Genomic DNA, 69,645 nt, shown 5'->3' with positions numbered 1-69,645 from the left:
AGGTGTGGAGTGCACAGCCACGTGTTGGGCGCCAAGCAAAACAGCCAGGGCGAGTGTATGCATCATCAGTGCCTGGGAAGGAAGGCCACCAAAAGAAGTGAGTCCGGTGGAAAGACTTGAAAGAGGGAAGGGAGGCACCTTGCTGGCTGGGGGCGGGGAAGGCAGGATAAAACTCTGCTGAGCCAGGACCAGAGAGAGAAGGCCCAGTGCTGGGAAGGGATGCCCCTTCCATCTCCCCTGCTCTGCTTCTCCTAAAGCTTGTAAATGCCCCAGACATGAGCCAGCCCAGGCCCCGCTACGTGATAGACAGAGCTGCATACTCCCTCACCCTCTTCGATGATGAGTTTGAGAAGAAGGAGCGGACATACCCAGTGGGAGAGAAACTTCGCAATGCCTTCAGGTAACGTGGCCCGGAGCCCAGACTCTTCTTTCCTCTGCTCCCCACTGCAGTCTTCTTGCCCCAGGACGTGGTTCCTGCACCAGCGTCCCTAAGACGGGATTGGGGGAAGCCTTGGGGAGGGGAGGTTCTGAACCCTGAATCTGAGATCTTACACCGTATCTCTGCTGAAACCCTCATGGAGGATGGGGATTGGAAGCAAGGACCAGCCTCAGCTGGAGAAGGGTTGGGAGGCATCTCCAAGCCCCTGCATGAGGTCTTGGCAAGTTCTCAGTCCGCTTAAGTCCCTCCTGGGTTCTTTAGGGGAGCTGGAGAAGGGCATGCTGCCATGCTACAGGGGTGGGGAGCTGCAGAGCCTTTATTTCCATGTCCTGTCACTTTCTTATGGGGAAAAATCTGAAACCTCCCCCACCCGTGCATTTTGCCCTCTTTCCCTCCTAGATGCTCCTTCCTTCCCCTGGTCCAGACAATGCCCAAAAGGCAGCCCCTAAACTCCTGGGCTCTCCTAAACAGTACTTACCAGGATGTGGTCTCACCAGTCCCTGGGCTCTTCTCAGATCCCTGGAATTGCTCTGGCAGGTAGTGGAGCCCGCCTATAGGGAGGGGGCTCTGAGAGGTGATCTATACCGCACTCCAGGAGCCTGAGGCTACCAGCCTCATCTTCCCCCTTTCCAGACGTCTGGCAGACCTCCCTCAGGCTTCACTGTGGTCTGGCATGCTCTTCCTCAGTCCCCTGGGGAAAGAGCTGATTCAATTACCTGGATTGAGGTCAGTGGCAATGGGTGAAGTGGAGATGCAGGTGGAACTGGTTCAGGCTGAGGGAATCACCCACTCGAGTCTTCACTCAAAGCCCCGGCCCAACCCCACCTCTCCTGGGAGGCTGCATCTCTGCCTGGTTACAGCTGCGACCTTGAATGCCAGTGTCCAGGCACCAAATGCACAGCTGTTCCACTCAGATAGGTGGGCTCTGCCAGCCTTTGTGTCCAAAGAGTTTAAGTTGGGGTTGTTTCTGGGTTGGAGGGATGAAGGCACCTGTTGTCGTCCTAAGAGAGGAGGAGGATGGAAATCACAAAGGGATGCAGGGAACTCACGAGTCCCATGAGGCTGGCAAGAGAGCCTTGAACGGTGCGTGGCACACAGAAGGTGCTCCAATAAATATTTGTTTAATCAATGGATGAATGTCTAGAAAGCTAATCCCTCTGTCCACTTCCCGCTTGGCTTCTGGAACCTCTGTATAGGTATTTGGCATCTGTTTCCAGCTCTTGTCTCGGGCTTCAGATAGCTTTGCTCAACATTTGGCAGGCTTGGAGTTCCCATTGTGGCACAGCCGAAATGGGACTCATGAGGTTGCGGGTTCGATTCCTGCCCTCACTCAGTGGATAAACGCTCTGGCATTGCTGTGAGTTGTAGTGTAGGTTGCAGACATGGCTCAGATCCTGCTTTTCTGTGGCTGTGGTCGTAGCTCCGATCTGACCCCTAGCCTGAGAACCTCCATTCGTTGTGGGTGCGGCCCTAAAAAGCAAAAAAAAATAATAATAATAATAATAATATAGCAGGCTTGCAAGTAAGGCTGGGCAGGTCCAAGCCCTCAGGTGGGCCATTTTTCTTCCCATAGCCACCTCTCCATTCATAGGTCCAGTTTTTCCTTCCATGAATAAACCTGAGAGAGTTCCTGAGGGCCTGGTTCTCCCTTAGGACAAGCCTTTAGAGATGCTTTAGGCTATTTGCCACCAGTCCAACTCCTCATCCACCATCCCAGGGATAGGAAAGGCACAGCCCACCCCAGAGGAGACTGGGGAGTCAGATGGTGATGGTGATGCTCTTCCACGAAGTATTGGGTGGGAGAGAAAAATCTACCCAGGAGTTCCCGTCATGGCTCAGTGGTTAACGAATCTGACTAGGAACCATGAGGTTGCTGGTTCCATCCCTGGCCTTGCTCAGTGGGTTAAGGATCCAGCGTTGCCATGAGCTGTGGTGTAGGTGGCAGATGCGGCTCGGATCCCACGTTGCTGTGGCTGTGGTGTAGGCCGGCGGCTACAGCTCCTATTAGACCCCTAGCCTGGAAACCTCCATATGCCGTGGGAGCAGCCCTAGAAAAGGCAAAAAGACAAAAAAAAAAAAAAAATCTACCCAGACGTTACAGGGTATACAAAGCATTGTCTCTGTAGATTTCAGTTTGGGGTGACATCCAGGTGACCCAGTGTCAGGGAAACTATTGTTAAGCAACAGCAAAGAGTAGGAATTAGTGCTGGGTGGGAAAGGAGGTCTAATCAGAGCAGGTAGTGAGTCACCAGATGGGCTCAGAGTATTTGAGTTCCCTCATCTGGGAAAAGAAAAGCAAATGCCTCCCACCTCCTTCCAGTCATCAGTCCACCAGCTGTCACCCTTGAGATTGAAGGCCCTTGTTCCTACCCCTCCTGAATGTCTATGCAAGGACTTCAAGGTGTTCAGCAAACGGGAGGGATCAACTGTCCCCACCCTGCATTGACCAACCAACAGCTCCCCACTCTTCCCTCTCCTGATGAATTAACAGAGGCAAGAACTCCAACATTGGCATCGTCACACATAAGGATGGTGGGGAGCAGAGGTGGACCTGCAGAGACAATAGAACCTTCCTTTTGGAGGAAGCTCCAAGAAATAGGACAGCAGCTATATTTCACTTAGATGGAGGTTCAATTCAGGCCCATTCTTTCACTTATTCATTCATTCATTCTTTTTTTTTTTTTTTTTTTTTTAGGGCCACACCATGGCATGTGGAGGTTCCCAGGCTAGGGGTCACATCAGAACTGTAGCAGCTGGCCTACACCACAGCCACAGCAACACCAGATCCGAGCCACATCTGCAACCTACAGCACAGCTCACGGCAATGCCAGATCCTTAACCCACTGAGCAAGGCCGGGGTCGAACCTGCATCCTCCTGGATGCTAGTCAGATTCCTCTCTGCTGAGTCATGAAGGGAACTCCTATTCATTCATTCATTTTTTTTTTCAACAGATATTTACTAAGCACCCCAGTACAATACATAAGGTGTGATAGCTGAACAAAAGAGCCAGACTTCTGTCCATGGTGGGTTTACTGTATAATGGGAGAGACTGATAAAAAGCAGAAATTAGGAGTTCCCATCGTGGCACAGCAGAAACGAATCTGACTAGAAACCATGAGGTTGCAGGTTCAATCCCTGGCCTCGCCCAGTGGGTTAAGCATCCAGCATTGCCATGAGCTGTGGTGGGGTCACAGACTTGCCTCGGATCTGGCGTTGCTGTAGCTCTGGTCTAGGCTGGCGGCTGTAGCTCCGATTAGACCCCCTAGCCTGGGAACCTCCCTATGCCACAGGTGTGGCTCTAAAAAACCAAAAAGAAAAAAAGAAAAGAAAGAAAGAAAAAAGAAAAACAGGGAGTTCCTGTTGTGGCATAGTGGTTAAGGAATCCGACTAGGAACCATGAGGTTGCGGGTTCGATCCCTGGCCTTGCTCAGTGGGTTAAGGATCCGGTGTTGCCGTGAGCTGTGGTGTAGGTTGCAGACATAGCTCAGATCCCGCATTGCTGTGGCTCTGGCGTAGACCAGCAGCTACAGCTCCAGTTAGACCCCTAGCCTGGGAACCTCCATATGCCGTGGGAGCAGCCCTAGAAAAGGCAAAAAGACATTAAAAAAAAAAGAAAGAAAGAAAAAAGAAAAACAGAAATTACAATACAACATATACACCATGCTACAGGAGTCCAGATGGGGATGGGGGTCCCTGGGCCTGTGTTCAGTCAGGCCAGAGAAAGGCTATCTGAAATGGGGGCTAGACTTGACCCCTCAGAAGGCTAAGCCATGACAAAATCCGTGCCTTTAGCCTTTAGAGTTTGGCACACTTCCCAGGAAAGCAGTCAGCAATCAGAAGCTCTCCAGCTCCCACTCAGGTCATGGTGATGGCTCTCAAGGGAAAGTCCCTGACTTTTCTTCTCAATATCCTTGAGAACACTACACATGGTAGTGTTGCTGAAACTCAGCCTCTGCCTGCCATGGGCTGAAAAGAAACGCGGAGACAGAGGTTAGGGTGAAGGAGAAAAAGATAGCTTTATTGCTTTGCCAGGCAAAGGGGGCCACAGCAGACTAATGCTTTAAAGACTGTGCCCCCCTTGGGAGAGATTAGGAGGTGGTTTTACAGTTTGGGGAGTGGAAAATAAGGCCCCAGATAAGGATCCAAGCTAGAGGCGAGTTTGCATTGTTTCTCAAAGCTGGTGTTTAGTGGCCCCAGGACTGGGTCTGGTGGTCCTCCTTGTTCCAGGAATGAAGAATGCTTCTTCCATCTGCTGGGGGTTTTAGTTCTATACAAAGGCTCAAAGATACTGTTACGTGTCTTCCTTGAGGAACCAGGACCCTGTCCCAAGACCGCACTATTGTCTCTTGACAGCTCCCCCCTGGTCTCTGCATCCCCTCCCTTCCCTGATTAGCAAACTGCCCTTTGGAACTCAGGGAAGGTATGGAGGCAAAGGCTTATTGCCTAAAAACAAGAAACAGAGGGAGTTCCCATTGTGGCACAGCGGAAATGAATCCGACTAAGAACCATGAGGTTGCAAGTTCGATCCCTGACCTTGCTCAGTGGGTTAAGGATCTGGCATTGCCATGAGCTGTGGTGTAGGTCTCAGACGAGGCTTGGATCCTGCGTTGCTGTGGCTCTGATGTAGGCCAGTGGCTACAGCTCTGATTAGACCCCTAGCTTGGGAACCTCCATATGCTGCAGGAGCGGCCCTAGAAAAGGCAAATAAATTAATTAATTAAATTAAAATAAAATAAAAATAAAAACAAGAAACAGAGGACACAGAAATGCTTGTGTGCTTAGGAGCCCCACAGGGCACTAGCTCAGTTACATTTGGTACCCACTGAATTTTGAATGAATTTTGAATAAATGAGTGAATGAATGGATGACCGGGAACAGGATATTACAATCCCTCCCCAACTCAGAGGGTCGGAGCTGGGCAGAGCTGACTGGAAACCTGCCCCCTCCCCCTCCAGATGTTCCTCGGCCAAGATCAAAAGCACCGTGTTTGGGCTCTTCCCCATACTCTCTTGGCTCCCCAAGTACAAGATCAAAGACTACATCATCCCCGACCTTCTGGGCGGCCTCAGCGGTGGAACCATCCAGGTGCCACAAGGTGAGAGGGTCCCCTCAGCCAGGCCTCTTCCTCTTTCAGCCCCTACCCTCCGTGACCTCCCTAACCCATCCCTGCCCGCCCCCCAGGCCCTCACTCTCTCTGTCCTCTGCAGGCATGGCATTCGCTCTGCTGGCCAACCTACCTGCAGTCAATGGCCTCTACTCCTCCTTCTTCCCCCTCCTGACCTACTTCTTCCTGGGGGGTATACACCAGATGGTGCCAGGTAAGGCTTCTCCCCTCTCGGCAGGCAGGTGACCGGGACTGCAAAGATGGGGGAGGGGCAGAGGGAATTCTAGTGATTTCCTATCTGCATTTTACTCTAGTTGGTGCTACTTGGTCCAGGGTGGGGGTGGGGGGCGCATGTGCTAGGGAGGAGGAGGGGAGGTGCGTCACGCTGAGTGTCAGTCCCATGTCATCTGTGACCTCGGCAAAGCCACTTAGCTTCTGTGAGCTCAGTTAGCTTTACCTGCTCAGTCTCCCTCCCTGGAGTGTGCGGGAGACTTGGCTGAACAAGATATGACATGTGCCATAAAGTACTTGACAGACATGAGAAATTCTCATCCACCTCCCAGACTGGTCCCAGCAGGCCACTCCAGGGACATTTGGAGTTCTCCGATACTAAGTGAGGTGGAGAAAAAGGTCACGAGGCCTGTTTCTGGCTCAGGCTCTGCTTACATTTCCAAGCCCATGTCCTCATGTGTCCAACAAAATAATGTTAACAATTGATGGGCACTCTCTTGCGGAGCAGCAGATAAAGGGCCCGGCATTGTCACTGCTGCAGCTCAGGTCGCTGCTGTGGTGCAGGTTTGATCCCTGGCCTGGGGACTTCCACATGCCCTGGGTGCAGCCAAAAAAAAAAAAAAATCGGAGTTCCCGTCGTTGCACAACAAAAACGATTTCAACTAGTATCCATGAGGATGCAGGTTCAATCCGTGGCCTCATTCAGTGGGTCAGCGATCCGGCATTGCTGTGAGCTGTGGTGTAGGTCACAGACACGGCTTGGATCTGGCATTGCTGTGGCTGTGGCGTAGGCCTGCCTCTGTAGCTCCGACTCAACCCCTAGCCTGGGAATGTCCATATACTGCAGGTGTGGCCCTGAAGAGTCAAATAAATCAAAATAACATTTGAGGTAAAAGCCCCTTGAAGAGTGTGGGTCACGGTTAGGTGTAAGTAATCGCTGTTATGCCAGGGAGGCTCCTTGGAGGCATGGGGATCCATCCCAGCGGGGGTCAGGGAGCATTCCCGGGCCCCTTTCTGGTTTCCATGGGTATGGTCCAAACATCTGACTTTTGCTGGCCGGGTGGGGCACCACAGGTACCTTTGCCGTTATCAGCATCCTGGTGGGTAACATCTGTCTGCAGCTGGCGCCAGAGTCAAAATTCCAGGTCTTCAACAATGCCACCAACGAGAGCTACGTGGACACGGCAGCCATGGAGGCCGAGAGGCTGCACGTGTCGGCGACACTAGCTTGCCTGACTGCCATCATCCAGGTGAGGGGAATGACCTCCATCTCTGCCAGGGCCACGTCAGGAAGCCACCTCTGCCCCTGCCCACCCTGCCCCTGCCTCTGAGTCCCAGTTTTTTGTTTTTTTTGGGGGGGGGTTCTTTTTAGGGCCTCACCCCCGGCATAAAGAAGTTCCCAGGCTAGGGGTCAAATCGGAGTTGTAGCTCCTGGCCTACACCACAGCCACAGCATCGCCAGATCTGAGCCGTCTCTGCGACCTACACCACAGCTCACAGCAATCCCGGATCCTTAACCCATTGAGCAAGACCAGGGATCAAACCTGTGTCTTCATGGATGCTAGTCAGATTTGTTTCCACCGAGCCACAACAGGAACTCCCCCCGAGTCCCAGTTTGGACATTTAAGCTGATTCAGGGCTCTACCTCCTCCCTCTTCTCCATTTTGAGCCCACAAAAGCCATTGAAAAGTCAGAGTATCTATCTTCTCACCTGCCTCCAGCAAGTGCGTTAGACCAGCATTTGCACCTAATGAAACTGTCCTGAGCTAAGGACTGTCTAAGGGACTCAGGGCTTCTCTCCACCACCCCTTCCAGTGCTCAGCTCTCTACCAGCACAGTCTGCCAGCTTCTCTGACATCCCTTATCCCCCCCACCCCAGACTCTTCTGCCCCAAGCCACAGCATCACCTGCTTGACATAAATTGCATTTCTACCACATGCAAAGGACTCTGCTAGGTTTTCTGAAGGCAAACGCAACAGGACAGAATGCAAGAGTATGAAGCAACCCCAGAGGGCACTTTTCATGCATTGATTCATTCAGTTAATGTTTTTTGGTTGTTTCATTGTGCCGGGAACTGGGCTAGGCTCTGGGGACAAAAGATAAGTAAGAAAGAGGCTCAGTTCTCAAGGAGTTCACAGCCCAGCAGAGGAAGTAGCCATGTCAACAGATAAATGAGTAGGCAGTGAGATAAGCAGTATAATGGAGCTATGTACCAATTGCTTCGGGAACACCAAAGGGATAGTTGGGGAAGGCCTCCCTCAAAGAGAGGAGGTGGAGTTCCCATCATGGCTCAGTGGTTAACAAACCCTACTAGTATCCATGAGGACGTGGGTTCAACCATGGCCTTTCTCTGTGGGTTAAGGATCTGGCGTTGCCATGAGCTGTGGTGTAGGTCGCAGAGGCGGCTCAGATACCGTGTTGCTACTATGGCTGTGGCGTAGGCCAGCAGCTACAGCTCCAAGTAGACCCCTAGCCTGGGAACCTCTAATGTCGCAGGTGTGGCCCCCAAAAGCAAAAAAATAATAAATAATAAATAAATAAAAAGAGGAGGTGACATTTAGCCACAATCAAAAAGGATGAGTAGGAGTTCCCGTCAGGGTGCAGCGGAAACAAATCTGACTAGGAACCATGAGGTTGTGGGTTCGATCCCTGGCCTTGCTCAGTGGGTTAAGGATCCAGCGTTGCCATGAGCTGTGGTGTAGGTCGCAGACGCAGCTCCGATCTGGCATTGGTGTGGCTCTGGCGTAGGCCAGCAGCTGTAGCTCCAGTTAGACCCCTAGCCTGGGAACCTCCAAATGCCACCGAAATAGCAAAAGAAAAAAAAAGGATGAGTAGAAGTTGACCAGTAACCAAATGAACAGAGCACCGAAGGACAGTCCAGGCAGAGGGAAGAGCACCCAAATAACTGAGGCCTAAGAGAGCTGTGAACTGGCCAGGGACTGGCAAGACAAAGGGTGTGGTGTGGCCGGAAAGCAAGGGGCCTTTGGGGAAAGAGCCAGAAAAGAGGCCAGACAGGCAGGTAGGGCCAGACAGTGAAGTGTGAAGTCCATCCCCTAAGCAGCGGCTTTGGGTCTGATTAGCACTCAGATGGGATCCCGCAGACGATGGAGAAATAGTGGGTGGGAGGTAGATCAGAATCAAAGCAGGGGTGTTCCTGCTGTGGCGTAATAGGATCAGCAGTGTCCTTGGGGCCACTGGGATGCAGGTTCAACCCCCGGCTCAACACAGTGGGTTAAGGATCCCGTGTTGCTGCGGCTGCGGGGTGGGTTGCAACTACAGCTCGGATCTGATCCTTGGCTCTGGAACTCCATGTGCCCCAGGGCAGCCCAAAAAAAAGAAAAAAAAAAAAAGAATCAAAGTAGGGACCTGTTGGGAGACTATGCAGAGGCCCAGGGAAGAGGGATAGGGCCTAGACCAGGGTGGGAGCCATGGAGATGGGGGGTGTGCGGGTGGGGGGTACCTTAAGGGCATTTTGCCAAGAACAGAATGAACAGGGCTTGGTGATAGATTGGAGCTGGGGAGTGAGGGAGGTTGACTCCCCAGCTTTTTGATGGCCAGCTGGGTGGCTGGGGGTGTCAATTACTGAGAGAGGACATACCAGTGAGTACCAAGTTCTTCCGCAGATGAGGAAGGTGGAACCAATGAGGAAAGTGTAACCAATCAGGTGAAGTGTCAGAGGCCTGTGCCCCGAGGGGCTAAAAGGTCTGCTGGCAGAAAGGGCAGGACAAGGTCACGATGGACTCATTTCCCTGGAGCTACTGTGGTCCCAGGGCTGCATGGAAGTCTGGCCCTAGGTTTGGGTCAGGCAGGTGTGGGAACTGCTGACCCATCTTGGTCTCTCCCCACCACCCCTCTCCTCTCAGATGGGCCTGGGCTTCGTGCAGTTCGGCTTTGTGGCCATCTACCTCTCCGAGTCCTTCATCCGGGGTTTCATGACAGCCGCTGGCCTGCAGATCCTGATCTCCGTGCTCAAGTACATCTTCGGACTGACCATCCCCTCCTACGCGGGCCCTGGGTCCATTGTCTTCGTGAGTCTTAGGAACACATCCTGCGCATGGAGTGGGGTTTGCGCCGACACAGGAGTAGCGATTACTGTCTTAAGAAGTTGTGAGCTCCTCCTTATGGGATGTTCCCAAGCAAGGGCCCGGGGACCCATTGTTCAGAGAGGATTCCAAGAGGGTCCCACTTTGGAAGGGAGGGTCAAATACATGACCTTGAGGGCTCGCTGAGGTTAATCCCTACCGAAAAGAAGACACACTCTTCATCACTTCCCTCATCCCAGTGCCTCAACCCCTCCCTGCCTGGGAAGTCTTTTTTTTTTTTTTTAATTTAATTAATTTTTTTTTTTTTCTTTTGCCATTTCTCGGGCTGCTCCTGCGGCATATGGAGGTTCCCAAGCTAGGGGTCCAGTTGGAGCTGTAGCCGCCAGCCCACACCACAGCCACAGCAACGTGGGATCCGAGCCACGTCTGCGACCTACACCACAGCTCATGGCAATGCCGGATCCTTAACCCACTGAGCAAGGCCAGGGATCGAACCTGCAACCTCAGTCGGATTCGTTAACCACTGCACCACGATGGGAACTCCGGGAAGTCTCTTCTTATGCCTAATCTCCATCCCTCCTCCTTTAGTTTGAACTCTTTGTAGAGAAAGAGGATGGGAAGCATAAGCTCTAGACATGCCCTCTGGGAGAGGGTGGGAAGGTGGGATCCTGGGCAGGATCTGGATTCTGTGTTGGGGCACCTCTGAGAGGGCTGAAAGATACCGCTTCAGTGGGTTGGATGCTGGGTGGGGGGGGGGAGGGGAAGAAGTGGTAGGAGCTCATGAGCATGATGCACTCTCCCCCAGACCTTCATCGACATTTGCAAAAACCTCCCCCACACCAACATCGCCTCACTCATCTTCGCCATCATCAGCGGCATCGTCCTGGTGCTGGTGAAGGAGCTTAATGCCCGCTACATGCACAAGATCCGCTTCCCCATCCCTACAGAGATGATTGTGGTAAGGACCTTGCCCAGGGTTGGGGTGTTGGGGTCCAGGCTGGGAGGCCTGTGAAAAAAAGGAATCCAGCTCCAGATAGAGCCAAGGGGTCCCTTTGACCTGCCCACTGTCAGCCCGTGGAACAGGCTGAATCCACTTCATCCCCAGCATGTGGCTGCCATTCCTGCTCCTCAGCTTGTTCGCCCTCAAGGAGGCAGGGGAGTGGGCTTTGGGGTCCCCAGAGAAAAGGGAGGCTTGGGAGAGACCCCTGCCCTGGCCCCCACTTGGGGCCAATCCCCATTCTTCACGTCGGGGTTCGCAGGTGGTGGTGGCAACAGCTATCTCCGGGAGCTGCAAGATGCCCAAAAAGTATCACATGCAGATTGTGGGAGAGATCCAGCTTGGGTGAGTCCAGGTGGTGGGAAAGCCAGATCCCACTCCCACCGTACCCCCTACCTAGGCTTGGAGTCGGAGATGAGATGAACTCTATGAAAGTACATCGTAAATTCTAGGGCACTCTTATGGCATATATTGTTATGGAGAAGAGCTACGAGTCTTCCCTGCCACACTCCCCCAAAAGTCACATTCAACAGATGCTATGAAAGCAAAGCCTCTCTGATGAGCCCTCCCCTGGTTTTTTGCCTTGCTCTAATGCGTTGACTCTTTTATCCATGTGGAAAGGAAGCTATTAGGATCAACCAAATTCATGAAGCCTCTCCTCTGGGTCCGGGATCACCCTGGGCCCTGGGAGGGGAGAGGGAGTGCTTATGCTTCAGAATTGGAGCGGGCGATGGGGAAAAGGCTTCAGAGCACTGGGGGCTGTGGATCAGAGGACCAGGGAGCTCAGAGAGTCCAGAATCTGGATGTGAACAAACGAGGCCCTACCATGTCCTGGCTCTGAGCCCTCAGACAAGTTATGTTCCCTAAGCCTCGGATTTGTGCTTTGTCGAGGGGAGTGGTGGTAGTGGCCCTGCAGAGGTTCTGAGGATTCCAACAGCAAGGGGTGATGCGTGTAAGGCCCTGGCACAGAGTGGGGCCCCGCTGGGGTTGACGAAGCCCAGATGGGGTCTCTGTGGGTGGCTGAAGGACGAGGTGCCCTCTCTCTCCTCACACCGTTGGGCCCTGCCTCCCTTCTGGCTCCTCGGCAGGTTCCCTACTCCCGTGTCGCCTGTGGTTTCGCAGTGGAAGGACATGATTGGCACAGCCTTCTCCCTGGCCATCGTGGGCTATGTCATCAACCTGGCCATGGGCCGGACCCTGGCCAACAAGCACGGCTATGATGTGGATCCTAACCAGGTATTCCGGCCACCACAGCAGGACTGAGCAGGATGGGCTGGGGCCCCCAGAGGCCTGGCAAGAGGCACCGCGGGCTCTCTGGGAGAGGGAGGAAGAAGGCTGCCTGACAGTGGGGAGGGGGACGCTAATGCCAAGAGGCTGACTTCAGTTTTATGGGGGTTAGATGGTTTTTTTGTCTTTTTGCCTTTTTCTTGAGCCACTCCCACAGCATATGGAGGTTCCCAGGTCAGGGGTCTAATCGGAGCTGTACCCACCGGCCTACACCACAGCCACAGCAACGCAGGCTCCGAGTCGCATCTGCGACCTACACCACAGCTCACGGCAACGCCAGATCCTTAACCCACTGAGCAAAGCCAGGGATTCAACCCGAAACCTCATGGTTCCTGGTCGGATTCGTTAACCACTGCGCCGTGACGGGAACTCCGGGATTCGATGGCTTTATAGCAATAGGATCACTCTCACGTTCAAGATCCAGCTTGCGGGGATGACGACGACGTCTGGTCTGTACCCTGTGCCCCACCCCCACCCCCAGCTTCCAATCTTGTCCCCGGTACCCACAGGAGATGATCGCCCTGGGCTGCAGCAACTTCTTCGGCTCATTCTTTAAAATCCATGTCATTTGCTGTGCTCTCTCTGTCACTCTGGCTGTGGACGGAGCTGGAGGAAAATCGCAGGTGAGTGCTGGACCGGAGGTTTGGTTGGGGGGGAGGAAAGGTAGCAGAACATTTGCCCTGGAAAAGCCAGGCTAGCTGCCTCTCCAGCCTTCCTCTCTCCTCTACTTGACCCAAGGCATCTACTGGCAAGAAATCAAGAACAAGAAGTTCCCACCTCTACCCTGTTTCCAACTCTTTCTCTGAACAGGTGTCAAGCCTGTGCGTGTCCCTGGTGGTGATGATCACGATGCTGGTCCTGGGGTCCTACCTCTACCCTCTCCCCAAGGTAAGAGCACAGCATGAGAGTAGAGGCCAGGGAGAGACTCCAGTAAGAGCAGACCCTAAGAGCTGTGTGGCACTTTACAGATTACCAAGTGCCGTCCTTGTCACACTTCGTCCCAATCACAACCTGTGAGGTAGTCAACGCAGGTTTTCCTCTCCCCATTTTACAGGTGAGAGAAACTGAGGCTGAGAGCATCTAGGTGATCTGGCTGTGGCGACAAGGCTCGCAAGGGCGGGGCTGGTCTCAAACTCCAGCCTTCAGACCTCAAAGTCCAGGCCCCAGTCAGTGTTGATGAGTGCCTGTGGGCACCCATAGGAGGGCTCTAGGCACGGGCCATTTGGGGATGAGGGAAGAAGGGAAGGGCAAAGAAGGGAAGGGCAAAGACAGGGCCACGATGGGCCCTGTGGCGCTATCATCTGCACTCTCCAGCCCTAAGATTGAGCGCAAAGATCTGGGGGTTCTATCAGTCAGAAAGTTCTAGAACTGCAACTCTGTCCTGCCAGGCTCCAGGGTGGTCAGGTGTTTGTAGGAAGGACAGGAAGAAGGGGACACTCAGGTGACAAGGAACAATGTTCTGCTTCCCCAGTCTGTGCTAGGAGCCCTGATTGCTGTCAACCTCAAGAACTCCCTCAAGCAACTTGCAGACCCCTACTACCTGTGGAGGAAAAGCAAGCTGGACTGTGTAGGTATCCATGGCCTCTCGGTACCCATCATGCCCCTGCCGCCTCCTCCAACCCCACAGCCCGTTCTGCTATCAACAATCCCTCTGGTCGGCTGCTCTCTATTTAGCATAGCTGAAGGCTAAGAGCTCAGGTCTTGGAGTGAGACATCTTATGTTCAAATCCTAACTCAACCATTCACTGACTCTATACCAATAGCAAGTCCCTTAACTTCTCTGAGTCTTGGCTTCCTCATCTGTGAAATGAGATAATACGAGCAAGGAACACATGGTCTAAACATGTACCTGTGTTCAATAAAACATAGCTGTTGTTATTTTTATGATTTATAGTTCCAAGGAAAGCAAAATGAAATCATTTTTTTAAAAAGTCATGGCTCGGCAGTAATGAAACCAACTAATATCCATGTGGACACAGGTTCGATCCCTGGTCTTGCTTAGTGGGTTATGGATCCAGCGTTGCCATGATCTGTGGGGTAGGTCACAGATCCAGCTCGGATCCCAAGTTGCCATGGCTGTAGCTGTGGCGTAGGCCACTAGCCTCAGCTCTGATTCAACCCCTAGCCTAGGAACTTCCATATGCCATGGGTGTGGCCCTAAAAAAGACAAAAATAAAAAATTTAAAAGATCTGGAACATAAAGCCGGCAGCCAGCCAGGTTAGCAGACTTCTCTGGAGCTCTATTTCTTCATCTGTAATGAGAATGAGTCATGGCTGTGTCACACACTGATTCTGAGGATTAAGCGTGATCATACTAGGAAAGCACCCTGTAGCCATAAGCACTCAGCAAACATGACTTATTGTTTTGATTAATCACATCCCCAGTGTATCTTCCGCTGGGCAGCAGAAATGAGGCTGCGATGTATCATCCCCACTTAAGCCCCATCATAAGCTGGGAGAGAGGCTTTACTAACCTCTTTTCAAAATGATGAAACCAAGGCTCAGAAAAAGGTTAAGTAACTCATCAAAGGCCACAGAAGCAATAAGTGGTATTCGGGACTGGAACTCCAAGTCTTAGTTAGACTCCAAACCTCTGGGCTGTTCCGTCTCACAGGAGAGGAGGCACACCTGCATGGTACGGGAAGGAAGTCCTTAAAGCCAAAGAAGTGAATGGTTCATCTGGGGTCCCACAGTGAATGAGTGATGAAGGCAGTAAGAAAAATAATGTTCCTTGGAGTCCCACAGTGGTCAACGAATCCGACTAGGAACCATGAGGTTGCGGGTTTGATCCCTGGCCCTGCTCAGTGGGTTAATGATGCGGTGTTGCCGTGAGCTGTGGTGTAGGATCTGGCATTACTGTGGCTGTGGTGTAGGCCAGCGGCTACAGCTCCATTCAACCCCTAGCCTGGAAACTTCCATATGCCACGGGTGCAGCCCTAGAAAAGGCACACAAAAAAAAGAAAGAAAGAAAAATAATGTCCCAATTCCCACCCCCAAAGATCTTACCACATCTCAGCAATCTCCCCACTGCAACAGTAGTCCCTGATATTCACATAGTGTTTGGGGTTTGCATCTGATCTTCACAATTCCCTACAGGAATGTGGGCAGATTTATTTCCTTTAGAGGAAGTTCCCATGTGGTGCAGAATCTGATGTTGTCACTGCAGTGGCTTGGGTTGCTACTGTGGCGTGGGTTCAATCCCTGGCCCAGGAACTTCCATATGCCGTGGCCAAAAAAAAAGGAAGAACTCGGGGGACTCTCAAGTATCATAGGAGACAACTATCAAAACTGCATCCAGGAGTTCCTGCTGTGGGGCAGGGAGTTAAGAATCCAACCGCAGGGAGTTCCCATTGTGGGGAAGCAGAAACAAATCCAACTAGCATCCATGAGGGTGTGGGTTTGATCCTTGGCCTCCTTCGGTGGGTTAAGGATCTGGCATTGCCATGAGCTGTGGTGTAGGTCGCAGATGTGGCTCGGGTCCTGCATTGCTATAGCTGTGGTGTAGGCTGCCAGCTGTAGCTCCCATTTGACCCCTAGCCTGGGAACTTCCATATGCCACAGGTGTGGCCCTAAAAAACTGCAAGGGCTCAGGTCACTGAGAGGGTACAGGTTCCATCCTCAGCCCAGCACAGCAGGTTGAAGGATCTGGCATTGCCACAGGTACAGTGTAGGATTCAAGCCCTGGCCCAGGAACTTCCATATGTCACGGTGTGGCCAAAAAAGAAAAAACTGCATCCAATCCTGCCCCCACCCAGGTCAGGAAGTGTAGATAAGCAGGTATTCATGTACTCAGTAAACTCAGATACTCAGTTTACTGTTGGGTGGAGGAAGGGGACTCATATTTATTGAGCACCCACTAAGCACCCATCACTAGGCTGGGACCTTATCTTCCTAACTCTCTGATGCTGTCATGAAGCTGATGTATTATCATTCCCCCTTTGTGGATTAACTAACTGAGGCTCACATTGCTAGTAAACAGGAGAATGAAACAGAACCCCTGCATATCTGACCCAGTTCTCACACTCCTGTCACTCCGCCACGCTGCCTCCCTGTGGGTGCCGGGATTGTCTGCTGACAACTAGCCATGATCAGGCAGTCACACTCAACCCAAGGGAACTGGGCAAGTGTAACCAAAGCATAAATAATGTAAAACGGTGCAGAAATGCTGTGAAAAGGGCAGGGTGGGCCTGGGGTTGTGCTAGCAGGGAGTGGCCTTAGCTGATCCAGGAAGATTCCCAATAGGGTAGTTTTCTCCCCAGGCATGCTTGGTTTTCGGCCACCCCAGCAACATAGAGAGTTTCCGGGGCCAGGGATCAGAGCCGAGCCACAGCTGCAGCCCGATCCTTAACCCACTGTGCTGGGCTCCAGAGACACTGCCAATCCCCTTGCGCCACAGCGGGAACTCCTCCCAAGCCTGTTTTGACATCTCTCTCCTCACAGTGCATCTGGGTGGTGAGCTTCCTCTCCGCCTTCTTCCTGAGTCTGCCGTATGGTGTGGCGGTGGGAGTTGCCTTCTCCGTCCTGGTGGTGGTCTTCCAGACCCAGTTGTAAGTAACAGCCCCTCCCCCCAAGGCACAGCAGCGGGGGCCCCTGGGCCCATCTGCCAAGGGCTCCCCTGCCGAGGCCTGGCCCAGCCTGCTGTGCCTTCTGGAGGTGCTGCCAGGCCTGAGGAGAGCCCAGCCCAGCCAGGACTGTCATCACAGGCTGAGCTGACTTCCCGTATGCTAAATACCCAGGCTGTCATGGTCCTGAAGGGCTGGGGGCTCAGAAAAAGTAGAGGATGAGCAGGTGGGTGAGCTTAGTGTCCTTTCAAGGGTACTGCCAGACCCCAGACAGAATGGGTCCTCACCCCAGAGGAATACAAGGGCAGAAAATAGATATCTCCTTCCTATGAAAACACTTAGGATTTCCCACCGTGGCTCAGTGGTTAACGAATATGACTAGGAACGATGAGCGGGCAGGTTCGGTCCCTGGCCTTGCTCAGTGAGTTAAGGATCTGGTGTTGCTGTGAGCTGTGGTGTAGGTTGCAGATGTAGCTCGAATCTGGCATTGCTGTGGCTCTGGCGTAGGCCAGTGGCTCCATGTCCGATTCAACCCCTAGCCTAGGGACCTCCATATGCCCCGGGTGCGGCCCTAGAAAATACAAAAAAAAAAAAAAATCAAGTAGAGGAGTTCCCTTTGTGGCTCAGCAGTTGACGAACCTGACTAGGATCCATTAGGATGCAGGTTCAGTCCCTGGCCTCGCTCAGTGGGTTAAGGATCCAGCATTGCTGTAAGCTGTGGTGTAGGTCACAGATGTGGCTCAGATCCCGAGTTGCTGTGGCTATGGCTGTGGTGTAGGCCCGTGGCTACAGCTCCACTTCAACCCTAGCCTGGGAACTTATATATGCCGCGGGTGCAGCCCTAAAAAGACCAAAAAAAAAAAAAATCAAATAGAGCAGACCAGATGTTCAGGGCAAGGCAGGAAGGATGCCACATGTTAGGGAAGCCCTGTTTTCTCTTCTTGAGAATGCAGAACCACGTGGTAACTTCAGGGCCACTTACTCTGGTCGCTGTGTGTACCCGTACCCTTTCTCCCCACTGAGCCCCAGTCTGGGAGCTAATTCTGGAGCTACCTGTCATCTCTCTAATTATAGCCCAGCCACAGGCCACCAGGCATGGGTCTTCAGTGCAGAAAGACAAACATAACAGGCCTAGAGTGAGGAAGGGAACTGCTCTGCCTCTGCCCAGTCCCCAGCCCCAGAATCCTTCCAGAAACATCCACTAAGAGCATTCTCTTCTTTTTTTCTTTTTCTTCTTCATCCAGTCGAAATGGCTATGCTTTGGCTCAAGTCATGGACACTGACATCTATGTGAATCCCAAGACCTATAATAGGGTGGGTAATCCAAGCTTATAACCTCTTCTTTTGTCCTATCCCCACCCCAAATAAGAAGTTTTTTAAAAAAGCAAAAAAGCCTATAATGATATTGCTACTACCTGAGCTGAGTGTCCCTGTCTCACAGGTCCAGGAAATCCAGGGGATTAAGATTGTCACTTACTGCTCCCCTCTCTATTTTGCCAACTCAGAGATCTTCAGGCAAAAGGTCATTGCCAAGGTAAGGCTCAGTCCTCGGGTGACCGGAGGGGCTGGACAGAGCACGCCCAGATGATGCATTAAAGGGAGCTGGGAGTTGAGAACAGGCCACCTCCAAAGAGGGTGGAATCAAGACTACTCTGGGCTCTCTCCCTGCAGACAGGTGTGGACCCACAGAAAGTACTGCTGGCCAAGCAGAAATACCTCAAGAAGCAGGAGAAGAGGAGAACGATGCCCACGCAACAGAGGAAGTCTCTATTTATGAAAACCAAGGTGAACTGAGGCTAGAAAGAGCCCATGCCCTCTCCCTGGCCCTCTCTGGTCTTGCCACTCGGTGCCCCACCTCCCAGTAGCCTTGAAGGCAAAGACATCAGGTCTCTGCAGCCATTGCCTGGTGGCCTTGCCTGGTGGGCATCTTCTCCTTGGGTGAGGAGCGGCCAGCTCCTGGGGTAATCACTGAACTCCCATGGCACCTCTTCATTTTCTGGCTAAGACATACCCATGGAACAACCCCAGATACGGAGGAGCAATGAATTTTCAGGGTACCCAGCCAACCTAGCATTAGCAAGGTGGAGGTGGGCGTGGGAATCCCGGGGACAAGAAGGCAGACACAGATAAATGCGAAAATGACCTCAATTGTTCCCAAAAGGGCTTCCTCACAGAGCAGAAGGGGCTGAGGCTTCAGGGCCTCTCTTGGACGGTTCCTGCAAATTGCAATGGGTTGCGGGAGATCAGACATGCAGGACCTGCCTAAAGAAGGGGTGTGGGGAGACACCAGGCCTGTGGGCTCTTCGTGGCTTGTATTCACGACCATCAGATTCAGTTACTCACCTCCACTTGCATGTTCCTTGCTGCTGTGATGGAGTTTGATGATTCCTGACTCTGCCCTCCCTCTCCCACCCTCCAGACTGTCTCCCTGCAGGAGCTGCAGCAGGACTTTGAGAATGCCTCCCCGACCGACCCCAACAACAACCAGACGCCTGCCAATGGCGCCAGCGTGTCCTACATCACCCTCAGCCCTGACAGCTCCACAGCTGTCCCTTGTGAGCCCCTGGCCTCCGCTGAGCCCAGGGACATGCTGGCCAGCGTCCCACCCTTTGTCACTTTCCACACCCTCATCCTGGACATGAGTGGCATCAGCTTTGTGGACCTGATGGGAATCAAAGCTCTGGCCAAGGTGAGGCCCTCCGGCAGAGGGATGCCAGCTCTCCTCCCCCACACGGTCCTCCCTGCTCTTCCACCAGCCCTCATTTCCACCAGCCGAGCCAGGAAGCTCAGCGAGGAGGCTAACAGCTCCTAGGATCCTTTTCCCCAGATGCCACTGCAGAGCAGGCCCAGGCAGTCCAAGACGATGAGTGCCTGGGAAGGAGTACCAGAGCCAGGCTCTGCTGGGTCACCTGTCCTAGCACCCAAGTTCCCTCTCGGACTGCCAGGAACCCACCCCAGCGTCCCCTGGGGAGAGTTCAACTGGGTCCTGATGCATGATCTGTTGCTCCTTCCTATATTCACCCAGACACTAGCATCCGCTGGTTCTGGCCAACCGAGGAAAGGAGAAGAAATAACATCAGTGCCCCACATCCTTACGCCAAACAGGCAGCTCACTGAACACCTTGAGTAAATGTATCCATCTGATGTCTTCTCAGCAGCCATTTCCAATGGCAAGGAGTCAGCAAACCTCAGAGCTGGGCCATAGAGAGGCAGCTCAGGGAAACCAGCCGGTCCAGAGGGCACACAGGCTGATGTTGTCATCATCAGCCAGGTGCACAGAGGCTCCATCCCCAGCTGTGGGCTCAGCTGGCTTCCGTAGCCTGGACCTGGGGTCCATTCAGGGAAAGCCCTGGCCTCTCTGGGCCTCAGTCTTCCTCTACATGATCTGCCTGAAGCCACACATTCACGGGAGAGATGGAGTCTGGGACTCTCAGCTACGGAAAGAAAAGATCTGGCCCCATACAAAGGGGCCTCGGGGACTTTAAGTGGCTGCCTGGTTGGCAAAGCCCCATGTCCTCCCCGCTTTCCAGAGGAGCAATCCGCCAACACTCCAGGGAGAAGTGGTGTGCTTTGCTGCTATTTTTATCTTTGGCTGCCAGGGCTCTCAGGGCTGCTTATTTGTTTGGCTTCCCCTCTGAAGTGCATTTTGTGAATCACTTTTGAGATCCACTCAGAACATTCTTTTCCTTTTGTCTCCCTACCCCACCCCCCTCCCCACCCCCCAGCTGAGCTCCACTTACAGGAAGATTGGTGTGCAGGTCTTCTTGGTGAACATTCATGGTAAGAGAAGGCGGATGGTTAGGAGACCGGGAGGCTGGTGAGGGAGTAGGGTAGGAACAGGTGGGGGGGATGCTGAATAGCGAGGGGGGTGGAAATGAGAACACCCAAACGTTCTCCCAAACTACTGCCTGCTTGTAAGAGCTTCAGGCACGAGTCAGAAGGGACCACAGCTAGAGTATATAAACATCCTAGGGGTCTCAAAAACAGAGTAGGGGATTGTGGAGTTAAGGACAATGATGGCGCTCCCGTGGTGGCTCAGTGGTTGGCAAACTCGACTAGCATCCATGAAGACATGGGTTCGATCTCTGGCTTTGCTCATTGGGTTAAGGATCTGTCATGAGCTGCATGTAGGTGGCAGACGCAGCTCGGATCTGGAGTTGATGTGGCTGTGGCTGTGGCATAGACCAGTGGCTTCAGCTCCGATTGGACCCCTAGCCTGGGAACCTCCATATGCCATGAGTGTGGCCCTAAAAAGACAAAAAAGATCAAAAAAAAAGAAAGAAAGGGAGTTCCCGTCGTGGCTCAGTGGTTAACAAATCCGACTAGGAACCATGAGGTTGCAGGTTCGATCCCTGGCCTTGCTTAGTGGGTTAAGGATCCGGCATTGCCGTGAGCTGTGGTGTAGGTTGCAGACGCGGCTCGGATCTGGCGTTGTTGTGGCTGTGGTGTAGGCTGGCGGCTACAGCTCTGATTCGACCCCTAGCCTGGGAACCTCCATATGCTATAGGAGCAGCCCTAGAAAAGGCAAAAAGACAAAAAGACAAAAAAAAAAAAAGGACAGCTAGGGGAGTTCCCTGGTGGCTCAGTGGGTTAAGGATCCAGTGTTGTCACTGCTGTGGTATAGTTTCCATCCCTGGCCTGGGAATTTCCACATGTCACAGGTATGGCAACTAGGATTCTAATTTGCCCCACCAGTAACTTGCCACCTATCTCCTTGGTCAGGTCACTTCATCTATCTAGGGATCAGTTGCCACCTTCATAAAATGAGGGGGTGGACCAGATGAATTTGGGCATCTTCTCTACGGTATAGTTAGATATACCGTAACTATCCAGGGAAGATTCAGACATACAATTTTATAGGCACACAGCCTCCAAGGGGCACACACACACAGCCTCAAGGACATGTCCAAGTGGCAGTGGACCTTCGCCTTGTTAGCATGTATACAGAGTGCAGGGATGTGGACACACAGCAGGTGCACACAGACACACAAGGGAATGGGAAGGGGCCCATACACACCCCGATTCCCTCGGAGGTCAGAGCCTGCCAGCAGGCCTAGGCAGTTGCAGCTCCGCTCAGGGAGAGCGTCTGTACCGACAGTGACCTGCTCTGTGTGTGCTCTGGAGTTAGAGCAGAGGCTCTCCCCCCCACCCCTCACTGGACACCCCCCCAGATCGTTTAGCCTTTCCCTCTGGAATCACCGCAAACTACCAACTCCCTGAATCCAACTGCTTCCTTCTGCCCTGGGTTGAATGGTCAGCATCCTTGAGCTCAAGTTGCCCCCTGCTGTCCAGAACTGATACTGCAAAGCCTGCTCTCCCCTTCCCTCTCACCATCTTCCCCTGCCCCCAGCTCCAGTCCACAATGGGGTTACCTTTTGAAGATGCTCTTTCTCTCCTTCCAGCCCAGGTGTACAATGACATTAGCCACGGAGGCGTCTTTGAAGATGGGTGTCTAGAGCGCAATCACGTCTTTCCCAGCATACACGATGCTGTCCTCTTTGCCCAGGCAAAGGCCCAGGAAGTGGCCCCAGGACATGCTTTCCGAGGGGTAAGATGTCTGTGCTTAGAGAACCCTGGGCCCCAGGGCACTGAAATAGCAGGATGGTTTGGGTTCCAACACCAATTCTGTTGTTTAACTTTTCTGGGAGTTCCCGTCAATCCTCAACTACGATCCATGAGGATGCGGGTTTGATTCCCGGCCTTGCTCAGTGGGTGAAGGATCCGGTGTTGCTATGAGCTGTGGTGTACATTGCAGACACAGCTCAGATCCTGCCTTGCTGGGACTGTGGCATAGGCTGGCAGCAGCACCTCTGATTGGACCTGGGAGCTTCCAAATGCCAAAGGTGCAGACCAAAAAAGCAAAAAGATAAATGTTTCTGAAGCTGTTTTCTTATCTGTAGAATGGTTACCCCAAGGTAATATTACATAACTCACAGGATTTTTCTTTTATTTTGACTTTAGGATCATCTGATCATATTTTTTATGTCCCTTTCAAGAGTTTTGTATTATAAAATTCTTTACCAACATTAATTTCCAGATCACACAAACACCCAAAGCGTAGTAGGTTATGCCCAGAATTCTGGCACAGCCGACCCTCTCCTGCTCCTTCCCTCTCTCTAGAAGAAGCCTTGGAGAAGGGAGGGGAGTAAGCCTGCCCGTTTTAATTTAGCAGAGCTTAGAGATTTCAGACTGGTGATGGATGAAGAGTATGGCTCAGGGTTTTGTCTCAGCTTCTTGACATTTAATTTCCTAGCTCAGTAAGCGGTATGCAAATGAGCTACAAATAACACTGTCTACAAATAACACTCCAGAAAGCCCGGGAGGCAGAAAAATCTCATCCTGCTGGAGTCCTTGCCCAGGCCTCCCCAGCCAACCCCACCTCCAAGATTGCCCTCCCAGCTCATGCTGCCCTTGACCTCCCAAGACTCTGTGTTGTGCCCATGATAAAAAAAATAAAATAACAAAAAACAATAACGAAAAAACAAAAAACCTCTTCTGCCCTCTGTGGGTCCTCAGAAAGTCTTTTCTGGCCCCAGGGCAACCATTTGCTCTTTGCTTTAAGAGATTGATAAAGGTGAAGCCATCTGTTCTAAGTGCTGAAAGCCTGCCCAAGGAAACACGGGGCCTGGCGCCAGCCCATGGCACACAGAGAGAAACTGTGTGAGAGCAAAGGCCTTTCTGGCCACATGCACCTCGTCGCCAGAGCAAAGAGAGAGATTCTGGAAGAATCCTCAGCATCTGTTATTGCACAAATAATGTCCAGTTACTACAGTGTAGATTTTTTTTTTTTTTTTTGCTTTTTAGGGCCACACTTGTGGCATATGGAGGTTCCCAGGCTAGGGGTCTAATTGGAGCTGTTGCCACCAGTCTACGCCAGAGCCACAGCAATGCAGGATCCGAGCCGCGTCTGCGACCTACGCCACAGCTCACAGCAATGCCGGGATCCTTAACCCACTGAGCAAGGCTGGGATCGAACCCCCATCCTCATGGATCTTAGTTGGGTTCGTTAACACCTGAGCCACGATGGGAACTCTGCTAGGGTGTAGATATTCTTAAAAATTTATATTATACCCATTGTACATTTACATGTTACAGAATATATGCACATATACAAATTACACACACACACCCTTTTCAACTGTGCAATGAAGGAGAACCAGCAAAGTGAGTTCAAGTACCCTCCTTTTACAGATGAGGAAACAGACTTCCAGGGCGGGGAAACGGACAGCTAGCCAGTCCTCCCCATAAGCTAGGTAACCCTCTCTGCCTCTGAAGAGCCTCACTGCAGAGGCCACCCCTGATGCACACCTGTCTGCTGTGAGGAAGAAGAGCACAGCTGGGCTGTATTTTGAGAGGCAAATGAGGGAGGCGAGGGAAGGGGCAAGAGGGTGAGTTGAGTCAGAACCTGTGGTCCCCCAGAGTTTCCGTCGTGGCTCAGTGGTTAGTGAATCCGACTAGGAACCATGAGGTTGCAGGTTCGATCCTTGGCCATGCTCAGTGGGTTAAGGATCCAGCGTTGCCATGAGCTGTGGTGTAGGTCGAAGATGCGGCTCGGATCCCGTGTTGCTGTGGCTCTGGTGTAGGCCGGCGGCTACAGCTCCAGTTAGACCCCTAGCCTGAGAACCTCCATATGCCGTGGGAGCAGCCAACAAATGGCAAAAAGACAGAAAAAAAAAAAAAAAAAAAAGAACATGTGGTCCCCCCTCTCCTTCTCCCCTGGAGCCTGCCCTTGGAGCCAGGCTGTCATTCAGGCACTGGCACTCATTCTGCTCCCCTTTCCTTCCTCCCCGCCCCTGTCCAGGCTCCAGTGGACCCTGAGCTCTCTTTGTACGATTCGGAGGAGGACGGCCCCAGCTACTGGGACTTGGAGCAGGTAAGCTGAGTGGATGGAGGAAGAGCCTCTCAAACCCACAGTGTTGGCTGGACTCCTCCACCTCCAAGCCAGAGCAGTCACCTTGAAGGCAACAACGTTTCTTTCTCATCTTTCTTTTAATAGCAGATCTTAATTCTTCTCACTCCGGGAAAGGCATCCTGGGGGAGGGGAGAGTCACTGGACCAAGTCCTGGAGAACTCATATCTATTCTTAACTCTCCAACGCACAGGCCACGGGATTTGGGGCAAGCCAAGTAACACCACACGGCCCCAGGGTTTATCTTGTAAAAAATAAGGGAAATGGGGGACATACCTGTCCCATCTCCTAACAAGATGAGTGGGAGAGTCCTTTGGTGGCTTTTTTTTTTTTTCATTAATTCAGTTGGTATTTATAGAGTGCCCACAACTTGCCACACACTATTCGAGGGTAGGCACACAGCAGTGAACAAAACAAAGACCCCTGCCCTTGGAAAACTTCTATTCTGGTAGGATCCGATGGATTCAAGGGATACAAATATGACTGTATATGTATATGGAAGGAACTTAAGAGCTAAGAGCTATGGGAGTTCCCGTCATGGTGCAGAGGAAACGGATCTGACTAGGAACCATGAAGTTGCAGGTTCGATCCTTGGCCTCGCTCAGCGGGCTAAGGATCCGGCGTTGCCGTGAGCTATGGTATAGGTCGCGGACGCAGCTCAGAACTGTGGTTGCTGTGGCTGTGGTGTAGGCCAGCAGCTGTAGCTCTGATTGGACCCCTAGTCTGGGAACCTCCATACGCCATGGGTGCAGCCCTAGAAAAAGGAAAAAAATGGGGGCGGGGGGGAAGCACTATGGAGATGTGAAGTGTTACTTCTCATAGAGCCGGAAGTCCTGGCATGAAGAGGATTCCCAGCCCCATGCCCTGAATCAAAAGAAACCAGATGACTAGGTTTAGAGGAATCTAGCTTTGCGTCTAACAGATATAACATCTCACTTTGTTACCTCTTCCCCTTCTGTTTGGCCCATGGTCCTCTGAACACCTCTCTGGGAGGGCTGATGGCATGTGGGGGGTGTTATGAAATAGGGCCAGGACAACGAAGATTTGGCAGACTGATTTCTGGGCCTTCAGGGAATCTCCAGCACATTCCCCAAACCTGGAGAGGACCAAAACAGCTTATCAGAGCAAGAAAGGACTTCAGAGCTTGTCTGATCGCAACCCTCGTTTTATCTAATGAATAAAGCGGAGTGAGAAAGGAGGGAAAGGCCTGGGGAGGTCAGACACCACACCGCAGGGGATTCAGAATCAGCCTTCCATGGAGTTCTTATTGTGGCTCCGACAACATAGTTGGATCCCTGGCCTCACCCAGTGCAGTGTCCCTGCCAGCTGCGGCACAGGTAGCAGCTGCAGCTCCAATTGGACCCCTAGCTGTTAAAAAAAAAAAAGGAAAAAAATGAGACTTCAAGCATCCTCTCTTGTCACCTCAGTACCAGTTCACCTCTTGCACTGGCCCTGCCTCTTCGTGTTCACATACATGGCACACATCCGGCCAGCACACTTCCTCAGGATGCCTCTTTCTATCCAGAGGTTTGGCAGGGCCAACCCGCTGGACTGTGACCACTGTGAACCCACAGGTTCTAACGCTCTCTCTCTCCCCATCCCCTCTCCTTCCTGCGGCCCCACAGGAGATGTTCGGAAGCATGTTTCACACAGAGACCCTGACAGCCCTGTGAGGGCCCAGCTGGTTCACGCGGCTTGCCTTCCAGAGCACCCCGGCACCTGGGACTGCCAACAAGCTTGAGCCCGGGACCACGGGGCGTGGAGGAGAGAGAACACCTCCATCGGGACTCTGGTCTCTCCCCACCCTCCGCCCCGTCCTCTCTCCTGCCCCTACTTCCCTCGTGGCATCTCTGGAGCAAGCCATTCCCAGCAGCAGGGAAAGCCACCTCTTCACCGTTCTGCTGACCCTCAGGGCCCCGGCCAGCAAGAAGCCAAGCTCCTGCCCAGCACACAGTTATGCCCCCATGCCCCTACCTGTGGCAGCCCGTGGGACCCCCACCCCCACACCACTTGCCAGCCTTTAAGAACAAGCCAAGAACAGAGGGGAAGCCATGTGCTGATGTGGAGTACAAGCTTGCAAGAGGTCTTGGGGCCAGCACAGCTTGGCGTCAGGGGGTGTCAAGCTGTCACAGGACACAGGGGCAAACTTGCTTAGGACTCTGGGGCTTGCCCCACCAGCTGCTCCACGTCTGGCCCTGGCAGCTCTGTACTGCTTGGGACCGTGAGCTGCCACAACCCAGGAATCTCCGTCTTGGTGACAGCGTCCCCTTCCTCTTCATCTCAAGCCTGCTGAGACCTCCACTGTTATTTAGCACATCAGACCGTAGCCTGGGGGGTGGCCAACAGAGCCACCTCCCCAGGGGCAGGCCACCAAGGTGGAGGGCCCAGCCTCCTGAAATATCATCACTGCCACTGCCTCCAAGGGTGGCTCCCTTCCACTTGAGACCAGGTAGGAACACAAAAGGGACATATGGATGGGGGGCTGGCAGACTCCTCTGGCAACCTAGCCACAGATACCACTTTCTGCATAAAAGCTTTTGGGAATCCCTCTTGGTACAGGAGACATGGTGGGCAGGGGGAGGTGTGCTGGTGCCAACTCAGGGCAAAATGGTTGGAACTGCATCCTGACCATTTCCCTGACCTCAGAAATGCCTCCCCTTGGGAAATCTGCCTTGTCCTCTTCATCTGGCAAAAAGCCAATGATTTTTAACTCTACCCTCTCAGTGTGGAGCTGGAATCCTTCAGTCAGGCAAGGGCAGAGCCCAGCTGGGTGCAGAACACAGGGAAGAGTTGGTCCAGGTTGGGTCTCCTTCCACAGGGATTCCTTAACAAACTCAGTGCCTGAGGCCTTCTTCTTCTGGAGCGATGAGAAGAAGCGCTATGTTCTCCATATACACAAGTAGGCAGAGCAATACCACGGTTGACTTGAAAATAAATGGGTTGCACGTGCAAGTGTTTGGAAGATTTTCCATAGACATGCACTGAAACCCTTTTGGCCTCTCCCCACTGCTTCTCCCAAGCTCCTCCAATTTAATGATCCCCACCCAACAGGTTGGGCTGGCCCAGCCTGCAGAAATGTCCAAATTCCATACTTCAGTTTGACCGGCCTTGTATGTCTGTGTGTTGAGTGAGCTGGTCAGCTAGCAAGTCTTCTTAGAGTTAAAGGAGAACCCTGATGAAGAGCCAACGGATTCTTGGCCTACAAGCATTGCTTCTCTGTGAATTCATTATTCCATCTGGCTGCCCATGGAACTCAAAACTTGGAAGGCAAGAGACTATGTTATCTGGGATTCACCGTGCCCAGCACCCGAAGTGCCAAATGTCGAGAGGACAAGAACTTTAGCCAATGAAAACACACCCTCCCCAGCTCCACCTCCTGCAAAATCCAGCTCAGGTCCAAGAGGTGGGGAAAGGTCACAGGGCCTCGGGACATCCTAAACCAGAGGTGCCCATTGAACCGAGTGTCTAGAACACTGGAGGACTTGATGAAGTGATCATTAACCCCCAGGCTCAAGGGGACTGCTGATTCACAGTGGCCTGGCGGTGGGGCTCAAGGAGGGGTCCTGCAATATGTCCAAAGATACAAGTACTCACGGAGCCCTCGGTGGACATAAGATGAGCAACAGCTGGCGTGGAGGGAGACCTTGAAGAAAACTTCACTGTGGGAATACTTTGAAAAGAACACAGATTCACACACACCCCTCACTGGATGTGACCGGGTCAGGAAAGGAGGGCAAGGCAAGGTCATAAAATAATCCAGAATTTCAATACTTTTGAATGTTCTTAGTGATACTGACCTGTGATAATGTGGTTCTCGGGGAAGACCGGGACTCTTGAGATATTTGCGTAATTTATTTAACTTAAACACCATTCTCCTTTTGTTCATTTTGCTAATAAAGTGATTTTTGAAATGGAAACCAATGCACGTGTTTTACAGAGAGGCAAGACAAGTCACTTCCCCAAGATGGCCTTGTTTTTGCCCTGTCCCGGGAGCAAGCAACAGGGAGCTGAGACTTCTCTGTGAGTCCGCCAGCTCCTCTGTAAGTTCTGGTTTTCTGCTCCTGGGAGTAAATAAACCTCCACAATCCTGCTGAAGAATAGAGGCCAGGGCAAGAAGACTGGACTAAGGGATCCTCACATTCAGGACCAGTCTCCAGGGCCAACTCTTGTTCTGTTGCTGCTGGGGAGCAGGTACCATCCTGGCCTGGGAATTTCTGCATACCATGGGCACAGCCAAATATATAATTTTTTTAAATTAAAAAAGGGAGAGAGTTCCCATCATGGCTCAGTGGAAATGAATCCAAATAGGAACCATGAGGTTGCAGGTTCGATCCCTGGCCTTGCTCAGGGGGTTAAGGATTCGGTGTTGCCATGAGCTGTGGTGTAGGTTGCAGACGCTGCTTGGATCCTGCATTGCTGTGGCTCTGGCGTAGGCTGGTGGCTACAGCTCCGATTCGCCCCCTAGCCTGGGAACCTCCATATGCCATGGGAGCGGCCCTAGAAAAGGCAAAAAGACAAAAAAAAATTTTTTTTTTAATTAAAAAAGGGAGGAGTTACTGAGGTAGCCACCATGGGGGGGGGGGGCAACTAGGGCTCCACCCTTCTGTGCCTTCCCAGGAGCCCTGTGAAGTGCATCTCCAAACTGTGCTGGAGGAACATTTGACTATCAGTCCATCTTCTACTGGTCAAGAGCGATCCCTTGGGTATTCACTCTTCTATAAGTACATGCTGCATGGACATGAGCACAGAGCAGTTCCCAAGGGGTCCCATGCTGTGGTATCATGGAAGACCCCAGAGCAGAAAGGAAGAGGTGTGCATGGTTCCAAGGAGAAGCCAGCAGCTAAGACTGCTCAGAGCTGTTACCCAAAAGAGGTTTTGCAGAAGAGTTTCAAGCAGCACATAGGAAGCATCTAAATCAGATGCATTTCTTTGACTTCTCATCTTTAAAACCCATTTGTACCCTTAGTTATGAAACTACTGTATGGCTTTAACAATCTTTGGGGGAGTAGCTCGTCTTTGGGGGAGTAGCTCAAAACCTCTCCCCCAAATAGTAGACATATTGGGCTTTTTGTTGTTGTTGGGGTTTTTTTGTTTTGTCTTGTCTTTTTTTTTTTTTTTTGTCTTTTTGCCATTTCTTGGGCCGCTCCCGCAGCATTTGGAAGTTCCCAGGCTAGGGGTCTAATCGGAGCTGTAGCTGCCAACCTACGCCAGAGCCACGGCAACTCGGGATCTGAGCTGTGTCTGCAACCTACACCACAGCTCACACCACAGCTCACGGCAACGCCAGATCGTTAACCCCCTGAGCAAGGGCAGGGATCAAACCCTCAACCTCATGGTTCCTCGTTAACCACTGCACCACGACGGGAACTCCCTTGTTTTGTCTTTTTGCCATTTCTTGGGCCACTCCCTCGGCATATGGAGGTTCCCAGGCTAGGGGTCCAATCGGAGCTGCAGGAACGACAGGAACTCCCATCTCTGCTTGCTTAATCCTTAAATCTTGTATTTCTGTGCTCAGTGTGTCTTGTAATCGATCAATCTTGGCCTCAGTGTATTTATAATATCTTGAATTATTTGAATTATCTTCACTATTATCAGTCTAAAATCTTTTTCATGGAGGTTGATCAATCAGCTGTTTTTCTGGAGGGTTTTCTTGCCCCTTTATCTGAGTCATAATTCTCTACCTTTTCATTTTGTATAGATTTTTTGGCGTGGTCTCTTTTTTTTTTTTTTTTGGTCATTTTCCTGTGGTGTATGGAGGTAATGTAGCTGCCGGAGCCACAGCAATGCGGGATCCAAGCCGCATCTGTGACCTACACCACAGCTCACGGCAACGCCAGATCCTTAACCCACTGTGCAAGGCCAGGGATCGAACCCCCAACCTCACGGTTCCTAGTCAGATTCATTAACCACTGAGCCACGACGGGAACTCCCCGCATGGTTTCCTTTTTGCAGATTATAGAGCTGTATAGAGCTGTGGTCTCTAGTGTTTCTGATGTCTGGCCCCCTTGTGGCTGACATTGGTGTTGGGGCTTGCTGTAGGCTTCCTGATGGGAGGGGCTGGTGCCTGCCCATTGGTAGGTGGAGCTGATTTTTTTCCCTCGGGTGGGTGGGGCTGTGTCTCTGGGTGAGAATAGAGTCAGCTGTGGGTCTAGGGGTCTTTAGGCAGCCTGTTTGCTGATGGGTTGGGCTGTGATCCCACCTGGATTATTGTTTGTCCTGGGGCTTCTCAGTGCTGATGGGTAAGGCCGGGTTTTCCTAAAATGGCCACCTCTAGAGGAATATATGCTGATGAATGTTCCCGAGACTTTTGCCTCCAATGTCCTTACGCCACAATGAGCCACTGTCACCCCCTGTTTTCCCAAGAGATCCTCCAAGAACTGCGGTCAGATCTGACCCACATTCCTATGGAGTCTTGGCTCTGCCCTGGGACCCAGTACACATGAAAACCTGTGTGCACCTTTTAAGAATGGGGTCTCCGTTTCCCCAGCCCTATGGAGCTCTTGCACACAAGCCCACTGGCCTTCAATGTCAGATGCTCCGAAGGCTCCTTCTCCCAATGCCAGATCCCCAGGCATGAGGACCTGTTGTGGGGCTCAGAACTCTCACTCCCACAGGTGAGTCTCTGTGATACAGTTACTTTCCAGTCTGTGGGCTTCCCACCTGGTGGGTATGGGGTTGCTTATATCACATCATCACCCCTCCTAGTCTTGATGTGGCCTCCTCTTTGTCTTCTGGAGTAGGATGACTTTTTTGATAGTTTGCAGCCTATTTGATTGAAAGTTGTTCAGCAGTTGGTTGTAATTTTGTTGCTTCTGTGAGAGACAGTGAGCTCCAGTCCTTCTACTCTGCCATCTTAATCCCCCTCCTACTATATACTTGACACCACATCCAAAGAAGAAAAAGTACAGGCCAATCAAACTACAAATAGAATTGCAGGGAGTTCCCGTTGTGGCACAGTGGAAATGAATACGACTAGGAACCATGAGGTTTCGGGTTCAATCCCTGGCCTCGCTCAGTGGCTTAAGGATCCAGCGTTGCCGTTAGCTGTGGTGTAGGTGCGGCTGTGGCGTTGGTTAGCGGCTGTGGCGTTGGTTAGCAGCTGTAGCTCCGAGTCGACCCCTAGCCTGGGAACCTCCTTATGCTGCATGGGTGTGGCCCTAAAAAAAAAAAAAGAAAAGAAAGAAAAGAAAAATCCTAAAGGAAAAGCCAGCAATGAGCTTATCCAAGTTGAGTTTATCCCAGGAATTTCAGGGTGGTTTACATTTTTTCTTATTTAATATATTTCATGAAATATGCTCTACCTGATATGGAGATGTATTTTCAAGTTATAATCATTAAGACAGTCATATTAGCATAGGAATGAACAAAGCTACCAACGGAACAAAGTAGAGTCCAGTAATGGGCCCAATGACACATGAAAACTTAGTAAATGATAGAGTTGTCCTTGCAGGTCACGGAGAAAAAGATAGACTCTTTAATGAATGGTACTGGAAAAACTGGTTATCTGGTTGATAAAAAATGGACTTGACCTCATACCATTTATAGAAAACCAATTCCAAATGGATTAATATCTTTGATGTAGAAGACAAAAGTTTCAACCTTTAAAAAGATAGCATATTAAGGGAGTTCCTGTCATGGCTCAGTGGCTAACAAATCTGACTAGCAAACATGAGGGTACAGGTTTGATCCCTGGCCTCACTCATTGGGTTAAGGTCCAGTGTTGCTGGAGTTCCCGTCATGGCTCAGTGGTTAGCGAATCTGACTAGGAACCATGAGGTTTTGGGTTTGATCCCTGGCCTCACTCAGTGGGTTAAGGATCCGGTGTAGGTCGAGGACGCAGCTTGGATCCCACGTTGCTGCGGCTCTGGTGTAGGCTGGCAGCTACAGCTCTGATTAGACCCCTAGCCTGGGAACCTCCATATGCCGCAGGTGTGCAGGTGCTGCTCTAGAAAAGACAAAAAAAAGAAAAAAGAAAAAAAGGATCCAGGTTTGCCATGAGCTGTGATGTAGGTTGCAGACACGGCTCAGATCCTGCATCTCTGTGGCTGTGGCATAGGCCAGCGACTACAGCTCCGATTAGACTCCTAGCCTGGGAACCTCAATATGCTGTGGGTGAGGCCCTAAAAAAGCAAAAATATAAAATAAAATAAAAAGATACCATATCAAAATAGCTTTATGACCTTGAAACAGAAAAAAAAACTGCCAAAAAGGTTGATAAATTCACCTGCATTAAAATTAGATTTTAGGGAGTTCCTTTGTGCCTCAGCAGGTTAAGGATCTGGCTTTGTCACTGCTCTGGCTCTGGTTGCAGCTGTGGCATAGGCTCCATCCCTGGCCCGGGAACTTCCACAGGCCACGGACACAGCCAAAAAAAAAGGAGTTCCCATGTGGTTCACTGGGTTTAAGATCTGGCATTGTCACTGCAGTGGCTTGGGTCACTTACTGCTGTGGTGTGGGTATAATCTCTGACCCGAGAACTTCCACAGGCTGCGGGTGTGGCCAGAACAAAAGCAAAAACATAAAGAAAGTGAAAAATACAAGACACAAGTAGAAACATTTGCAACATAAATATAACCAACAAAATATTAGTATCCACAATATTTAATACTCCTAAGGAGTTCCTATTGTGGCTCAGTGGGTTAAGAACCCTACCTGCTATACGTGAGGATAGGAGAGCAATCCCTGGCCTGGCTCAGTGGGTTAAGAATCTCATGTTGCCACAAGCTGCAAGGTAGGTTGCAGAGGCAGCTCTGATCCAGCTTTGCCATGGCTGTGGCATAGGACTCAGCTGTGGCATAGGACTCAGCTGTACCCCTAGACTGGGAACTTCCTTATGCCATAGTTTTGGCTGTAAAAAGAAAAATAAATAAATAAACACTCCTAACAGTCAGTAAGGAGACAAACATCTCAAAACAAAAATGGGCAAGGGAGTTCCCATTGTGGCACAGTGGAAACCAACCCAACTGGTATCCATGAGGAAGGGGGTTCTATCCCTGGCCTCACTCAGTGGGTTGGGGATCCAGCATTGCCATGAGCTGTGTTGTAGGTGGCAGACATGGCTCAGATCCCACATGGCTGTGCCTGTGGTATAGGCCGGCAGCTGTGGCTCAGTTTCGACCCCTGGCCTGGGAACTTTCATGTGCCATGAGTGCAGCCCTATAAAACAAAACAAAAAAAAAAAAAAAAAAGGAGGAAGGGCGAAAGAAATGAACACTTTACAGGGAAACACAAATAGCCAATAGGTATGTGAAAAGATGTTTAAACTCCTTAGTAACATGGGAAGTACAAATTAATACCACAAAGAGTTATAATTGGCCAGCCACAAAGCAGGCAAACTTAAGAAATCTGAAATGCCAGGTGCTGCTGAGAAAGTGGAACAAGAGGAACCTACATACTATGCATAGATCAGTGATGGCGGTATAAACTGGTTCAGTTGCTCTGGAAAATATTTGTCTTATAAAGTGGAACAGTCACAGGCAGTACTGCCCAACATTTCCACTTCTAGATATATACACGAGTCTCTCCTTCACCTGTGGTCCAGGAAACATGTACAATAAATGCTTATATATGCACAGAATGCAGTATCATGTATAGTAAATGCGAATAGACTATAGTTAGGTATAGCAGTATGAACAAATCTCAAAGACATCATGCTAAGTGACAGAAGCAAATTGCACATTATTGCTTACAGCATGCTGTCATTTTCATAAAAGCAAGCGAAACCAAACTCTCCTCCTTATATACACATATATAAAGCATCTGGAGTCCCCGTTGTGGCACCGCGGAAACGATAACCATGAGGACGCGAGTTCAGTCCCTGGCCTCACTCAGTGGGTTAAGGATCCGGCATTGCCCTGAGCTATGGTGTAGGTCACAGACATGGCTCGGATCTGACATGGCTGTGGCTCTGGCAGAGGCCAGTGGCTACAGCTCCAATTCGACCCCTAGCCTGGGAACATCCATATGCCGTGAGTGTGGCCCTAAAAAGCAAAAAAAAAAAAAAAAAAAGCCCATTATATATATATATGGCATTTAAAGCACACACATACAGATACATGATTTCAGATGGAGCTTACTTGGGCAAGAGATAGAAGCACTAGGACATACACACCTTCAATGTTATTGACCTTTCATGGGAGGGGGGGTCACAGTTGTCTATGTTATTGTTTGCTTTACATATTCATTGCATATATTCTTTATGTATCAAACAGTACATGACAATTGGGTTAAGGATCAGTGGGTTAAGGATCCAGCATTGCTTTGAGCTATGGTGTAGGTCGCAGACCTGTCTCGGATCGCATGTTGCTGTGGCTGTGGTGTAGGCCAGCAGCTGTAGGTCTGATTCCAGCCCTAGCCTGGGAAACTCCATATGCCACGGGTGCAGCCCCAAAAAGCAAATAAATAATAAAATAAAATATAAAATAAAATAATAAAATGTAAGAGCAGTATCATATTCAATTGCATCAAGGGATCTGGAAGGAGAGGTTTCTTCTGGCTCCAGGAAATCTAATTTTATATCTCTGTATCCTAAGAGAGCTTTTTTTTTTTTTCCTCAAAAATGATCCTCTACACTGAATAGTTATCAAATTTCAGTTTGTTGGATACATTGAAATTATTAACACATAATCTTTCTCAAAGTTCTTCAGTCTTAATAGGATTTGCCTAGAGTTGCAAAATACAGTGTTCGCAAAAAAAAAAAAAAAAAAACCTTTCAGCTAATTCCTACACAGAAGCGAACCCTATGATCTATTACTTCAAAATACTGTCTATGGACAGATCAATCTTGTTTCAATTTCAAAAGAAATCAAGCTGGGGCGGGAGAGCTTCCTCAAAGGAATCTAGTGAAATGGTAGTTAGGCCCTAAACTTCAGATGAAGTGAGAAGCAAGATGAAGACCCGAAAAAATTCCTTCACTTATTTTGACATTTCCCCCTTTAATTTGATCTGCTGTCGTCTAGAAAGGGGGTTATCTCTAAGCAGAAAACCAAGTGCAGACAAACCCTGCCAATTGCCTGGGGCCCTACTTCACCTCTGCTCCTACAGCTGCTCGCCACAGAGTGAGAAACCACAACTCCCAAAAGGCCTTGCGGGCCAGGGACAGGGCCATCCCGTTGGATTGGTTGGCCCACATCGCCAGGCAAGCGGTGATTGGCTATCTCTGGGAATGGGGTGGGGCTAAGGCAGTTAAGGGAATTGGAGTAGGCCTAGGGCGAGGGACACGGGCGGGGAGTTTAGGTCCAAGCTGCAGCCGCTGACTGGTAGCGAGGACTTGAGTGGAACATGGCTCGGCCGTACATTTGCCTTCTGGCCCTGGCGGCTGTGCTGCTGCTAGGTATTGCCACCATCTCCAGATCGAGGGACCTACGGGACAAGGCGCATCAGAGTGCACCGCGAATCCCTTCTCAGTTCAGCCAAGAGGAGCGCGTCGCGATGAAGGAAGCGCTAAAAGGTGAGCCTGGGTCCCCTTCGCCCACTTATTCTCAGATACAGGTCCCTGTCTCCTCTGGCCAACCCGTGACCCCTCTCTCCTGCCGCAGGGATCAGCTACTTGAGCTCAGCAACAACCCCGAGCTGAGCCCTAGCCCTCATTCCCAGCATCTCGTGCCCGGCTTGGAGATCCCACTCTCCTCCTAGACGTGGCTTCTCTGGACTCTGGCATTCCCTGCTGACCCCGGAAGCTTCAACTTTGCCCGCGTTGCCCTGGCTCTCATCGCCTCCTCCAATTGCCTGGAGCTTTACAGTGCTTAACCTTTGACAGTTTTCACTTGTTAAATGAGCTAGTTAGTTAAGACCTAATGAGCTTAATCTTATTCACAGACGAGGGAGATTGGGAGTTTAGGTCAGTTAAAAGATACTCCCCAGAACCCCACCTCACAGAGCCAGTACTGGATGACATCTATTACCTATAGGATCATGTGGGTTCTAGATGGCTCCAAAAAGAGGGGTGGGGGTGTTACTGGGTGTGAGATGTTCCTAATTTCCTCTCCTAAGGGGCATCTCTCCTGTAGACCTCAAACCAAGGCTAAAAACTTTTTTACCTCCTCAATCTACATTTTCCAGGAGAAAAGAGGAAAGTTTCTGCTAAGTGCTACATCAGGTGGTATAATGAGATCCTTCCTCACCACTGGGCTTAGCTTCAGTCTTTCCCTTCCATTAAGTAATGGATTAAAAGAAACTGCCTACATAAACATGTGCAGGCAGATGCAGGGACCAAAAGCCAACCCTTGTGGTTAAATATAATTGTGCTTGTGCTAGAGTGATAGGCCTGGGAAGCAGAGCAGGGCTTTCCCACAGCATCGTAGTATAAACAGTTCTCTGAAAGGCATCAGGCAGCCGCTCACCAGAGTCTCTGCACAAAAGAAAGCAAAAGCTAGGTAAGACCCTAAAATAGGGACCTCATAACAACATGGTTTAGAACTCTGAGCAGGGGGCAAAACATCTGAGTTCAGATCTTGAGTCTGGTTCTCAATCGCCCATAGGCAGTTTATTTAGCCTTTTTTTTTTTTTTTGTCTTTTCTAGGGCCCCTCCTTTGGCAGATGGAGTTTCCCAGGCTAGAGGTCCAATGGAGCTGTAAGCTGCTGGCCTACGCCAGAGCCATAGCAACGGGGGATCCAAGCCGCTCTGCAACCTACACCCAGCTCACAGCAACACCAGATCCTCAACCCACTGACCAAGGCCAGGGACCGAACCCACAACTTCACGGTTCCTAGTCGGATTTGTTAACCACTGTGCCACGAGGGGAACTCCTCAGGCTTTCTTTTAAGAGCCATGTTAGCCAAAACAAACTCAAAGCACCTGGGTTTAAATGCCAGCTCTACTGCTTGTTTCTGGACAATCTTGAGCAGCTCACCTACCACCTCTAAGCTTGCTTCCTCACCTTCAAATTAGGGAAAATGGTAGTGCCTACCTCAAAGGATTCTTTTGCCCTCCACAAGAAGACAATGAATGCAAAAGAACTTTTTTTTTTGGGGTCCCGAGGACTGTGGAAATACCAATGGTTGTTACCATCTGTAATCTTCCATCTCTCACTCTGACAGGTGCCATCCAGATTCCAACAGTGTCTTTCAGCCCCAAGGAGCTCAACACGACAGCCCTGGCTGAGTTTGGAGAATACATTCGTAAAGGTCAGCCACAAACTGTGGGCAAGGGGTAGGAGAGGGAGCACTGGAGACCCTTCTTTTACAGCTGATGAGGAAGTTGATTTTGTGACTGACCAGAGGACAAATTAATTTCCATAGGCCTTTTTTTTTTTTTTTCCTTTTTACAACTGCACCCAAGGCACATGGAAGTTCCCGGGGCTAGGAGTGGAATTGGAGCTATGGCTGCTGACCTACATCACAGTCACAGCAACACCAGATTCAAGCCATGTCTGTGACCTATGCCGCAGCTTGCAGCAACGTGGGATCCTTACCCACTGAGCGAGGCCAAGGATTGAACCCCCATCCTCACAGAAACTATGTTGGGTTCCTTTTTTTTTTTTTTTTTTGGGCTTTGGTCTTTTTAGGACTGCACCCACCGCATATGGAGGTTCACAGGCTGTAGCTGCCAGCCTACACCATGGACACAGCAATTGAAGATCCGAGCCTTGTCTGTGACCTACACCACAGTTCACAGCAACGCCAGATCCTTAACCCACTGAGCGAGGCCAGGGATCGAACCCACAACCTCATGGATACTAGTCAGGTTCGTTAACTGCTGAGCTACAACAGGAACTCCCTATGTCAGGTTCTTAACTTGCTAAGCCAGAACGGGAACTCCTCCGTGGGGCCTCTTTTAACAAAAGTTTGTACATAGGAGGGGGCGAGATGGGAGGATAGAAGGGAGCGTCCAGGAGTTAGAGTGGATGCGGAGTGAAACTATAGGTTTGCCCTTTGAAGAACCAAAGCACATAGCTGTTGGGTTGGAGTTTGAACTTTCTCAATCTTTGCCCTGAATATGTGTCAGTCAGTAAATATATAATCAGAAGGAAGGACTAGAAATTCTGTGCAAGTTTCCAGAACAATGCCCATGCTCATCCCTCTACCCCGCCTCCGTACACGCACCCCCACACCTACCCAGGCCCGGCTCTAGATTTATTGCTAATGCATGCTGAGCTTCTAGGCAGTCGACAGCTTTAAACTATCACAGCAGCCTTCTCTCCTCACCCTACGGCCCATGAGCTAAAGAAGGATGATTCAAGGGGGAAAAGGGGACTTGGAGCACCCCACTCCCCGTATAAAGAGCTCAGGGAGAATAGTGAGGCCACTTTCCTAAATCAAATAAAAAAACAGCCCCTCTAAAGTATCAGGGGCAGGAGAGGCTGGCACAGGCACAGCAAGTAGCCACCTCTTAGTACTCTGGGACCAGAGGATTTGGGGTCAACCCCCAGCAGTTGGAAGTCTTCGCTGAGGAGGAGGTAAAAATTAGGAAAGAAATGTACAGGAGTTCCAGTCGTGGCTCAGTAACGAACCTGACTGGTATCCATGAGGACTCAGGTTTGATCCCTGGCCCTGCTCAGTGAGTTAAGGATCCGGCATTGCCATGAGCTATAGTGTAGGTCACAGATGCGGCTTGGATCTTGCGTTGCTGTGGCTGTCGGGTAAGCTGGCAGCTGTAGCTCCAATTCGACCCTAGCCTGGAAACCTCCATATGCCGCAGGTGCAGCCCTGAAACACAAAAAGAAGAAGAAAAAAGAAAGAAATGTACAGTAACAATAGGCTAGATAAGCTGGCGGACATGGTAAAAGCATATTCTTTCTGGGTTTTTTTTTTTTTTTTTTGGTATGTTTGTTTTCAGGTGTCCACAGAGGACTATGTGGATTCTTCCAGTACAGTCCAGATAGCAATCAAAGTTCTTTCTCCTGTATATCTAAGGCCACTTGAATAAATACCTATCTAAACCCGAATACTTGATCTTGGGAAAACTCACACTTGCGCGCCAAAGTATGGCTGTGCGCTAGACAGAACAATCTTTTATCTCCATACAACACGGATGTTATTGTTTGGTAATTGAAAAGGATTGTTTGGTAAAAGAAAAATATCTCTGATTTATAAATAAATATATAATGTATATAATCTATATGTGAAATATGAAATATAAATATGTATATATATATGAAAGTCATGTTTAATTCCTAGTACTTTGAATACTGGGGCCTACTACATTTAAAATTTAGGGAGTTCCCATCGTGGGGCAGCAGAAATGAATCCAACTGGGAACCATGAGGTTGCAGGTTTGATTCATGGCCTCAGTCAGTGGGTTAAGGATGTGGCGTTGCCATGAGCTGTGGTGTAGGTCACAGACACGGCTCAGATCCTGCATTGCTGTGGCTCTGGCGCAGGCCTGCAGCTACAGCTCCGATTAGACCCCTAGCCTGGGAACCTCCATATGCCACAGGTGTGGCCCTGAAAAGACAAAAGACAATAGGCCAAAAAAAAAAAAATAGGAGTTCCCTGGTGGCCCAGTGAGTTAAGGATCTGGCACTATCGCTGCTGTGGTGTAGGTTCAATCCCTGGCCCAGGAACTTCTGCATGCCACACGAACAAACAAATAACAAAATTTAACGTAGTCCTAGTTTGCAAAGCCCTGTAACATGTATTTGGGACATTAGAAGTCAGACCAAGCCAGCTCTTGAGCTCTTGAATGTCATAATCATGGGGTCTTGATCTGCATGTTATTACAAAAATAGTGCATGAAAATATGGGGAAAAGGTGTTTTAGAGATTGTCTAGGCAAATCAGGAATCAGATTGGCTTTGTCCCAGATGGCTTCCTAAAGGAGGCTGCATGTTTTAAGGGGGCAAGGAGGCAGGGAGGACCAAATGGTAAGAAAACAAAAAAAAAAAAAAAAAAGAAAACCTTTTGAGTCTGGCTTTCTCTCTCACTGCTTTTCATCCCTTTGCTTCTAGTCTTTCCTACTGTGTTCAAAACCAGCTTCATCCGGCATGAAGTCGTGGGAGAGTATAGCCACCTGTTCACTGTCCACGGCTCGGACCCCAGCCTACAGCCCTACATGCTTCTAGCTCACATTGATGTGGTGCCTGCCCCTGATGAAGGCTGGGACGTGCCCCCTTTCTCTGGGCTGGAACGTAATGGCTTCATCTACGGTCGAGGCACAATAGACAACAAGAACTCTCTTATGGTCTGAAATGCTATGTTCCTTCTGCCTTGGGGTCCTAAAGATCAACCCAGGATGGGGAGCTCAGCTAACCTCTGGGAGGAAGGGGGCTATGGCAGGAAGAACCCTGACTCCAGGAGACCTGGGTTCCAGCCATCAGTTTGTCACTTCCCTTTTCTGGGCCCTGACTTCTCCACTGTGAAATGGGGATTCGAGTAGATCCCTTTCAGCTCTCACGTTGATAAATGGATGCTTTTCTCCAGGTGGTAAAGGTTTATGGGGAGCTCTGCATCCTTACATCCCATCCTCTGGGACTTTTTTTTGGGGGGGGGGCACACCTGTGGCATGCAGAAGTTCCTGGGCCAGGGACCAAACCCTGTGCCACAGCAGAGACAATGACAGATCCTTAACCCTCTGAGATACCAAGGAACTCCACCCTGGGACCATTTAACTTGTTCTGTCTAAAGAGCCTCTCCTGGAGTTCCCACTGTGGCTCAGCAGGTTATAAACCTGACTAGTATCCATGAGAATGTGGGTTCAATCCCTGGCCTCACTCAGTGGGTTAAGGATTTGGCGTTGCCATAAGCTTTGGCATAGGTCACAGATGCTTGGGTCTGGTGTTGCTGTGGCTGTGGTGTAGGCTGGGAGCTGCAGCTCTGATTCGTCAACCCCCTAGCCTGGGAACTTCCATATGCCGCAGGTGCAGCCCTAAAAGAAAAATGGAAAAAAAAATAAGAGTTTATCCCATCCTAGTCCCACCAGCCCTGTTGCAGGCAGCTGATTGTCTCTGATGCCTTAGTACTCCCACTTGGGTAATAAGCCTTTCTCCTCTTCCACTGCCCTTCTGTACCCCAGGGAATCCTGCAGGCCTTGGAACTTCTGCTCATCAGAAACTACATCCCTCGAAGATCTTTCTTCATTGCTCTGGGCCATGATGAGGAGGTAGAGCCCCCTCATCCTATCTGGGTCCCCTCCTGGGGGAGGGAGTATGTTTTACCATGGTCCACTTTGCTCCCCAGCTGCATGGTCTCCAGGATATGGCATGGTGGTTTGCCAACTTATCTGTAGCCAGAAATACTAAAGGACTTTGACCAAAATGCAGATGCCTAGGCCCTGAATTTGGATTTTTTTTTTTTTTTTCTTTTTAGGGAGGCACCCGTGGCATATGGAAGCTCCTAGGCTAGGGGTCAAATCAGAGCTACAGCTGCCAGCCTACGCCACAGCCACAGCAAGGCTGGATCTGCGCCATGTCTGTGACCTACACCACAACTCACGGCAAAGCTGGATTCTTAACCCACTGAGTGAGATCAGGGATCACCCGCAACCTCATGGTTACTAGTCAGATTCATTTCTGCTGCACCACAACGGGACTCCTGAATTTGGATTTTTTAAGACTTTTTTTTTTTAAGAGTAGTTTTAGGTTCACAGCAAAAATGAGAAAAAGGTACAGAGATTTCCTCTATTCTCCCAACCCGTACACATGCACAGCCTCCCCCAAAATCAACATCCCCCACCAGAGTGGCCTGTTTCTCATAAGTGATAAACCTACCTGGACACATCATAAGCACCCAAAGCTATAGTTTACGTTAGGGTTCACTCTTGATATTGTATATTCTATGGGTTTGGACAAATGTATAATGACATATATGCTATCATTACAGTATCATACAGGGTATTTTCACTGCTCTAAGAAGCCACTGTGGGAGTTCCCATCATGGCTCAGTGGTTAATGAACCCGACTAACATCCATGAGGACACAGGTTCGATCCCTGGCCTCACTCAGTGGGTTAAGGATCTGGCATTGCTGTGAGCTGTGGTGTAGGTGGCAGACAGCTCAGATCTGGCATCACTGTGGCAGTGGTGTAGGCTGGCAGCTACAGCTCTGATTCCACCCCTAGCCTGGGAACCTCCATATGCTGCGGGTGCAGCCCTAAAAAAACAAAAGAAAAAAAAAAACCTGCAGTGGTCTGCCAGCTCATCCCTCTCTCCTTCCCCCAAACCCTGGTAACCACTGATCTTTTTACTGCCTCCATAGTTTTGCCTTTTCTAGAAGGCTATACAGTAGAATCTTATAGTATGTAGTTTTTTCAGATTGGCTTCTTTCATATGCATAGATCTGAATTTTTAACAAATTCCCTGGTAGTATCTGAGGCAGGCACTGAGTCCATCAACTAAATACTGAAAACACTGCCATGAGGGAGAAAGAGAAATAACAGGAAGATCAACGAACATGTTTTAGGGAGTTCCCGTCATGGTGCAGCAGAAATAAATCCCACTAGGAACCATGAGGTCCCTGGCCTTGCTCAGTGAGTTAAGGATCCAGCATTGCTATGAGCTGTGATATAGGTCACAGTCAAGGCTCGGATTTGGCGTTGCTGTAGCTTTGGCTTAGGCTGGCATCTGTAGCTCCAGTTAGATTCCTAGCCTGGGAACTCATATGTATTGCCACAGGTGTGGCCCTGAAAAGCAAAAAAAAAAAAAGCATATGTTTTATTTCCACCAATACCACTTAACTTTGACCCTGAGCAAATCACTTCACACTCTGGGTCTCAGTTTTTTCTTTTGTGAGACACCCCAGGTGAGTTGGGCCCTTCGGGGTCTGACACTCCAGTTTTGTGACTGGGCGGGGTGGCTCTGGAGCCCCCAGCTCACTGAATGGGGCTCCATGAGCTATCCCTGGTGGTCTAGCTGAGAAGGACTGTGGCCCTTGGTTCATTGTCTGCAGGTGATGGGGGTCAATGGGGCTCAGAAGATCTCAGCCCTTCTACAGGCAAGGGGCGTCCAGCTAGCCTTCATTGTGGATGAGGGGAGTTTCATCTTTGATGATTTCATTCCTGGCCTTAAGAACCCCTTTGCCATGTAAGTAAAGTACCCCACCCCCCCCATCTTGGAAGGTATTCTCACTCCATTAGAGGTGACCTCAGCCTGGTATCTATAAGCCCTGCTGAGCCAACTTTTTCTTTTAATTAAAGTTGATTTACAGTGTTTCTTCAGTTTCTGTTGTACAGCAGAGTGACCCAATCACACAGAGTTCCCTGTGCTGTACAGTAGGAGCCCATCGCCCATCCATTCCAAATGTTACAGTTTGTGTCCACCAGCCCCAAACCCCTCCGTCCATCACACTCTCTCCCACTTCCCCCCAGAAACGACAGGTCTGCTCTCCATATCCATGATCTGTTTCTGTTTTGTAGATAGTACTGTTTGTGCCTTATTTTAGATTCCACATGTAAGTGATATCATATGGTGTTTGTCTTCCTCTTTCTGACTTACTTCACTTAGTATGAGAGTCTCTAGTTCCATCCATGTTGCTGCAAATGGCATTCTTTTGTCCTCTTTATGGCTGAGTAGTATTCCATTGTATGTATGTACTACAATTCTTAATCCATTCCTCTATCAATGGACATTTGTTTTCATGTCTTAACTATTGCAAATAGTGTTGTGATGAACATAGAGGTGCATGTATCTTTTTTTTTTTTTTTTTCTTTTTGCCTTTTCTAGGGCCGCTCCTGTGGCATATGGAGGTTCCCAGGCTAGGGGTCTAATCGGAGCTATAGCCGCCGGCCTATGCCAGAGCCATAGCAACATGGGATCTGAGCCACATCTGCAACCTACACCCCAGCTCACGGCAACGCTGGATCCTTAACCCACTGAGCAAGGCCAGGGATCAAACCTGCAACCTCATGTTCCTAGTCGGATTCATTAGCCACTGAGCCATGATGGGAACTCCGCATGTATCTTTTTGAATGAATGTTTTGTCTGGATATATGCCCGGGAATGGGATTGTCAAATCACATGGACAGCTCTTTCTTCTTGCTTTAATCATCCTGAGCTTTGACCAGATCTGAGCTCCTCTTTCCCTTCTTCCTCTAGTGTAAAAAAAATTTAAGCAGCATGAAACTGACTTCCTGGCCCACCAGACCACTGCACAGGTGGACCTGGGGGCCTATGGGATCATTCAGGGCAGGAGGAAGTCAGGAGGGCCCTCTCTGATTCTCTCCTACAGGATTGCAGTCTCCGAGAAGGGCTTAATTAACCTCATGCTGCAAGTAAACACAACTCCAGGCCACTCTTCAGCTCCTCCAAAGGAAACTAGCATTGGCATCCTTGCAGCCGCTGTCAACCGGTAAGCAATTCCCAGGCCTGCTCCCCGGCCAGACTCAGCCTGGAAGACCCGGTACTTTCCCACTTTGTATCTGAGGAGGCTAAGCTTCCTGTCCTGAAGCTGGGCTGAGAAGCCACGATGGGGGTGGGGGGAAGGGGAGCCGGGGAGGTCAGAGAGTGAGAGGTCAGAAGAGGATCTATCCACAGAGCAAGCAAGGGCCTGCAGACAAAAGCCAAGTTAGGTCGCTGGAATAGTCCAGCATCTGGGCCCAAAGTCAGAGATCACAAGCTGGAAAAGAACTGTCTAAATTCTCCCCCTGTCCTGACAAGAGGACCAAGATCAAAGCTACTGGCTTGGGTAAGGACCGCAGGGTCTGTAACAGACCCTGGCTGGTTTTCTTGCAGAGTGGGAAGAAGAATTACATTCATTCACTTAAATATGTAACTGACTCTCTACCATGATCAAGGCTTTGGGCAGACAAGTGATGGGCGTACAGTGGTAGAAAAAACAGACAGTCCCTTTCCTCCAGGAACTCAACTGTTAGGAGAAGAGACTGACAGTTTTGCAGAGAGTGGTAGGTGTGATAAGTGGGGGTTCCCTACCTTGGACTTGCTAGACAGGGACAGCTCTTGCTGGTGGAGTAAAGGTAGTCCCACCTGTGCTTAGAGATCTTGGAATGGTTGGATTGGTGGAGGTGATGGGGAGGTGACGGGAGACCTACGCCACAGCCACAGCAACACAGGATCTGAGCCACATCTGCGACCTACCCCACAGCGCACAGCAACACCAGATCCTTAACCCACTGAGCAAGGCCAGAGATTGAACCCTCAACCTCATGGTTCCTAATCGGATTCATTTCCACTGAGCCACACTGGGAACTCCCAGACTTCTGGTCTTTGACTGAGTTGGGTAAGTCTTGGGAACTCCATTTCTCTTCCAGACTGGAACAGACACCAATGCCAAACATGTTTGGAGATGGGCCAATGAAGATGGCATTGCAGGAACTGGCAAATGAGGTGTGAGGAGTCCTACAGACCCTTGGTCAGCTGTGGAAGAGGAAGAAAGGGGGGCAGAGAAGTTGCCTTTAGAATAATGAAATGGTCCCACTGCTGACCAGCACCCTGCCCATCCCAGCCAGTGGATGAGCCACGATGCAAGGACCTGGCTTGTTCCTTGGGGATTTGGGTGCTCAGGCTGAGAAGCTGGGACCTAACACCCAGCACCTGGAGGGAGCTGCTTCCCACTCCCCATTGAGACTACTGCTGAGAGCCCTCAAAGCAGCTCTAAAGTTGGGAGAGGCATTCCCGTTGTGGCTCAGTGGTAACAAACCCAACTGGTATCCAGGAAGACACGGGTTCGACCCCTGGCCCCATTCAGTGGGTTAAGGATCCAGCATTGCCATGAGCTGTGATGTAGGTCGCAGATGTGGCTTGGACACTGTGTTGATATGGCTACAGTGCAGGCCAGCAGCTGCAGCTCCAGTTCAACCCCTAGCCTGGGAACTCCATATGCCACAGCTGTGGCCCTAAAAAGACCAAAAAAGAAAAAAAAAAAAAAAAAACTAATAAAGTTAGTAGAGAGCCGGGCCTCGGGAACAGTGACCCTGTTATGCTGACCCCTCTGAAATCCTGCTGACCTGCCTCTTTCCCTTTCAGTTTTCCTTCCCTACCAATTTATTCTTGAGCAACATGTGGCTCTTTCGGCCCCTTGTAAGCAGGTAAAGTCTTATCTTTCCATCCCTCACATCCCCCACCCCACACCCACCCCCTCTCCAGTCTCCTTTCCTTGGCTTAACTGGACGAAACTAACCATCCCTCAGCCACCAGACACTACCTCTAATTCACATATAGGACATCCCTCCTGGTCTTCAAGATCTGCAAGGTTTAGGAAACGGGTGAATCCTATAACCTGTTCTTTCTTCCCATTGGACAAGGAGTGACCTTTGTCCTTTTGCTTTAGGTTGATGGAGAGGAATTACATAACCAGTGCGCTGGTCCGGACCACCATGGCACTCACCATGTTTAACTCAGGAATCAAGGTAACACTCCCCCTGGTTCCTCCCACGTATCTATTCCTCGCTGCCCAGGCACGCCTACATCCCTTGGCTATATCTCCTGGCTCCTCCTTCCTTCTGTGGTTATTATCTGAATAGTAGAAAGGCCCGTGCAGAACTGTCCTGTGTCAGATGAGTAGGCCTCAAGAGCCAGGGTTCTAGCTGACATCTATAAACCCTCTGAAATTGCTGGCCCAGTTTCATATATGTTTGTTTTAGGGTTCTCCCTCAGGTTCGTTGGGTCTGTACCCCTTCAAAAAAAAAAAAATTATACTGATGTGAAGAGGCATTATTTGGGAGTCAATTCTTGTGATCTATTCTCATTCAATATGTAATATGTTTACTTAGCACTTTGATCACGTATACGAAAGACTCCCAACCTCTCTTCTACCTTTTTTATTCTTTTTTTTTTTTTTTTTTTTTTGGTACAGGACCCACAACACATGGAAATTGCCAAGCCAGGGACCAAGCCCATGCCACAGCAGTGACAATGCCAAGCCACCAGGAAATTCCACCTTTTTTTATTATTCTACCTCATATTTTGAAAGATTTATTCACCTACAACTTTAATGATTGATATATTCCCCCTAGTGTTACCCTGAGTAGAATGAGAGAAATGCACCTGCCATTTTTAAAATCGATAACATTTGTGATACATACAATACTTAAAACGTATACATTGTCCCTCCCCCAGACACACTGAATATTGGGTGGCCTTAGCAAACATTAATCCCTTTTTTTTTTTTTTTTGGCTTTTCAGGGCCAAGCCCGCAGCATATGAAGGTTTCCAGGCTAGGGGTCAAATCAGAGCTACAACTACAGGCCTATGCCACAGCCACAGCAATGCAGGATCCCAGCATCATCTGCGACCTACACCGCAGCTCATGGCAATGCCGGATCCTTAAACCACCAAACAAGGCCAGGGTCAAACCCGAAACCTCACAGTTACTAGCCAGATTCATTTCCGCTGCACCACAACGCGAACTCCAGCAAACGTAAATTCTATATGAGGGTTACTTTTAGAGAAATAAGTTTCAGGTGAACCAATACTTTGATAAATGTTTTTTCCAAGAACTACTTTTCAGTAAATTGGTCTGCTTCTGGTTGGACTGGCCCACTAAGGGGCTACTCTTGTTTAAAGGAACAAGCACAGCCATGCTAGTTCACCTGGGCCTCGGCCTTTCTGAAATCTTAAAAGGAGCCGGACCGCTCCCATTTCTACCAGTTCCACCAGCACAACTTCGAGGAGTGCCATTCACCTAGAGTACAGTGTGGCCTTGTGGAGCTCTGGTAACCTGGAGCCCAGGATGAGGATAAGTGAACAGTGCCTTAGAATGAATTTCTGGCATAATGGACTGGTGTGTCCAGCATGTCGGCCAGACCCGAGCCATCTCCACCAGCTGCCTGGAGTGTTCACCAAACTCACAGTGCCGTGTCCTTGCATTTGAATGGTGTCCTTGTCTCTCCAGAATACTTTCACCTTTGTTACGCCATTGGATCCTCCTCCCAGCACTTTGAGTGTTCTTGTCCCAATTATAAGAGACAGAGGCCCAAAGAGATGGTCATTATTCAGAATCGCAGTGATTAATCAACCCAACTAAGATCCATGAGGATGCAGGTTCCATCCCTGGCCTCGCTCGGTGGGTTGAGGATCCGGCGATGCTGTAGTGTAGGTCACAGACTGGCTCAGATCCCAAGTTGCTATGGCTGTGGTATAGGCTGGCAGCAGTGGCTCCGATTCAATCCCTAGCCTGGGAACTTCCATATGCCACAGGTGTGGCCCTAAAAAAACAAACAAACCAAAAAAGGCAGTATCACAGAGCTAAATTGTAATAGCCCCATTCGCCTCTCTCCCTAGACTGGTGCTTGTTTGCATCCTACCAGTTCAAAGAAAGATACACAGTTGGGGAATCTGTTGTCCCTCAGCCTCTGAGGAAGAATTCCGTCCATAGCTTAACTCTCATCCAATCGGTCCTGGGTTCTTCCTGGTCGGGCAGAGACTAGAGTTAAATTTTGCAATTGGATTTGGGAAACTACCACCACCACCATCATCACCAACACCACGATCACCCCCTGAGGGATCCAACATGCCATGACCGGGCCTGCAAAGGTACTGGGTGCCCCATCCTGAGAAGCACTAATGCTTGACCGCTGCAGAAATGTCCCAGGTGCCCTGGGAAAGAGCACACAAGGAAGATTGCCAGTGGCACTGTACATGGCCAAAGCACAGGTGACTGAGCGGTCACAGAGAAAGCTGTCTTGCTTTTTTTTTTGTCTTTTTGTCTTTTTTGCCATTTCTTGGGCTGCTCCCACAGCTTATGGGGGTTCCCAGGCTAGGGGACAAATCGGAGCTGTAGTCACCAGCCTACACCACAGCCACAGCAACGCAGGATCCGAGCCAGGTCTGCGACCTACACCACAGCTCACGGCAATGCCAGATCCTTAATCCACTGAGCAAGGCCAGGGATCAAACCTGCAACCTCATGGTTCCTAGTCGGATTCGTTAACCACTGAGCCACGACGGAAACCTCGAAAGCCGTCTTGCTTTGAGCAGCTTTCTGTGAGCCCCTCCAGGACCAAGAAGCAAGATGGTCTGGCCTGAAGCTGAGACACACCTCTAGCATTGAACATGACCACATGTCAAGGGTGCAGAGAAGACAGGCTGACTAAAAAAATTAAGCCTTGGACTTTTTCTGTTTTGGTTGGTATTTTTTTAATGATTTTTATTTTTTCCATTGGAGTTAGTTTACAGTGTTCTGTCAATTTCTACTGCACAGCTAAGTGACCCAGTCATACGTATATTTGTATTCTTTTTCTCATGTTATCCTCTATCATGTTCCATCACCAGGGACTAGATATAGTTCCCTGTACTATACAGCAAGGATCTCACTGCTTCTCCACTCCAAATGCAAAAACGCAGTAGCTTCCTCTCCCTCTACTGGTGATAGTTGGCATTTCCTGGGCAGGGATCAGGTGTGGGGGATGTGAGGTCAGCTCAAGCCACGGTTTGTGGTTCTCTCTCTAGGTAAATGTCATCCCCGCTGTGGCCCAGGCCATCGTCAACTTCCGGATTCACCCCGCACAGACTGTCCAGGAGGTACGTATCATGTGTTCCCAACCACTGGGTCAGCATCAGTCGAGGTGTGGCTGCCAGGACCCGGGTGTACCTGCAGTCCCATAGCTGGCCCAGTCTCTCATTTGTTCCACGACTTTTCAAAGGCTTCCTATGTTCCAGGTGCTTGGCTACGATAGGAGATCTCTGGCTCAGGGGAACTTGGAGTCTGGAGGTGGGAGATGAAAGATAACAATAATAAATGACACATATTGATGATAACAATAGTAACAAACGCATATAGTGGGCTTGCTATGCTCTTGGCCCTCTGCTTAGGTATACACACAGTCTTTTAATCCCCATAACAACTCGATGAGGTAGGAAATACATTATCCTCAGTTAAAAGGGAAAACAGACCAACAAAACAGGTAAGTAACTTATGCCCAGGATTATACATCCAGCATAAGTTCCAAAGCCCGTGCTTTTAGCCACCACACTATACTAGGATTGTGACAATGAGGGACAGACAAAGAAGAGGACCAGGGCAAAGAAGAGGGCTGATGCTTTTACCTCTAGGGATCAACTAGGTCTTGTGCTGTGGCACAACGGGATCCACGGCATCTCTGTTGCATCAGGATGCAGATTCAATCCCCGGCCCAGCACAGTGGGTTAAAGGATGTGGCTTTACTACAACTGCATCCTAGGTCACAACTGTGGTTCAGATCTGATTCCTAGCCCGGGAACTCCATATGCTGCGGAGCAAACAAAAAAAAAATAAATAAAAAGAAAGAAAGTCTTTTCTGATCACTAGAAATCTGAGCTGGAACTTAAAGGACAAATAGGACTTTGCCAGAAGTAAGGCACTCAGAGTAAGGCTAAAGTCAAGTCTAAGTGTAGGATAAACTGGGAAGAAGTGATGAGAGATGAAAATGAAGTTGTAGTTTGGGGATCCAGGCCTTGTGTGCCATGCCAAGGAGTTTGGCCTCTAATCTGTGGACAAACAAGGACTGTCAGAGGTCTTCAAACAGGACTGTGATAGGCTCAGATTCTCTTTCAGGGAGACAGGGCTAGAGGTGATGCTGAGGAAGCACTGGAGTAAGAAGAAACAGATGAGCTGTTGCAACATCTGGGCAGTGGGTATGGAGGTCTGAACTTAGGCTGTGGTCATGAGGTGGAGAAGAAGGCACCACCAGAGGTGTGAGGGATGGGTCCAGCAGGACACCCTGGGTAATGGATGTGGGGTGAGGGAGAGGCAGGACTGCTCCAAAGTTTTAAACCTGGGTAGTTAACCAGGTGCTGATGCCTTTAACTGAGATTGGGAATTCAGGAAGAAGAGCCAATTCATACAGAAACATAATGGTTTAGAAATTTGAAGAGTTCCCACTTTGGCACAGCAAGTTAAGAATCTGACTGCAGTGACTGGGTTGCTGTGGAGGCATGGGTTCCATCCCCGGCCCAGCCCAGCGGGTTAAGGATCCAGCATTGCCACAGCTTTGGCGATAGGTCACAGCTGCAGCCTGATTCCATCCCTGGCCCAGGAACTTCCACATGCCATACGTAGGCACAGCCATAAAAAAAAAGAAAAAGAAATTTGAAATGCTTAAATTAATAGGCAATTATAAATACCTCAGGTCTAAGAGGTGGAGGCTGGATTATTATTGATTGAAACCTCTACAGTTAATAAAATCCCATAGGAATGGTGTGTAAAGTTTGGACAAAAGAGAGTTGTGGGGAGTTCCCATCGTGGCTCAGTGGAAATAAATCTGACTAGTATCCATGAGGATGCAGGTTCGATCCCTGGCCTCACTCAGTGGGTTAAGGATCCAGCATTGCCGTGAGCTGTGGGGTGTATATCACAGACGCAGCTTGGATCTTGCATTGCTGTGGCTGTGGCATAGGCCAGCAGCTATAGCTCCAATTCAACCCTTAGCCTGGGAACATCCATATGCCATGGGCATGGCCCTAAAAAGAAAGAAAAAAGAAAAAAAAGAGGGTTGTGGACAGAGCCTTGCAGTGGTCTGCTATGAACATCAATTTAAAAGTTATAAAAATGAAAAAAGAAAAAAAAAGTAAAAGTTATAAAAATGAATGTGTAAATGCAAAACATGCAGAGTGCTATGAGGAAAGGGGGCTGAGTGCTATTGCACAATATATGACAAGGAATTGGACCTTGTCTAGGGGTCAGGCAAGGCTTCCTCAAGGATGTGACATTTGAGCTGAAAGCTAAGGGTGAGAAGAAATACATAGACCATGGGAGTTCCCTGGTGGTCTCGTGGTTAGGATTCGGCGCTTTCACTCCTATGGCCTGGGTTTGGTCCCTGGTCTGGGAACTGAGATCCCACATCAAGCCACTGATGTGGGATGCTATGACCAAAAAAGAAAAGAAAAAATACACAGAGATGTAGGAAAGGCCAGCTTAAACATCAGGGCGAGCTAAAAACAATTCAAAAGGTAAATCTGATCCTTCAAAAAATGATCAAAAGAGGGAGTTCCCATCATGGCACAGCGGAAATGAATCGGACTAGGAACCATGAGGCTTCAGGTTCGATCCCGGGCCTTGCTCAGTGGGTTAGGGATCCGGCGTTGCCGTGAGCTGTGGTGTTGCAGACGTGGCTCAGATCTTGCATTGCTGTGGCTCTGGTGTTGGCTGGTAGCAACAGCTCCGATTAGACCCCTAGCGGGAACCTCCGTATGCCATGGGTGGAGCCCTAAAAAGACAAATGACAAAAAAAAAAAAAAAAAAAGATCAAAAGAGGCAATCGAACAACTGCAGGATGAATAAATGTTCTAAGGGAAGGGGCAGGTGTGTCGAGGGTCTGCCACGCTTAGATTTCTGGGGTCCTTTCTCCCTAGAGTCTTCCCCTTGGGGAATGCCGGGTATCCTCACACAGGGTGGGGGTCAAGTTGACAGCCTGCCCAGAGTCACCCAGCTTTGGCAGGGAGCTGGGACAGTGTAGGCCCTGGGCTCTGCTGCTTTTCATCCAGTGCCAACCTTTGTCCTCTCCCTGGGGGCTCAGGGGCCAGGAAATCACTGAATTCCCCTCACTGAGCTTCTTTCCACCAGTTTTTTTCCAGCCTTATTCCAACTCCATGCCCTTTCCGAGGGCTGTTTTCCACCAGCGGGGGCTTTCATCTCCCCAGGTGCTGGCACGCTCCCCGGCTCTCCTGTCGCCTGCCACAGTGGCCTTCCGTCCCGGCCTAGCTGATGAAATCTCTGGAATCCCTCAGCCCACCCTGCACACCTGCCCCAGGGGAGGAATGGAAAGCCCCCATCATCCCCAAAGCACATGGCACCTCTGTGTCCTGGTCACTCCTGTCCCTCATGTCCTGATTCTGTGCATCAGAGAAATAGAGAGGGCCAAGTGTGCAGAGTTTGGGGATGGACCCAGGGAGGACAGAGATGGCCCCCAGTGCCCTCTTTTTTTTTTTTTTTTTTTTTGGTCATTTTAGGGCTGCACCCTTGGCATATGGAGGTTCCCAGGCTAGGGGTCTAATCGGAGCTGTAGCTGCTGGCCTACACCACAACCTCAGCAATTCAGGATCTGAGCTGCACCTGCAACCAACACCACAGCTCACGGAAACCCCGGATCCTTAACCCACTGAGCAAGGCCAGGGATAGAACCCTCATCCTCATGGATCCTAGTCGGGTTCATTAACCACTGACCCACAACAGGAACTCCAAGTGCCCTCTCTCTCCACCTTTAACTGGTCTCTCCCATGTTGTGGGTATAGATGGGTCTTCAGCAGTCACCTATGAGGAATAAGAGCCTTGAGAAATGTATCAGGATACCATGTAGAAAGGAAAGTTTGTTCTGAATGGGCCTCAGGAAGTAGAAATAAGGCCACTGGGAGATGTTTCAGGGAGCCCCCACTTAAAGGAGAGCTTTGGAGGATGGCACCTTAGATGGTAATGAGCTTCTCTGAAGCTGAACGCCCACCTAGCTTGAGTGTTTTGTAGGAAATTCCTTTCTTCATTTATTCATTCAAGTGTTTGTTTTTGTCTTTTTGCCTTTTCTAGGGCCGCTCCCGTGGCATATGGAGGTTCCCAGGCTAGGGGTCTAATCAGAGCTATAGCTGCCGGCCTACCCCACAGCCACGCAACTCAGGATCCAAGCTGCATCTGCGACCTACACCACGGTTCACAGCAACGCCAGATCCTTAACCCACTGAGCAAGGCCAGGGATTGAACCTGTGTCCTCATGGTTCCTAGCTGGATTCGTTAACCACTGCGCCATGACGGGAATTCCCTATTCATTCAAATGTTTATTGAGTGGCTACTGCAGGCTAGACATTCTTCCAAGCACTTGGGAAAATGGTGACCAAGGCAGCCAAGATTCCCATTCTAAAGGTGCTTATGAGCTAGTGGGGACGAGACAGCAATAAGCAAGTGATCAAATAAATGAACAACATGGTCTTTTTTTGAGGAGAAGGAACCACAAAGAAAATCGTAGAATGATGTGTCACAAAGTGATTTAGGAGTGGAGGTGGTTGCAGATGAAGCTCAAATCCTGAATTGCTGTGGCTGTGGTGCAGGCCGGCAGCTGAAGCTCTGATTCGACCCCTAGCCTGGGAACCTCTATGTGCCGCAGGAGTGGCCTAAAAAGCGAAATTAATTAATTAATTAATAAAGTAAAGATAGTGGTCAGTCCTCTCTGAGGGGGTTTTCATACTGAGACCCAAGAAGCAGCAAAGACCTGGGGACAGCATGCAGGCAGCAAGAGCCCAGACCTATAATCTCAACAGAGGCTCAATTCGGATATGTCTAGCACTATATTATATCCTGCAGACTATACAGAATATCAAAAAAAAGAGAGAGAGAGGTGGGGGAGGTTAGATGCTCCAAGAAGCCGTATCTCAGTTTATTATTAGAAAGATATTCGTGTAAGAGTTGTTCACAGGTGGAATGGATTAAAGCACATGATGGTGAGCTTTTCTGCCACTGGAACTATTCAAGCACAAACTGATGACAGCCTGTTATGAATGTTCTAATGTCCTTTCAGCAGGACGAAGCTGCTTTTTTTTTTTTTTTTGTCTTTGTAAGGGCTGCACCCATGGCATATGGTGGTGCCCAGGCTAGGTCGGGATCGAATCAGAACTGTTGCCCCTGGCCTATTTCATAGCCACAGCAACCCCAGATCTGAGCTGTGTCTGCAACCTACACCCCAGCTCACAGCTCCGGATCCTTAACCCACTGAGCAGGGATCCAACCTGCGTCCTCATGGATACTAGTCAGATTCGTTTCTGCTGAGCCACAACAGGAATGCCAGATGAAGCTGGTCTTGCTGACTCTAAAGACCTTACCAGTTTTTAAAGTTATCATTCACTTGAGAGGAAAGTATAGCTTCGCGTAAAACAGAAAACAAAACACAGGGATGCGCTAGAAGGCCTATAGGAGCTCTGAGAAATGAGGGGTTAATGTCCTCTAAAGTGCCCTTTGAGGTCCCTCCCACCATTGATGAGTCTCTTCTTTTAGTCTCATCCTTGTGCCTCGGATTATTGCCTAGGATGGTCCCTCTATTCTAAACAGGTGAATAACAGCTAACCTACACTGAGTGTTGACTGTGTGCCAGGGACCAGCTTGAGCACATCACATATAGTCCAGTAATGGTCACAGCCACCTTACCAGGTCGGTGCTACTATTATCCTTCTGTTAACAGATGAGCAAGCTGAGATGCAGAGTCGAGGAGTTTGCCCAAGGTCACACAGCTCTAAGTGGCTGTCTGGGGCACAAAGTTTGGTGTTAGTCCTCAGTTTTTGTGCATGCCCCCTCCATGCTCAGACTGTCTTCTTGCCTCTTCTCCATCAGTTTCATATCCTTCCTTCCAATCCTGGGTCAAAATTCATACCACTAAGGAATCCATCTTAAGTGTCCACCTTCTTTCTGGCTCTACTCTATGATGCCTCAACCTGTAGATACTTTGGAAGCAGTAAAGCATCATCCTTGTGAAGTCATATCACACTCAGATACCCAGCCCAGCAACTATATCAACCTTGGGCAAGTTCCTTAATAAGACAACTCCCATTATTATTTTTATTGGCTCACATCTTTATGGTTTGTTTCTTGAGGGGTTTTTTGTTTGTTTGCTTGCTTGTTTTTTGGCTATGCCCACAACATGTGGAAGTTCCAGGGCCAGGGATTAAACCTGCAGCACAGCAGTGACAATGCCAGATCCTTAAACCACTGCCACCAGGGAACTCTTGTTCGCATCTTTAAAACTTTGTGTATCCAGGAGTTCCTGTTGTGGCTCAGTAGAAACCAATCTGACTAGCATCCACGAGGACGCAGTTTTGATCCCTGACCTTGCTCAGTGAGTTAAAGATTCGGCGTTGCCATGAGCTGTGGTGTAGGTTGCAGATGTGGCTTGGATCCCACATTGCTGTGGCTCTGGTATAGGCTGGCAGCTACAGCTCCAATTCAACCCCCTAGCCTGGGAACCCCCATATACTGCAGGCACAAGCCCTAAAAAGAAAAAAACAAAACAAAACCAAAAAAACCCACAACTTTGGGTATCAAACACTTATTGCGTGCCTTTTTTTTTTTTTTTTAATGGCCACATCCATGGTATATGGAAGTTCCTAGGTCAGGGATTGAATCCAAGCCAAAGCTGTGACCTACACAACAGTTGCAGCAACACCGGATCCTTTAACCCACAGTGCCAGGCCAGAGATAGAACCGGCACCTCTGCAGCAACCAGAGCCACTGCAATCAGATTCTTAACCCACTGTGCCCCAGCGGAACTCCCATTACATGCCTCTTATGTTCTTGGCACTAGAAATATAAAAATGAGGTAGACACAACCCCTGTCTTTGAGTCTGGACCTAGCCTAGCAGCTTGTGGGACACCTGGGCTCTTGTGGCTGTCACTGAAGGAGGCCCAATCTCTTTGCCCTCTTCAGTTTCTGGAGGCAGGAATCTTTAAGTAATTTGGGGCAGGGGGCAGAAGGCACAGTCCCAACCCACCTTATAGGGGATGACCAGGAACCTCCCAGTGGATCAAGAATATATCCAGACAATGGAGTTCCCGTCGTGGCTCAGCAGAAACAAATCTGACTAGCATCCATGAGGACACAGGTTCAATCCCTGGCCTCACTCAGTGGGTTAAGGATGCGGCATTGCCAGGAGCTGTGGTGTAGGTCACAGACGTGGCTCGGATCTTGCATTGCTGTGACTGTGGCATGGGCCAGCAGCTACAGCTCCGATTTGACCCCTAGCCTGGGAACCTCCATATGCCACAGGTACAGCCCTAAAGAAAAGACAAAAAAAGAATATATCCAGACTATATATTAATTTTTGTATTAGAGCATTTGAGACATAAGTGCCGGAGTGAAAATAAACTCTGATAAGTTGACCCCTCCCCCAGCCCCCCAGCAGGAAGTGTGGTTTGACTCAGATGGTTTCTAAGATAGAGGTAAGAACCCTCATTTCCTTTCCAGACTCAGCTAATAGCATGCTTTTTCTAGGGGACACTGACCTAAAAGGGGTCCTCTTGAGATAATGCCCCCCAGCTATGAGGTGCTCCCCTTTTAGGGCAGAGATAATTCTAAAGCCACTGTAGCGCAGATGGGTCGACATAGTGCTAAGGTTTTCCCTGGATGGCTGGGTGGGTTTGGGCAGAGCCATCCTTAGCTAGCCTCCTGGTCCATTCCTACATGGCTCCATGTGACCTGATCCTCAGGGTCTGGTCTGCATCCTGCCAGGGACTAGGACTTTTGCTGAGTTCAACTCTAGTCATTTTAGACCAACTTTTCTAGAAGCTTCCTCAGGTTCCTTCCTGAGGAAAAGAGGCACAGAGAGAAACCTTGAATACCAGCCCCCCAACTCCTGACTTTTTGTCTGTTGAGCTCATCTTCCTGGCTCCACTGCTGTTGGCTACAAACAGGAAGCAAGGATGCCCAGAGAGAAGAAAGTGTATGACCCTGTCACCACCTGTCTGAGGCTCCCAGGCTGAAGTGAGGTCATCCTTATCCATCCACCGGCCTGGAGATGGTTGACATCACCATGCTGTCTCCTCTACCTTTGCACCCAGCCCACGGCTCACAACCCATGGGGGAGGATGCAATTTGCTGATTTCCCTACCCCGCACCTGCCTTGTGGCTGTGAGGCAAGCCCCCCAGACATTTAACGTAAATCCACCACGCTGTAGATTTCCAGGAAGACCCAGCTCTCCTATCTCCTACAACCCGTCAGCTGAAATTGAGGTACCAAGACTGAAAAACTAGTCTCGGAGTGCCCGTCGTGGCACAGTGGTTAACGAATCCGACTAGGAACCGTGAGGTTGCGGGTTCAGTCCCTGGCCTTGCTCAGTGGGTTAAGGATCCGGCGTTGCCGTGAGCTGTGGTGTAGGTCACAGACTCGGCTCGGATCCCGCGTTGGCTGTGGCTCTGGCGTAGGCCGGTGGCTACAGCTCCAATTCGACCCCTAGCTTGGGAACCTCCATATTGCCATGGGAGCAGCTCAAGAAAAGGCAAAAAGACAAAAATAAATAAATAAATAAAAAACGAGTCTCCTCTGTAAACCCCAGGGCTCTGCCTTGCTGGAGAGAAATCAGGATTGCTTGAATCCATGTGGTCCTTGGATAGCAGATCACTACAAAATCAAACTCCCTTTCTGTCCTCCCTCAAGGTCCTAAAACTAGCCAAGGACATTGTGGCAGACGACCGGGTCCAGTTCCACGTGTTGAATGCCTTTGACCCCCCACCCATTAGCCCCTCTGATGATCAGGCCTTGGGCTACCAGCTGCTCCGCCAGACCATACAGTCTGTCTTCCCGGAAGTCAACATTGTTGTCCCAGGTAATGACCTCATCGGCTGTGGCTGGGGGGAGGCAGGGGCTGGAACTGTTTCCTATCTGGTGTCCACTGCCCCACCCCCACCCCAGCTGTTCAGCCTGGAAACAGCTGGCTGCTTCCTCTCCTAATGGGACTGGAACTGTATTTTCCCCTCTGAGTGGAAGTGAGAAAGCAAACAGGATAAGAGCAGAAACAATAAATTAGGTCAGCCAAGCCCGGGTCCTTGCTTGACCTAAACCAGCCACCCTGGCACGGAGGAGGGGATAGACCCAGATGCCCCCTCCTCTGGAGCAGCCACAGAGAGGGGCCAGGTTCCCTCCAATCTGGTTCTGATCCATTCTAGGTGACTGCTCAGCAATAGAGCTCAGACTCTGCAGCCAAGAAACTCTTCCTGGCTGAACCAACTGCATGGACCCCCTTCACCTCTCCCAGTAGCATGCCCCTATGCCCCTTCCCCAGTTCACCAGCATACCTTCCAAATCTTCACTGTATAGACAGTGGTCCTCAATATTTAAGAGGAGGAGTTCCCGTTGTGGTGCAGCAGAAATGAGTCCAACTAGGAACCATGAGGTTGTGGGTTTGATCCCTGGCCTTGCTCAGTAGGTTAAGGACCCAGCATTGCCGTGAGCTGTGGTGAAGGTGGCAGACATGGCCGGATCCCCTGTGGCTGTGGCTGTGGTGTAGGCCAGCAGGTACAGCTCCAATTCAACCCCTAGTCTGGGAATCTCCATATGCCGCTAGTGTGGCCCTAAAAAAACAAAAAACAAAAAAAAATAGCAAAAGAGGATTGCCTAAGGAAATTAATAAAATGCGGATTATCTGGACCCACTCCCAAAGATTCAGGTTAACCAGCTCTGGAGAAGACCCTGGAATCTGCCCTTTTAACAAATACCCCAGGTGAATCTGACACCAAAGGCCGGCTAACCACAGTTTGAGAATCTCAGGTCTGTGATATGAGGAAGAGATGCTCTAATGTAAAGACCTGTGCCCATGTCCCTTTTAGCTAGTTTTAATCATGAATGCCTTCATTTCCCAAGCTAAGACTTAGGTCCCACCCTTGTGCTAGTCATGGCCCTTAAAGGGATTTCTGTGAAATTCTGCATCCCCAAACTCCTCGGGTGTGGAAAGAAAAAAAAACAGCCTTGGTTTTTTAATCAACTTAAGTCTGTACGACTCCTCAGAAATTCAGCCTCAGACATTATTATTTTTTTGTCTTTTTAGGGCCACCCCCACAGCATCTGGAGGTTCCCAGGCTATGGGTCCAATCAGAGCCGTAACCACCCACCTATGAAGAGCCGCAACAATGTGCAATCTGAGCCACATCTGTGACCTACACCACAGCTCACAGCAACACCGATCCTCAACCCACTGAGCGAGGCCAGGGATTGAATCTGCATCCTCATGGATGTTAGTTGGGTTCATTAACTGCTGAGCCACAATGAGAATTCCTCAACCTCAGACATTATTGAGGCCTCCAAACATCACTTCCACCTTCAATCAGGCCTTCGGGGTCTTATGCAATAGTGTAGCATCAGGATCCCTTAGCCCATGGTCATCAGTCCTTGTGGTTCCCTCTGAGACATCCGTTATCCTGGCCACAAGGTCACTTCAGGTTGCAGATTTCCTCGGATTCCCTGGCCTGTCTAGACCCAAGATCCTCCCTAAACATAGCTCTCTGAGATTTGCCGCTCCTTGGACTTCTGCCACAGAGCAGGGCCTGGGTCCTCACCATCTAGGAATCCTGGCTTCCACACTCCGCATTCTCCTCTCTTGGCCCTCAAAGACTCCCCACCTTACCTTCTCCCTCCAGGGCACCTGCCATAATCCCATTGGCAGAATTAAGACTTTCAGCAGAATGAAGAAAGGCAGGCATCAACTGGCAGAAATCCCCAAAGCAAGAAGTGGTGAAGGGGCTGAGTCCTCATGTGAAACCAAGAGTGGAAAGTAGAACAAAACACAAATTACCATCCCAAGTCATCCCACACACTTCAACTGATGCTCCAAGGGGTCTTTTTTTCCAAGAACCCTCCTACTGGGACAAGGCCTAGCCCTGGATGGGGAGTCGGGTGACGTGCTACCATCAGGAGAGTCTCCTAGGACTTTCCAAATGTAAAGTTTGACTCTAAGAAGACAGAGTCCTCTTTCAGAGGACAAGAATAACAGGAAAATAGGGTTCCCGTCGTGGCTCAGTGGTTATCAAACCCGACTAGCATCCATGAGGATGCGGGTTCGATCCCTGGCCTTGCTCACTGGGTTGAGGATCTGGCATTGCCGTGAGCTGTGGTGTAGGTCACACACGAGGCTCGGATCCTGAGTTGCTGTGGCTCTGGTGCAGGCTCGTGGCTACAGCTCCAACTGGACCCCTAGCCTGGGAACCTCCATATGCTGCAGGTGCAGCCCTAAAAAGACCAAAAAAAAAAAAAGAAGGATACAGGAAAATACGTTCCACTTTAGGAGGACTGCACTTTATAGCAGTCACATTCCCCCCAGGAAGTATTTATTTCTGACCTGGATGATATGCAAGAAATCTCAAGCAATAAAGAAGTGGTCCTTGGATTTCTGGATAGCTAGCTTTCTAGAATAACTGGCTATGGGTACAAAGTGAAGCTGTTGGCCTCCATGGTCATCACGGAGAGCAGGCACTTAGTTTTGGACCATTCAAGGGATGTCTCCCATGTTCCCATGTTCCTGGCTGAAAAAGTGTTTTAGAAAGGTTTTGAGAGTGGGTAGCCTGGAGGACAAACACTCACAGCTGCATTCTCCCAAGGAAGGGCCAGATATTTTCTCTGGTCACCCAAAGGTCTCAATTTTTTTTTTTTTTTAGGGCCCCACCTGCGGCATATGGAGGTTCCCAGTCTAGGAGTTGAATTGGAGCTGTAGTTGCTGGCCTACACCAGAGCCACAGTAACTCAGGATCCAAGCTGAGTCTGTGACCTACACCACAGCTCACAGCAACACTGGATCCTTAACCCAGTGAGCAAGACCAGGGATCGAACCCGCAACCTTGTGGTTCCTAGTCAGATTCATTAACCACTGAGCCACGACAGGAACTCCAAGAGCCCACTCTTCTTGATTCTCCCTTTCCAGGTACATGTGTTGGCAACACAGACAGCAGACACTATTCGAACCTCACCACTGGCATCTACCTGTTCAACCCCCTCTACCTGCAGCCGCAGAGCTTCCGCTTGTGAGTATGTGGAACAGGTTTGGACAGCCTGGGGGAGAGAGAAGTTACATATGACCTGTCCCTTCCACGCCCCTGTTCTCTTGACAGTCCACAGCATGGGTGAAAGCCGGGGTTTGCACAAACTAAAAGACACTGTAGAACCCAACTGGCCAACATTCCTCAGTGCCACAATCTCACCACTCCCCGAAACTTGTGGGAATAGGTGACTGTTTTTCAGAGATGGAGACCATCAAATGATTGAAAGGAACCTGGTAGAATCAGAAGCTGTGGGTGCTGTCCCCACCCCTTCCTCCCTTTGAGAGAGTGCGTCCCCTATGATCTCATTTTCTCCCCAAAAACGGGAGACTCCAGAGTTGGCAGTTACCAGTCAGTGAAATACAGACGCATTTGAGGTCAAAGGTGGGTCCATGCTTTGAATTCTCAAAAGCAAACATACTGTAGGAATCTAAGACATGCTCACATTTCAACTGCTGTGTGTGAATTACTCTTTATGGGTTCTTCAGCAGATTTTTAGTCCCAGGGTATGAGGGGATGATGTCCATTTCCTCTCTGCTCCTTATGACATCCAGCTCTGATGTCCTTGTCGTAAGTCAGTTGCCAACAAAACAATTTGAATAGGAGCTTAAGAACAAATTTTAGGAGTTCCCGTTGTGGCACAGCGGAAGTGACTCTGACTAGTATCCATGACGATTCAGGTTCAGTCCCTGGTCTTGCTCAGCGGGTTAAGGATCCGGTGTTGCCGTGAGCTGTGGTGTAGGTCGCAGACGAGGCTCGGGTCCCGCATTGCTGTGGCTGTGGCGTAGGCCAGCGGCTACAGCTCCAATTCGACCCCTAGCCTGGGAACTTCCATGTGCCACAGGAGCGGCCCAAGAAATGGCAAAAAAGACCAAAAAAAAAAAGGCCAAAAAAGAAAAAGAAGAACAGATTTCACAGTTTTTTGTTTGTTTTTAATGGGGTTGAGGGGACAGGGGAAAGGGAGCTATTTTTTTTTCCTTTCATCTTTGAGGTTACATATGTGGTTTGGTGTTGTGTTGTGTTGTGCGGAGGAGGTTGTGGACCTGGTGGTGGAGTTCCTAGGTGAAGTAGAGAACCCTGTAATACTCTGGGCAGATGCCCTTCCTAACCACTTGTGCCCCTAATAATGAGGGGGAGGCAGCTGGCTTAGAGAGAAGTCTAGCTGGGACTCTGGCCTTAGAATTACAAAGATAATGTTGAAATGATCTAATGGATTCCAGAGCAAGCGGTGATCTTGAACTACGAGTTTATTATTATCCTCCCCTACTGTTCTTTGCCATGGGCATGGATCCTGGGACAGATGACCAAGCAGGTCGTGTGAAACCTCACTTCTTACAAATAGCCACTCCCAGCTTGCCCACATGCTACCCCTGGAGGGTCAAAGGACAGTGGCTTCAGGGAATGGGGCCGGGGGCGGGGGGGTGCTCTGTAATAACACCTGTACTATAGCAATGGACTCTCCTCCCTCAGCGTGCATGGAATCAATGAGAGAATCTCAGTCCAAGCCTACGAGAGGCAAGTGAAGTTCATTTTCGAGTTTATCCAGGATGCTGACACAGACCCCAGGCCAGTTCCTCACCTGCATGAACTGTGAAGTCAGGGAGCCTGCTGGTTTAGGGGTGCCTGATGCTGGGCCAGGACTAACCCAAGGGGAAAGCCGGTGTTGATGAAGCTTCTGGTCAAAACCACCATATAAGGGCCTTGCCCACCTGCCTTGATCATCCCTAAATTCACCCACGAACAAGGCCAGGGAGAAGTGAAGGCCACCAGGAACCCACCTTCGCCCTTCCTGCGGACAATGCCATCCTTCAGCAGATGGGCATTTACTGCCTTCTTGTCCATATGTTAGAAGATAGCTGGTTTGTCTTCTACTCGTTAAGGCCTGATTTAGTAAATGCAGATTTGAAAAATACCAACCAAGTTTTACCTTCTACGAGTATTTTATTTAGGGCACACTTATTGGGCTGCCTTCTCCATGGCTTATACACTGCTTCTTGGTGTGACTTTCTTTCCTTTCTCTTCCCTCCTTGCAGTGTATGGAGGTTCCCAGGGTAGGGGTCGAATTGGAGCTACAGCTGCCAGCCTACACCACAGCCACAGCAATGCCAGATCCAAGCCATGTCTGTGACCTACACCACAGCTCACAGCAATGCCGGGTGCTTAACCCACTGAACGAGGCCAGGGATTGAACCTGCAATCTCATGGTTCCTAGTCAGATTCATTTCCACTGTGCCATGACAGGAACTCCCTTTTTTGGATTGTTCATGAAGCTGGCTCTTCATCTCTCCTCTCCTGCCCCTGCATCCCTCCCTTTACCTGTCAGTTTATTCTATACCTAGGCAGGACTTAGTCAAACTAAGATACTACCATAATTACCACAACGATTGGTCAAATAAAATGATCCATGCAGCATCAGCTGGTCACTGAGGGGTGCAGCTGAGACAGGAAGCTTTGAAGGAACCCCCAGACCTCCTGGTTCTGGAGGTTGGAGCCTAGAGAAGAAAGCCTCTGTCCTTGGGCTCCTCCCAAGGGCTCCCTGGGCTTTTCTCCCTCCCCTGCCCCATTCCTGCCACCTGCTATGGCTGTCCCACCCCAGGAGGCACTAATCTGTGGAAACATTTCCCTGGCACATTGCACAGGCTGAGCTCCCAAGAGAAGGGCACTCATGATCCAGGCTCTTGCTGGAGCCCAAGACCAGCAGGGCCCTGGCATCCTGTCCCAGTTCAGACTTATCAAAGAGACGTGGAGGGCATGGGGCCGGGGTGGGGGTGGGGGGGAACTGGCTGGAGGGGCTCGGCCCTGGCCGGTGGGGCTAGAGGAGGGGTTAGCTGCCCTCCCCCAGGGGACCGCAGAGCTCCTGTCTTTTTTCTCTGGAATTCAAGCCTGAGCATATTTGAATCTGCTCCATGGCAGTCAGGTGCCTTGAATGCAAGGCAGCATTTCTTGGCTCATGGCTGGGAGCTGTGCTTTGTGTCTCACAAGGGAGTTGAGGTCATAGAGGGAGACACAGAGGGAGCTGGGACTTAAAAGACTCCCTCTTTTTTTCCTCTCCTGATGAGGACATTCGATGCCTTGCTGGGGTGTGACAGCAGTGGGCCCTGTTTCCCTCCCCATGTCCCCTGCCCACTATGGTTGTGAGCCATTCCTTAGGAGCTCAGGCCTAATGGGAAGTGTAAGAAACACAAGGGATTATTGGAGGTTTTCTGCTTCTCCCCCTAAGATTCACATTCCTTCCCTCACCCTCCCTCTTTTGGCCAATTCATTACTTATTCAGCCTTTGTGAGAGGGTGAGCCAAAGAACAAAAGGGACTCTTCACATTTGTACAGAACTGTACAAGTGCCTCCACACCTTATCTCGTGGGAGCTCCACAAGAACCCCGTGAGAAGGCAGTGCTCCTCTTAGAGAGAAGTTGCTTCTTAGGTTACATATCTAGCCGGGGGCAGATTCAAACCCATGTCACCCGCCCCAAATTTATTGTTATTCCCTGGTTCTCTGTTATAGATCAAATCAACTTCCCATCAATTATCTTATTAGTACTCCAAAGGTTGCCCCTGTTTTTGTTTTGTTTTGTTTTTATTACTCCAATGAATGTATCACATCTGTAGTTGTATAATGATCATCACAATCCAATTTCACAGAATTTCCATCCCACAACCCAAGCACATCCCACCACCCCCCAAACTGTCTCCTCCGGAGACCATAAGTTTTTCAATGTCTGTGGGTCAGCATCTGCTCTACAAAGAAGTTCAGTCTGTCCTTTTCTCAGATTCCACATGTCAGTGAAAGCATTTGATGTTGGTGTCTCATTTCTCATTGTATGGCTGACTTCACTTAGCATGGTCATTTCTAGGTCCAGCCATGTTGCTAAAAATGCCAGTATTTCATTCCTTTTAATGGCTGAGTAATATTCCATTGTGTATATGTACCACATCTTCTTGATCTACTCCTCTGTCGATGGACATTTAGGTTGTTTCCATGTTTTAGCTATTGCAAATAGTGCTGCAGTGAACATCGAACTACATGTGTCTTTGCGAGTCATGGTTTTCTCTGGATAGGTGCCCAGGAGTGGGAGGTTGCCCCTGTTTTTATAAATGAGATGGGAGTTCCCATTGTGGCTAATCGGGTTACCAACCCTACAATTGTCCACGAGGATACAGGTTTGATCCCTGGCCTCGCTCAGTAAGTTAAGGATCCAGCATTGCCACAAGCTGCAGCATAGGTCATAGGCCAGTAGCTGCAGCTCCAATTCTACCCCTCACCTGGGAACTTCCCTATGCTCCGGGTGTGGCCCTAAAACAACAACAAAACAAAAACAGATGAGGCATCTGAGGCTCAAAGGTTAAGTGATGGTGTCATGCAAGGTTAAGGGCAGAGTTTATCTGAGTCCAAAGCCTGTGCGAATAGTACTGAAGAGGAAACTGAGGTTCAGAAACATTGTTTGCCCAAGATCACGCAGTTCTCAAGGGGCAGCCTTGAATTCAAATGCAGCCCCCAAATCCCCAAGTCCAATGCTTTTTCAACCATACCACACTGCCTGCACCCAAGAATCTGTGGTGTACGGCTCATTCATTCTGACCCAAGGAGATCTCAAGGTCAAAGGCTGTTCGACTCTTGGATTCAGTTCTTAGTTCAAGCTCTCTTTTCCCCTGGCTGACCTCTCCCTGGTCACACCTCTCCCCCTGTCTGCCAATATTCCTTACCGCCCCCACCCTCAGCTTCGGGATTCAGCTCTCCCTTCCTGAAATTGGGGACAGCCAAGTCTTTAATGATCTGTAGGACAACTGGGAAAAGAATGACCAGGGGACCCTCTCCCCATGTAGCCTCACCACTGTCTTCTGGCATCAGAAATGATAGTCTTGGGAGTTCCCATCATCACTCAGCGGAAACGAACCTGACTAACATCCATGAGGACAAAGGTTCGATCCCTGGACTAGCTCAGTGGGTTAAGGATCCGGCGTTGCTGTGGCTGTGGTATAGGCTGGCAGCTGTGGCTCTGATTAGACCCCTAGCCTGGGAACCTCCATGTGCCGCATGTGTGGCCCTAAAAAGACCAAAAAAAAAAAAAAGAAAGGATAGTCTTCTGAGCCCCGGAGTGGGAGGGAAGGCCTTGAGAGGGAACTGCTCCAAATACGGACTCTGAGAACACAGATACTCCAGCCCTATAGCTCTTGAAGGCTTCTAGAAAGAGCAGCTGAAAGTGCTGGTCAGGGCAACACAAATCCCGAGATGCTGGACAGGATGAAACAGAGAATCTGGGACTTTCCTCCATCCATCTACCACTCCCCAAATCCACCTGGAAAGAGCTCCAGCAGATTTCACAAGTATACCGCACACTCCTATCAAGCTCAAGCTTCTTACTCATACCTCACTCCTTGAGGTTGGAAAGAAAACAAAATATTCCCAAGCAAAGAGAGTGGGAAAGGAAAAGAGTAAATGTTGGCTGAAGCCCCTTGATTTTGAACCTGGATTGCTGAAAACTTGATGTTCTAGACCAAGTATTCTTTTCTTCCAGAGGAAATAAGAGAGACAAAGTTCCTACTGAAGAATTAGACGCTTCGTTCATTTTTTTTGAAAGTTGAAACCTAATTAAATACTCTAATTAAAAACTAGTTGTGGGGTGTTCCCTTGTGGCACATCAGAAAGGAATCTGACTAGTATCCATGAGGATGCGTGTTCAATCCCTGGCTTTGCTCAGTAAGTCGAGGATCCAGCATGACCGTGAGCTATGGTGTAGGTTGCAGACGTGGCTTGGATCTGGCGTTGTTGTGGCTGTGGTGTAGGCCAGCAGCTGTAGCTCCAATTTGACCCGTAGCCTGGGAACTTCCTTATTTTGAAAGGTGTGGCCCTAAAAAGGAAAAAAAAGAAAAAAAAACCTATTTGCGGAAGTTCCCATTGTGGCTCAGCAGTAAAGAGCCCAACTAGTATCCATGAAGATTCGTGTTCCATCCATGGCCTCGCTCAGCGAGGTAAGGATCCAACATTGCCAGAGGCAGTGGTAGGTCCCAGAATCAGCTCGGATCTGGTGTGGCTGTGGCTGTGGTGTAGGCCAGCAGCTGTAGCTCCGATTCAACTCCTAGATGGGAAACTTCCGTACGCCACAAGGCGTGGCCCTAAAAAGCTACAAAAAAAAATTTGCAATTGTTATGTTCAGTGTCCATATCGTTTTCAATAAAAAGGATAAGTGCCATGTTTTCCTATGTTACATCTAAACCTACACATGCAAAAATGCTATAAATGATTTAAACTACAAAATGGTCCTCGGCCCCCATTTGCAATGTTGCAAACACTACTACACTAATTCATCAGTGCCTCCAGAACCAGAAATTGGAACTCAAAGAGAAGCAAAAAAAAAAAAAAAAAAACAGTCACTCAGCACTCCTGGGAAATAACATGTCAGGCAGGAATCTATTGCAGTCATGCTATCTGAGAGGAAGGATTTGACAAGTCAATTTTCTTTTCCCTTAGCTAAGCACTTTGACAGCTCCATTCCTCTCAGCTCTCCAAAGCTAGGTCTGTCTCCAAAGTTCACAGTGATGCAACCCACAAACCTTCAGGGCATTTTAGTTGTCAGGTTTTTTTTCTGAAGACATGTGAGGCAATTTATGTAAAGAAATATTTTTTGGCCTTCCTGTCGTGGCTCATTGGTTAACGAATCCACCTAGGAACCATGAGGTTGCAGGTTCAATCCCTGGCCTTGCTCAGTGGGTTAAGGATCTGGTGTTGCCATGAGCTGTGGTGTAGGTCACAGACACGGCTTGGATCCCGAGTTGCTGTGGCTCTGGCGTAGGCCAGCAGCAATAGCTCCAATTCAACCCCTAGCCTGGGAACCTCCATATGCTGCAGGTGTGGCCCTAGAAAAGACAAAAAGACAAAAAAAAAAAGAAAGAAAGAAATACTTCTTTGGGCCTGAACTGTGTTAGCCTCAGAAATGTATGGTTTTTGCTTATTTGTTTGTTTTGTCTTTTTTAGGGCCACACCCACAGCATATGGAGGTTCCCAGGCTAGGGGTCAAATCGGAGCTATAGCTGCCAGCCTACACCACAGCCACAACAATGCCAGATCCGAGACACATCTGTGACCTACACCACAGCTCACGGCAACACCAGATTCTTAACCCAGTGAGCAAGGCCAGGAATCGAACCTGTAACCTCATGGTTCCTAGTCAGATTCATTTCCGCTGCACCACGAGGGGAACTCCCAGAAATGTATGTTTAGGGTGAACAGGTGCTCTGTGCCAGCACTAAGTGCTGAATCCCAAGTGACAGAAACACCTCATAGATTTAGCTTTTTTTTTGGTCCTTTTTCTTCTTAGGGCCACACCTGTGGCATATGAAGGTTCCCAGGCTAGGGGTGTAATTGGAGCTACAGCTTCCAGCCACAGCAGTGTGAAATCTGAGCTGTTTCTGCGACCTACACCACAGCTCACGGCATCGCCAGATCCTTAACCCACTGAAAAAGGCCAGGGATCGAACCTTCGTCCTCATGGATGCTAGTCAGATTCATTTTCACTGAGCCACGATGGAAACTCCTAGATTTAGTTCTTTGTGGCTATAATCTTTGTACCTTCTAAACCGTGATGCCCAGGGCAAGGAGCTCTCTTGTCCAGGTCTAACAGACAAGGTCTTATTTTATGTACCCCTAGTGTGTGGTTGGGGAAGTAAGGAAGGCCTCTGTGGTGAGAAGGTCATGAACAAGCTAAAACTTTAAGGTTGAATAAGATTTAACAAGACAGCATGTATATATATATATAATTGAGTCACTTTTCTGTACAGGAGAAAT

The 69,645-nt window shown here is 49.7% G+C and overlaps 2 protein-coding genes across 3 annotated transcripts in view; both read left to right on the top strand.

Annotated features, from left to right (window-relative positions):
* SLC26A9 (solute carrier family 26 member 9) overlaps positions 1 to 26,280 on the top strand; it is a 33,529-nt gene extending 7,249 nt beyond the window's left edge. Inside the window, exons 1-21 of one of the 2 annotated variants that reach the window (XM_047753620.1) lie at positions 1 to 97; positions 258 to 400; positions 5,396 to 5,535; positions 5,648 to 5,758; positions 6,850 to 7,025; positions 9,639 to 9,803; positions 10,624 to 10,776; positions 11,078 to 11,160; positions 11,904 to 12,051; positions 12,612 to 12,725; positions 12,913 to 12,990; positions 13,574 to 13,669; positions 16,543 to 16,649; positions 17,909 to 17,978; positions 18,106 to 18,198; positions 18,336 to 18,449; positions 19,084 to 19,353; positions 20,390 to 20,444; positions 22,067 to 22,212; positions 24,466 to 24,537; positions 26,199 to 26,280. The exon at positions 1 to 97 is cut by the window's left edge and continues 112 nt beyond it. In XM_047753620.1, coding sequence (XP_047609576.1) covers positions 276 to 400; positions 5,396 to 5,535; positions 5,648 to 5,758; positions 6,850 to 7,025; positions 9,639 to 9,803; positions 10,624 to 10,776; positions 11,078 to 11,160; positions 11,904 to 12,051; positions 12,612 to 12,725; positions 12,913 to 12,990; positions 13,574 to 13,669; positions 16,543 to 16,649; positions 17,909 to 17,978; positions 18,106 to 18,198; positions 18,336 to 18,449; positions 19,084 to 19,353; positions 20,390 to 20,444; positions 22,067 to 22,212; positions 24,466 to 24,537; positions 26,199 to 26,246 — 2,364 coding nt within the window. In that variant the 5' untranslated portion in view covers positions 1 to 97; positions 258 to 275 and the 3' untranslated portion in view covers positions 26,247 to 26,280. The remainder of the gene's footprint in view (positions 98 to 257; positions 401 to 5,395; positions 5,536 to 5,647; positions 5,759 to 6,849; positions 7,026 to 9,638; positions 9,804 to 10,623; positions 10,777 to 11,077; positions 11,161 to 11,903; positions 12,052 to 12,611; positions 12,726 to 12,912; positions 12,991 to 13,573; positions 13,670 to 16,542; positions 16,650 to 17,908; positions 17,979 to 18,105; positions 18,199 to 18,335; positions 18,450 to 19,083; positions 19,354 to 20,389; positions 20,445 to 22,066; positions 22,213 to 24,465; positions 24,538 to 26,198) is intronic. The other variant, XM_047753619.1, reaches the window with a different exon arrangement.
* A 9,450-nt stretch (positions 26,281 to 35,730) lies between these two features.
* PM20D1 (peptidase M20 domain containing 1) lies at positions 35,731 to 63,781 on the top strand. The gene is made up of 13 exons (XM_047753270.1): positions 35,731 to 36,022; positions 37,612 to 37,698; positions 40,460 to 40,692; positions 41,524 to 41,610; positions 43,394 to 43,527; positions 44,672 to 44,791; positions 45,711 to 45,786; positions 46,426 to 46,487; positions 46,730 to 46,808; positions 49,849 to 49,920; positions 58,498 to 58,666; positions 61,751 to 61,850; positions 63,336 to 63,781. The coding sequence occupies exons 1-13, from the start codon at positions 35,854 to 35,856 to the stop codon at positions 63,457 to 63,459; spliced, it is 1,512 nt and encodes a 503-aa protein (XP_047609226.1). The 5' UTR covers positions 35,731 to 35,853; the 3' UTR covers positions 63,460 to 63,781.
* The last annotated feature ends 5,864 nt before the right edge of the window (positions 63,782 to 69,645 follow it).

The sequence above is a fragment of the Phacochoerus africanus genome, chromosome 11 (genome assembly GCF_016906955.1).
Source record: "Phacochoerus africanus isolate WHEZ1 chromosome 11, ROS_Pafr_v1, whole genome shotgun sequence".
Lineage (NCBI taxonomy): Eukaryota > Metazoa > Chordata > Mammalia > Artiodactyla > Suidae > Phacochoerus > Phacochoerus africanus.
Note: the sequence above shows the minus strand (reverse complement) of the source record. Positions and strands in the feature narration are given on the sequence as shown.

What these genes read in the sequence shown, in the direction of transcription:
- PM20D1 (XM_047753270.1), top strand. Translation starts at nt 35,854, where the DNA reads ATGGCTCGGCCGTACATTTGCCTTCTGGCCCTGGCGGCTGTGCTGCTG. An exon ending in CTTAAGAACCCCTTTGCCAT is followed by an intron (nt 43,528 to 44,671) that starts GTAAGTAAAGTA and finishes TCTCTCCTACAG; the next exon opens with GATTGCAGTCTCCGAGAAGG. An exon ending in TGCAGGAACTGGCAAATGAG is followed by an intron (nt 45,787 to 46,425) that starts GTGTGAGGAGTC and finishes TTTCCCTTTCAG; the next exon opens with TTTTCCTTCCCTACCAATTT.